The sequence below is a fragment of the Schistocerca piceifrons genome, chromosome 3, assembly GCF_021461385.2.
Source record: "Schistocerca piceifrons isolate TAMUIC-IGC-003096 chromosome 3, iqSchPice1.1, whole genome shotgun sequence".
Classification (NCBI taxonomy): Eukaryota; Metazoa; Arthropoda; class Insecta; order Orthoptera; family Acrididae; genus Schistocerca; species Schistocerca piceifrons.
The window spans coordinates 825,330,416-825,402,504 of NC_060140.1; the positions used below are offsets into that span (position 1 = coordinate 825,330,416).

At 41.7% G+C, this 72,089-nt stretch overlaps 1 protein-coding gene across 5 annotated transcripts; it reads right to left on the reverse strand.

The window, feature by feature from the left end:
* Positions 1-30,095: 30,095 nt before the first annotated feature.
* On the reverse strand, positions 30,096-50,608 carry LOC124788061 (zinc finger protein 346-like). 5 transcript variants are annotated; one of them, XM_047255147.1, is made up of 3 exons: positions 48,690-50,608; positions 48,420-48,585; positions 42,871-44,461 (listed from the first exon to the last, which is right to left on the reverse strand). In XM_047255147.1, the coding sequence occupies exon 1, from the start codon at positions 50,285-50,287 to the stop codon at positions 48,857-48,859; it is 1,431 nt and encodes a 476-aa protein (XP_047111103.1). In that variant the 5' UTR covers positions 50,288-50,608; the 3' UTR covers positions 42,871-44,461; positions 48,420-48,585; positions 48,690-48,856. The 5 variants fall into 5 exon arrangements, with proteins under 5 accessions (XP_047111107.1, XP_047111104.1, XP_047111103.1 ...); XM_047255151.1 differs by lacking the exon at positions 42,871-44,461 and adding an exon at positions 30,096-30,298 and having other exon boundaries at positions 48,420-50,608; XM_047255148.1 differs by lacking the exon at positions 42,871-44,461 and adding an exon at positions 40,264-41,709 and having other exon boundaries at positions 48,420-50,608.
* Positions 50,609-72,089: the final 21,481 nt, after the last annotated feature.

Here is a 72,089-nt window from a genome sequence, read left to right on the forward strand (position 1 = left end):
CATGTGATAATGTTATATGCAAATACACTCCTGGAAATGGAAAAAAGAACACATTGACACCGGTGTGTCAGACCCACCATACTTGCTCCGGACACTGCGAGAGGGCTGCACAAGCAATGATCACACGCACGGCACAGCGGACACACCAGGAACCGCGGTGTTGGCCGTCGAATGGCGCTAGCTGCGCAGCGTTTGTGCACCGCTGCCGTCAGTGTCAGCCAGTTTGCCGTGGCATACGGAGCTCCATCGCAGTCTTTAACACTGGTAGCATGCCGCGACAACGTGGACGTGAACCGTATGTGCAGTTGACGGACTTTGAGCGAGGGCGTATAGTGGGCATGCGGGAGGCCGGGTGGACGTACCGCCGAATTGCTCAACACGTGGGGCGTGAGGTCTCCACAGTACATCAATGTTGTCGCCAGTGGTCGGCGGAAGGTGCACGTGCCCGTCGACCAGGGACCGGACCGCAGCGACGCACGGATGCACGCCAAGACCATAGGATCCTATGCAGTGCCGTAGGGGACCGCACCGCCACTTCTCAGCAAATTAGGGACACTGTTGCTCCTGGGGTATCGGCGAGGACCATTCGCAACCGTCTCCATGAAGCTGGGCTACGGTCCCGCACACCGTTAGGCCGTCTTCCGCTCACGCCCCAACATCGTGCAGCCCGCCTCCAGTGGTGTAGCGACAGGCGTGAATGGAGGGACGAATGGAGACGTGTCGTCTTCAGCGATGAGAGTCGCTTCTGCCTTGGTGCCAATGATGGTCGTATGCGTGTTTGGCGCCGTGCAGGTGAGCGCCACAATCAGGATTGCATACGACCGAGGCACACAGGGCCAACACCCGGCATCATGGTGTGGGAAGCGATCTCCTACACTGGCCGTACACCACTGGTGATCGTCGAGGGGACACTGAATAGTGCACGGTACATCCAAACCGTCATCGAACCCATCGTTTTACCATTCCTAGACCGGCAAGGGAACTTGCTGTTCCAACAGGACAATGCACGTCTGCATGTATCCCGTGCCACCCAACGTGCTCTAGAAGGTGTAAGTCAACTACCCTGGCCAGCAAGATCTCCGGATCTGTCCCCCATTGAGCATGTTTGGGACTGGATGAAGCGTCGTCTCACGCGGTCTGCACGTCCAGCACGAACGCTGGTCCAACTGAGGCGCCAGGTGGAAATGGCATGGCAAGCCGTTCCACAGGACTACATCCAGCATCTCTACGATCGTCTCCATGGGAGAATAGCAGCCTGCATTGCTGCGAAAGGTGGATATACACTGTACTAGTGCCAACATTGTGCATGCTCTGTTGCCTGTGTCTATGTGCCTGTGGTTCTGTCAGTGTGATCATGTGATGTATCTGACCCCAGGAATGTGTCAATAAAGTTTCCCCTTCCTGGGACAATGAATTCACGGTGTTCTTATTTCAATTTCCAGGAGTGTATTTTGTTAATACTGGAAAATGAGATTGAAAAAATGTTAAAGTAAGACATGACTATCAACACGGATTGCTGGCAAATGAGCATTCAAAAGGGTAATGCCTGAGAGCAAAATGTGATAAAAATGATAATGTAAAAATTGAAAGATGTTACAGTCATAAAATCACAAGAAATGTATGTAAAATGTAATGTATGTATAATTTGTGTATAATTTTTGTACAATATTGATGTAAATTTTTGTACAATATTTATGTAAATAACTGTAAGTGCCTTATGCAAATGTACATGTATGAAGTAAGAAATATGCAAACCCAATGTGTCAATATATTTTAAAATGGAAATACTCAGGTTATTGTAACAATGATGAAATGTAAAAATATGATGCAATGTAAAGCTGAATATGTTTTCCAGGACTGCATATGTGAACTAATAACCATAAATGTGCTACAAACATGTGGGAATTCGGTTCAGTTGTAGCCCAAGGAAAACACATTTAATACCGTAAGACTCAAATAAGCAAGCTGGTGCAGGCCATTAGGTTAAAGAGTCAAAGAACTTTTGATGGCAGAGGTACATTGTTTGTACTTGTCGACACCACACAGCCCCCCCCCCCCCCCCCCCAACAGTGTGGAGCACAGTAGGAGCGCAGTGGAAGGAGGACATGTCCAGCGATGAAGGTGGTGATGACGATGGCAGTGATGTGACGGGGATGTCCATCTCCGGATGTTGTTGAGGCAAGGACCACACTGTGAGGTTGATTTGGAATACCTACAGGTGATGTGGGTGGACAAAGCATTGGTCCACGCATGAGGATGAAGCAGCGTGGGGAGGGACTGTGTCCCCCGCGTGATCGGCCAGCAGCATTTGAACTGTAACCCCCCCTTTGGTGGTCACCATAGCTTGACAGAGCGTGTGGTCAACTCCTTGCAGGAGTGGGTGGGAGCCAGCAATCAACTGACAAACCGGGTTCCCAATCAGGTGGGGCAAGTTGTCTTGCAGCAGGATGAAGGTGTGGTTGTCATCAACGAGGATGGTGACATCCTCCACAAATCTGGGTGGGACATCAGCTTGCAGAACCACTAAAGGGCATAGCGAGGAGGAAGTAGAGAGAGAGGGTAAGAACTCGAGGAACAGCACTGGTGACGCAGGTGCATGTTCGGGTGAGGGCTGCAGCAGCAGGAGCTGGGGGTAGGGGGGAGAGGAAGGGGGCTGTGTGGCATCAAGAAGTATGAACAATATATCTCTGCTATTGCAAAATCTTTGACTCTTACCTAATGGCCCACACTATATTGCTTATTCAGTTCACTGTATGACTTGCTGTAATGTGGATGTTTGTATGAAATATATTGAGTCTTAACGGTATTAAATGTGTTTTCCTCAGGCTACAACCAAACCAAATTCCCACAATTATTTCGTGAAGGCTTGAAGTCTGTAATTCCACATGTTTCAATGAAAAAATGTGTGTCGTGCTGGGGAGTAACAAACATTTATATCCTCAGCGGACTCAGAATTCTACCACAGAGACCGTATCGAAACAAATAAATGCACTGGAGACTTACCTTGCATCCATTCAACTGTCTTCAGGGTGCTGATAGCATGAGCCTGGTTCAACCACTGAAACACGTGGATTACGACAGGAACAAATGCCTGGACCATAAATGATGGACCTTCTGGCCACAGCATCAATGGTTCCACTAGACACAAGCCTCAGCACATCACATTCCAGCAATGGGATGAACACTTTTATAGACTTTGGGTAAACTAGAGAAATTGTCGCACACTAATGGGCAGCTCTACTTAACTGCAGCATTAACAAACTCAAATGTTTCGAGAATTTCTGTGTAAATTCTACTTGAACACGATATTTTAGATGCGAGTGTGGGATGACAGAATCCTACCTACTGCACAGCACATGTGTATGTGTGCAGGTTTGAAATTAAGTCACGAGAAGAATGTAGACACGACAGTTAAACAGCAATGACAAGTACTTGTTGGGCGATCCATGGAAGTTTTAGTGAAAGTGTACAGAAGAACCATGGAGCTTCTATGTTATTCTGTTCTAATTGTGTCAGTGACCATTGTTATAATAACAAGAAAAGTTGAGAAGGTACTCTTGAGAAAAACTCTTAATCCAGCCTTGGTAGAGGCAAGACCTATTTTATGATTCATGTGAAATAGAGTCATGGTTATTTCATAAATGTAATTAAATTTATTTCTGACATTGAATGGAGTGAGTGACTTACTGGAAGTCACATATGCATATTGAAAGTGCAAATTATATTCTGCATGAAAGTTAAATACACTGATGATGTTGCCAAAAGAGCAAAGTTTTAGAAGAGAAGGCCTATTAAGAAAGTCGTCACAAAAACGTTAGAATGTGGCAAACAGTGAGAAAGGACTGAAAAAAAAAACAGGAATTCTAAGACAAAAAAATTAGGAAAGAAGATGTTGAATGTTGCCATAGCAACTAAACCAAATACGACAAAGAATTTACTCTGAGACAACGGAATATTCTCAAGTATTTACAGGAGCAAAATTTTGGATTGAGAAATAGAGAAGAAGATTCCAGAGTGTTTCTCTAAGAAGACCAGGTGAGCGTAAAACAGAACTTTATTGTTTTAGTACAAAGTGGTACAAACTGTTCAGTGAACTTTATTAGTGTAGTTACCATACTTAAAGTTAGTTAAACGCTTAAAAGATCAAAAGCTTGCAAGAATATGGATAACATACGACAAGTCGAGGAAACTCAAGAACCAGCTATGGCTATGGAAGTTCATAAGGAAGTGCCTGGCTGGTCTGAGTTGATAAATTTAATTAAAGCTCAGATTCTGCAATCAAATGCTCAGAATCAGACTCTAAGGAAAGAACTAGAATCAGTAAATTCTCAATTAAATGACCAAACAACAAATTTAGGATTGTTAAATTTCAAAGTCGACTCTCACAGCAAAGAATTTAGTAATTTATGCGAAGGCATGGATGCTTTAAGGACTGAATTTGACGCCTTAAATAGTAAAGTAGAAAATTTGAAATTAGATCTAAAGAATTAATTGACCAGTTTCTTGACTATTCATGTAAATCAAATGTGTAGACTTCAGCTGGAAACAGAATGAAAATTTTCAGAATTTGACAGAAAGGTTAGAATTGAATATTGAAGACAAATGTAATAGTGTAGAATCAGAGCTTAATGAAAAGTTAGGAGCCTTTGAAAATGTATGCAATGTTAAATTTAATGCTGTAAAGCAAGGGTTGAGTACTTCAAAAGAGAGCATCGGTAAGCAGGATAATTTAATGTGAATAATTCAATCGCAAATTACAGGTGTTAATACACGAGTAGATAATGAGGAAAGGAACTTCAAAGAGAAATTAGTGAACTCTGATATCATAAATATAAGTAGTTTGGGGAAACAGGTTGAAGAAATTATAGATCGAAAAGTTACTGAGAGAGTAACATATGGAAATATATCTCCTATTCTATCTTCTGAACTTAGTGATACCAGGAAAGGTATAGATGACTTATGGAAAGAATTCAAGCTTATCCAGGATAAAGTAGACAAAAGGGTAACTTCACCTAATGTGATATTAACTAGTGAAGTGATGACTGATCTGCAATGGGGGGCTAATTCAGGGTTATTTAGGAAATTCCCCAAATTTAAGCCCGATGGGGATGTACATCCAACACATTTCTTGAAAAGGTTTACCTAAGCTTTGCCAAAAAATTGAGAAGACTCTAAAAAGATTGAATTTGCTGTGGGTTACCTTCTAGGAGAAACCTCAGAATGGGGAACTGTAAATATGGAGAATTTTTTATCTTGGGAAGACTTACAAAAGAAATTTAAAGAAAATTACTGGTCTGCCAGTGCACAAGAAAAGTTAATATCAGATCCATGGGACCCAGGTGGAGTCATCTATCCCCCAGGGACGTTAACATTCTGAGTTAACAGGCGTAGTGACGACTGTTGGATCCCAGGTTGTTTTCGGTGTTTCTTCCAAAATAGTTTTCTTGCTCTGAATTCCTTTAAAATTTTAAACTATTCTGTCATCTATTCATAACATATGAAACTATCCTGTACTCACAGTACTTAGAAAACTGGATACGACTACAAGATAAAGAAAACTTAGGAGAATCACAGAATAAGAAAGAAACTGTTATCGACATAAAATAAAATGAAGAGAGTATTATATTTATGGATAATATAATTTGAGGTGAATAATTAAACAACTGTGATACCATAGTGTATAAATTTTCTATTTTGTATAGAGTATTTTATACCTTTTATGAGGTGTGATGTAAATGGGAGAGTTTTTATAGGTTTTGAAAGGGGTGGTTTGGTTTACAAGAGCAAATAAATCATGGCTAACACAAAACACACATTACGCCTTTCAGACAACCCTCAGAAACAAGTGTGCCTGATTCTTCACCATTTGCAGTTTCCATGGGATTGCTAAGATTTCCTTCGGGGACCTCAAGGGTGACGGTGTGAATGTCCATTCTGTAGGACACGATTTAACACCACACCTCCTCCAGCATGTGACTCAAGTACCTGAGGAGTAGGGATCCTGGGGAAGGGGGGTGGGAAGGGTTTCCTGTCTTTGGGGCTATCTTCTTTCTCTTCTTAGATCTTAGCAAGCATATCTATTTTTTCCCACTATCTTACTTCTCATTTGAAGACCTATCAATTTTTTCCCTCTATCCACATTCACAAACTTCTATCACTGAAGTACTTCCTTGTTTCCATGGTTTCTAATAACCTACATCTTATCTTTAGATACGAAGGCCGAGGAATCAGCCTACATGAACACACATCCAAATGCACACAAAAATACATTTACACACAAACATTGAAACTACACACACACACACACACACACACACACACGAAGAGGTGTATATAAGGAAAGAATATTGGCAAAGTACTCATACGCAAAGAGGGAGACAAAAGCTTGTAAGTTATGGGATAACTATAAAGCAGCAATGAGCAGGAGATAGACAAGGAAGAGACATGAGCAAAGAAAGAAAGAGAACGTAGGAGTGGCATTAGTCATGCTGATCATGAGGAACTGTCAGTTTAATGAATACTCTGACGAATTGTAGGATAGTGGGACTTGAATCATATATATAGACATAGTATCTACTAAGAGTATAGAAGTTGAGAAATAGAGGAGGACTCTAGGGAGTAAATGAAGCAGTAAAAAGTGAATGCAAAGTGTAAAATAGAATTTTATTTTTACCAGAGAATTCTTAATTATAGTATCCATACGAATGTATGCTAGAGTAATGAACTATGAGGCCTACTCAGAAAGGATAAGGTGGGCGTACCCGGCATTTGCTAAGTATATAGGGCATGGAGACTGTGGCCTAAAAAATAGGAATGTTTTATAAAGGGGTGTACCTACCAGAATGGAAAGAGGAAGTGCTCTCATAAGGTCAACCCACAAGCAAGGTATAGGTACTGATCCTAGGAGAAGGGGACAGTATTGTGACAAAAGTCACAAATTTTATAGGGATTATTTGGAAAGTTTGAATTCTATGCACAGCTAGCATTTTTACGTTTCATATAAGTTTACAAGTGTCAAAAAGAACACTTTCATTTTGTCCAGAGTTCCTCCAAACTACAAAAAATAGTAAAAATAGTATATACTACGGAAACGTGGTAAAATATATATATCATGAACACCTGAAGTTTACAATTGAAAATAAGGAAAGAGTCATTACAGTTCCTAAATACTAGGGAAAGTGACTAGACCATGAATAAATGCTTTTATCAAAGTAAAGTAAGAACAGAATAAAGAAACGCTCAGCTAAAGATTGTTCTAGAAAAAAAAAGATTGTTGTTGAAGTGAAATATGTATAAACATGTATAAGAAAAGTATATTTCTATGATGTGAAATGTTGTGAGTGATATTATTTACACAATTATTGTGTATAAAAAAACCGTGTTTGACCTAAGGGCGGGATATGGAGTGTTTCGAGAATTTCTGCATAAATTCTACAACCACTTGGCCTTCTACCATCTCAAACACGCGATATTTTAGATGTAAGTGTGGGATGACAGACTACTACCTACTGTGCGTCACATGTTTGTGTGTGCAGGTTTGAAATTCAGTCACGAGAAGAATGTAGATGCAGCAGTCGAACGGCAACGACAAGTACTTGTTGGGCGATCCATCGAAGTTTTAGTGAAAGTATACGGAAGAACCATGGAGCTTCCATGTTATTCTGTGGTAATGGTGTCAGTGACCATTATTATAATAATGAGATCAGTTAAGAAGGTTCATTTGGTTCAGATAAAAAGATGGTACATTTCAAATGTGTGGAGATTAAAGACCCCCCCATGCTCAAACCATTCCCATACTGAAATACTTATCTCATTCATTATAAGGCGCTTCGGTCTTCAGTGTTATAACCTGTCAAAAGGTTTGCTTACAGATACCAATGCAGCACAGGCTTGGCAGTGCTTCATTGACTGCACTCTGTGCAAGCTTTTCTTCTGTTTTCCAACCCTTGACAATATATTAATTTGTTCATCTTCACCACTAGAACATGAGGAACACCTCCACCAAAGTTCCAGTACACTGGATCAGTTAGGCATGGTGCTGAACAAAGAAAAATTTCAACTATGGTGGCAAACAGTGATATTTTTTGGTAATTCTGCATCACTGGCAGGGATCAGACAGATGGAAGAGAGAACCAAACCAATAAAATTGACACCTAGGCCTATAACTTATAGAGAATTAAGAAAGTGTTTACATATGATAAACTTCTATTGGCAGTATACTACTCAGGCTGCTAAAATGTAGGTGCCACTAACCAAAGCCCTGACTGTAAAGAATACTAAGGTGAAACAAACTGTACAGTGTTCAATGGAGATGGTACATGCCCTCAGTGTGATTAAATAATCCTTACAGAATGCTGTGATCTTGGCCCATCTTTCACTTACATCACATCTGTCTATTATGGTTGTTGTGAGTGAGACTGTTATTGGCACAGTTTTGCAACATACAGTTGATGGTATCCAACAACCCCTATGTTTCTTTTCCTGTAAACTAAAGAGACCGAACAGCTTGGGTCAGCTTATGACCATGAACTGATAGAATTATATGAGGTAGTGAAATACTTGAGGATATAGAGGGTCAGCCCCACACACTTTCCACAGACCACTGCCCATTGGTCCATGCTATCCGTAATCCAAGTTGTGACACAGGCGCCCCCCCCCCCCCCCCACCCCCCCACACACACACACACATCCTGTTGCTGCTTCAGACTCCACCAACTTCCAGCATGTAAATGGGGGAGAAAATGCGGTAACAGATTTCATGTCATGCATTCATGCTGTTAGCGCACTCATTGATTTTAGTGAGGTGGCTATGGAGCTGATTTTAGCGAGGTGGCTATGGAGCACATTTGGATGCCTGACTCTAGAATGTGCCTCTGGCATGATACACCACAAGGCAAGCCAGGTCCCTTGGTCCCGGCAAAAGTCTGCATTTCCTTCTTTGACAGCTTGCATGATCTGTCACACCCAGCAGTTCATACCACCAAAAGGCTAGTTACAGAGTAATTTGTCTGGCCTGGGTTAAAAATAGATTGCAGAAATCAGACACATGCCTGCCTTCCTTGCCAATGCAACAAAACACCACACCTTCCAATCACAAAACATTTTTTATGTATCTAAAGACTATATTCAACATGTTCATTAACATCTGTTCAGATCATTACCCAAATCCAACTGTTTCAGGTACATTCTGTCGGCCATTGACTGCATGATGTAGTGGGTTGAAGATGCTCCATTAAAGGATATGACAATAGAGTCTATTGCATTGTCTTTCATCAATATGTGGATACTTCATTTTAGGTGCCCATTGTCTATCATCCAAGGCAACACTTCAAATCAGTTTTCTTTGAAGAACTGTGTGGAGTGCAACACTTCCACACAACCACATACCAACCTAGAAGCAACAGGATGGCTGAAACGTAAATTTTAATCCTGAAGGGTATGTTCATGTGTACAGTTTGCAGTGGATCACGGCATTACAAGGCTTCTACTGGATATATGGACAGCTTACAAGGATGACCTGAAATCCTCACTTGTGAAAATTTTGCATGGTGAATATAAGATGCCACCTTCAGACTTCCTCTTGCCTTCTCCACTGGTGGCAACTTCAGAGTTGCTGTTGTTGGTAAACGAACTCAAACATTATGTAGTTCACATCTGTATGCTGACTCATCAAGCTCACATTGTACAGTGAGTTTTTGTGCATTTGGCATTAAGCAACTACAGCCTCTTGACGCTCTGAGGTGACACAATTTGTGTTGCACAGCAACAACTTTATTCCGGCATCCATAAAGTACTCCACTGTGGGGAACAGATGCTTTCTCTCCTACTTAACGGTACCTTCAAACAATGAAAACTCTAGGATGGAATAATTACGATATTATGAAAAGGATAGACTGCTACTTGCCATATAGTGCAGATGCTGAGTCGCAGACAGGCACAACAAAAAAACAGCTAACAAGGAAAGATTTCAGCCAAAATGATTTCTTCTGCATTACACAACAAACACACACACATTCGTGCAAACAACTCACCCTTACACAACAACTGTCACATGTTTCTGTTGTGCCTGTCTGCGACTCAGCATCTCCACCTTCAACAGTCTCCATCTAGTGCCTGAAGCCAGCTTGGATGCTGAGGGACCAGGAGGAAGAGGACAACTGGCCACATCTATCAGTGGGTCTGCATCCACCTCTACCCACATGGACACGCATGTCAATCACCCAGTCTCCACAGCGGAATCTGACATCCAGTCACCTGCTTTAAGTACCACCAATGGTTATTCACCCTGCTTTCACTATGACAGGCCCCTCCACCACCCCGCATTTCTGCAAGACTATGCTCTTGAGTAAGGTCACCCTTCCATCCACTACTCTGTGTCAGCACTGGAGGGGGGCAATCTGGGGCAGCATTTGCCAACCAAATCGATACAAACATACAAAATAGTGTATGTCTTTGTAGAAATAATTCAAAAGCCAAGATCACTTAAATACTGTTTACTGGATAACCAGTTCCAACACACTAAAGGTGCAATCATCGGATCTGAATGTAGATTAACATTTATAAACCATTTGGATATAACGATACATGAGGCAGACCAGCTGATGTAAAATCATTGTCACAAAAAATAAAAAACTGCTCTCATGGTCAGTCTTTTCCATAAGATATGTAAAACCGAAGTCACAAGATAAAACTATTTGATACATGACTGCTGTTCAACTGTTAGCTGAGCAGTTAATCACACTGATGTGATGCCGACCGTTGTTAGTTGAGCAGCGGTCATGTACCAAATAGTTTTATCTTGTGACTTTGGTTTTACATATCTCATATAAAGAATGACCATGAGAACAGTTTTTTATTTTTTGTGACCATGATTTTACATCTGCTGGTCTGTCTCATGTATCAATATATCCAAATGGTTTATAAATGTTAATCTACATTCAGATCCAATGATGGCACCTTTAGTGTGTTGAAACCGGTTATCCAGTAAACAGTATTTAAGTGATCTTTGCTTTTGAATTATTTCTACAACAGAGTGATCGCCCCACTACACACTATGTGTTCACTGCAAAACTGTATGTCTTTGTATTGACTTTGTCTTTGTCTTCCTATTTTGTTATTCATCTACTGTGTACTATTATGACTGCAGCATTTGTGACCTATTGTGCATGGATTTGTGTTATTAAAGTGGTACAATTTATGCCAGCAGTATTTACATGTTATTCTGCATACTCACCGCTATGAAGTTCCCACAAATGCACTGTAAAATGCCCCTTAATCATAGCAGTTAACTGTTAGCAGAATTGTCAAGATAATTTACATATAATTTCAGACAATTCTTCGAAGTGCAAAAAACACTTTTCTAATCGGTTCTTTTTTTAATTTATTCCCAAAGGCTGCCACTTCTGTCTTTCGATCACTTGGATTTTGTTATATAGCATATTATTTTGAGTTTTTGTTTAGATTTTTCTACTGAGATAGTGATGGTTGGACCTGTTTCATATTCATGTAGAGGCCGTTTTGTTGTGTACTGGTCAATGTTTTTCTTTATGTAGCTCATCGTGTGCAAAATGTATTCATATGGAACAGTTAAAATTTAAACTCAGTGCAATGAGTTCTCTTGCTAATTTTTGATATAGCACCTATACCTTTTTTTTTGTGCTCATTTGCTTCCCAGAAGGTTATCTGTAACTAATTATGGAATGGACATATGCAAAGTATGTGGTTCTAACGTATGAGGCACTATACACTGAAGGTATTATTCGAAGTGCATAGCATGCTGATGAACCTATTCACTTTCTGCAGATTCTAATATGCTCGGTTCAGTTTAGCTGTGAGTCAACATGCATCACTAGAAATTTTGTTCTTGATAAACATTCTATGAACTCATCTTTCATGTTTAGAGAGCTACTATTGGGTTCTGCTATGTGTTGAGTGATACTGTTGCTTTTTTTCACGTATGGTTAATTTCTTGCTTTCTGCCAACCTGCTAAGCATTTCTTCAGATTTGTCCCTTAGTACATTTGATGATTCATCACTGATTAGACTGTTGCCATCATCAGCAAACAGTACGCTTCACAGTGTTTGACACTGGGATAAGTATTGATGTATATAAAAAATGGTATCAGGACCAGCACACTTCCCTTAGGGACTCCAGTATTACTGTAATCTGGGATAGAAAAGTGTTTTGTGACATAACTGGACTTTGTTTGTTTATGCCTTGGTTCGTTCCACTTGGCCATGTTATCTGTCACACAGCATGTGAATATAAAATCTCCTGCACCTAAAACAGGATATTTTGTTGCTGCACCACCACCTGGATTCTACAACACATTTCCTGCAGTTTCATCACCTCAACGTGTTCACCACTCGACAGTGCAACACGTGGCTGTAGACTCAGGCTTTGCCTTTCCAGTGAGTGTACATTGACATGGGCATTTGGAAAACGATAATGAGGTGAGCAAAGTTCTTGTATTTCATTATGCTAATGTGGATTCTGCATTTCATGCTCAAACTATGTATCAGACACTGTATGCCTGAGCAACCATCACAATAGTGCCATGTTCAACCTCACCTTTGTTAGGACAGATCGCATGTACCTATCGTGCTCCCGCGATTGCCGAGTGCTTTATCGCTTCATCAGTTTACAAAGTGGACAATGCCCAATGTATATCACAAACATTTCCAGGTACATTTATGGCCCCAGTGACCATTTGGCTATTCAGTGCACTTTATGGGCTTCCACCTGATGTGAACAAAGTGCCGCGTAGTGATACGAACTGTAGTTTCCACACCTCCAAACTTGCTCTGACTTGTTCACATGGCCACTCCTCTACACCCAGCCCCCCCCCCCCTTTTCCCCCGCCACCAGCAGGTAAATTTTCAGGAAGTTTCAGCAGCAGATGTTCACCTGCTCACTTTTCACATGGTGCTGGCCATGCCTTCTACATTGGACTTCCGAGCTGTGGACATTGCATCAGACAGTTCTACAGCATCATTTCCTAGTGCGTCAGTGCCACTCTCACCTGCTCCAACATACTGTTCGCTCGCACCCTATGCAGTGTCATCTGTGTTGACACGTTGGTCCATCTTCCATGTTATACGAGTGACACGAGGAACTCAGATACAGAACAAGCTGCGCCCTCATCACTGCCACCAGACTGCTTACTGACCCTGCCCCCACTGTCTGAGGAAACCCAGCAAAATGGTTTGCACTGGTAAAGAACTTGTTCGAACTGTACAGCATCACCTATGACAATTCAAAATTGCTGTGCCTCATGACTCATCTACACAGGCACACAGACCTGATCTGCAAGCTACTTCTGATGCCGCTGCTAACTCCGAAGTATGATTTCACAAAACAGACTACCATTGAGCACCTCTTTCGTTTCCCACAATGTGAATACTGTACGAGGAACATCTCGCCAAATGCACCCCATCCCAGTTACACCTCCTGGTCAGCGAACAGATGATGCCGGACGAAATGCTGTGGTTGGTGTGGTTATCAAAATTGCCTACAGACCTCCAGGTTCATCTCCGCCCCTACAACCTGGAATCCATCAGTTCACGAGTGCAGATGGCTGACCAGGTCTACTCGTTCACACGCCAGTGCCAGCAGCAGAAGCTCACGCAACAGATTGGCACTCCTGCACCGGTAGTTCACAATGCCACTGGCAGGAGCGGGCCACACTGCTGCACCACCTGGCACCCAGTGTGTGCACTCTCCACCCACCAAGCTGCTGCATTTGCACACATGCCATACGCCCCAGTGTACGAACCCAAACATATTGAGGATGATAGGCCGCCTCCTCTCCCAACATACCCTCACTGTATTTGGTGACGACAATAAAAAGTGCCACTCTCCATGCAAGCATCCAAAAAGCCAATCGTCCAATAAGTGCCAACCCACACGACATTCTGTCCATGCCTCCATCCTGTCAAACACTATTCTTTGAGTTGCAACTTCCTCATGGACACCAGCACTGACATCTCAATCGTACCTAAATCAATGGTCACATGCCCCCTCACATGCACATGCTCTCTCCTGCAAACCGTGAACTGATCTACACTACAGACCTTCGGCTCCATTGAGCTTCAACTCTGCCTCTCTAATGGCCTCTCCCTCCCCTAGATCTTCCACATGGTGGACATCGCAGAACCGATCCTGGGAACTGACTTCTTATCACACCACAACCTGTCTCCAAACATCGTTTGAGGTCCTCTGTTTCCACACCTCTAACTCTCACATTCCATGTGTGAGTGCTCTGCCACCTTCTCCGAGTGTAAACACTGTTAACATCAGTGTGCGGCTCTCACGAGCAGGACTTGTCCAACTGTGGATCACATCCTGGTGGAAAGTGTGAACACATGTGCCCTCCACTGTGACAATGCTGTTTTGGAATATTGCACTGCATGCACCAAGGATGAGCTTTCCGTGATCACCGTCCACATCAATTCACTCCACTTGGCAGTGCCAACACCTGAGCCTTCATCCGCCACACCTGACAGCTTCGCCGACAACAGCACACAGGTTAGCAACACCACACCTATGTCGTGTGACCCTAATCTCAACCACACAGTTGTAACCCCCTCTCCCATCATCAAGTGTGTTCTGCTCAACGTCTCTCTCACCTGTTTTGCAAACTGACACTCACGTGCCTCATGACAGTCCAGCCGGCCAGGCTCTGACCATTCCCCCTGATGCCACATGCACGCACGCATGCCCAGTGTGTTGATAAACATTCCCCCCCACCTAGCACAGCTCATTCGAGAGCTCCACGCATGCCTGCAGCACTGCCACCACCGAGCGAACCTCTCTCGCACATTACAGACAATAGACAGTCTCTACGCATACAGCTTGCACCCACCACATGCACGGCACTCGCAACTGCCATCCGCACTGGTGTAAACGTAACAAACACGTGACTTTTTCACTGCCATTCCCCTCTCAAGCAGACAACTGCACTGCTTCCAAGCCATCCATCTCTAAAAATTCAATGAACACCATGCCTCACCCGCGTGCAGTCATCGAACATTCAGTTTCCACCATCATGAATGGGACTGTTCACCATATCATCATGTCTGAGGGCCCACCTATTTGCCACAAAGCTCGCTGCCTTAACCCACTAAAGTCATGCCTGGCTTGCCAGCAAATACAGGAACTTCTTAAGGTGGGAATTTTACAGTCCTCCAATAGTAACTGGTAGTCAGCTATACACCTCAACCCTAAATAGGAGGGCTCCTTTGATGTGTGTGCCAACTACAGACGCTTGAATGCTAGAACTTTGATAGACAATTATCCTGTACTGAACATTTCTGACTTCACTCACTTCTCGCGGGTGCTACAATTTTCAGCATACTGGATTTCAAATGCAGTTATCACCAAATCCCAGTCATACCTGAGGACTTTCTGAAAAAGGTGATTCCCGCTGGGTTGTACAAGTACCATTTCATGCCATTCAGGTTAAGAAACGCCACCCAGATGAGGCTAAACTTTACTGACTCTCTCTTGCTCCAGTTCGACTTCTGTTTCGTATATCTCAACGATATCCTGATGTTCAGCTAATCTGCACAAGATCACAAATGCCACATCACGACAGTAAAGGAAACTCTCTCATCTAATGGACTTGCGATTAGCACTGACAAACTGCAACTATGCCAACAATCTGTCCAATTCTTGGGGGTATACAGTCTTGGCTGTCGATATACACCCCCCCTGAGTCAAAGGTGCAATCAATCTTATCCATGCCACTCCCTACCAAATACAAAGAGCTCCATCAGTTCCTGTGAATGATAAACTACTACCGTCATCATTTTCCTGCAGCTGTCGACACCCAGGCCGCCCTCACTAACAGCCTCATCGGCAAGCCAACTTCAGGGACGTGTCCCGTTCCGTGGACTGAACCAATGCAAGCATCCTTCCAGGCCCTGAAAGACTCTCTCGCATGAGCCGTCACCCTTGCTCATCCACTCTCAGATGCTGAACTCTTTGTCACTGTGGATGATGGTGACTCAATGGTACGTGTGGTTGTACAACAACAACATGGTCACACCAGTTTAGTTCTTTTTGAAGACGCTTTCATGCACCCAATGAAAATACTCAGCCTTTGACCGCCGAACAGTTAGCAGTTTATGAGGCAGTGAAACACTTCCACCCCAACATCAAGGGTCGACCTTTCCCCTTTCCACATCCTGACTGACCATAAACCAGTAGCACATGCCATATGCAACACCCCCCTCCCCCCCCTCTTGACGCTCCACCCCATCACTTTCGGCATTTTGATTTCACCTCCAAGTTGTCTGCCAACATTCGCCCTATCAAAGGCACTGACATCATTGCAGATTTCCTTTCCCGCATTAGTGCCATCTCAATAGTTGTCGACCTTTCTGACCTTGCGTTCCTACAGAATCAGGATACACATTTGCTCAACAGTACCTCCACTTCGCTGCCTTTCACCAAAGCAGAATTCACCAGCATCTGAGAGGAGGTCTGGTGTGACTCCTCCACTGGCACCCTCTGCCACTTCATCCTCATCCCCCTCCACTGTTCAGTGTTTAACGCACTACATTCTCTAGCACACCCCAGAATTAAGTTGTCAATATGCCTAGTGTCCAAACGATTTGTGTAGTGAGACATGAAGTGCAATTGTCAGACCTAGGTCCGGAACTGCATCACCTGCTAGCGCAACAAAGTCACCAGGCACACTGTTCCACCTTTCTGCAAATTCGACATTCCATCTGACCACTTTCGCCATGTACGCCTGGACCTCATTAGAGCCCCCCCCCCCTCCCCCCACCCACCCATGAGGGCTTCCGTTATGTTCTTTCTTGCATCGATCATTTATCTTGTTGGGTAGAGGCCATACCTCTCACCAATATAACCGCTGAAGCTGCAGCTAAGATTTTTGTTTCTTCCTGTATTTCCTGCTTAGGTTGCCCCACTAGCCTCACTACTGACCAGCGCTGAAAGTTTTAATCAGCACTCTTCGCCAAATTCTGCCAGCTGTCTGGTACAAATGAATGTTGCACGACAGCACACCACCCCCAAGGAAACGGATTGGTAGAATGGTGGCATTGCACTTTCAAGACAGCACTGTGGTGTCACGACAGTCTTCGGACCGAGGCCTTTCCACACTCCCACCCACTACTACATGCCCTCTGATCTCTTTTCATGTTAATACACTCCTGGAAATTGAAATAAGAACACCGTGAATTCATTGTCCCAGGAAGGGGAAACTTTATTGACACATTCCTGGGGTCAGATACATCACATGATCACACTGACAGAACCACAGGCACATAGACACAGGCAACAGAGCATGCACAATGTCGGCACTAGTACAGTGTATATCCACCTTTCGCAGCAATGCAGGCTGCTATTCTCCCATGGAGACGATCGTAGAGATGCTGGATGTAGTCCTGTGGAACGGCTTGCCATGCCATTTCCACCTGGCGCCTCAGTTGGACCAGCGTTCGTGCTGGACGTGCAGACCGCGTGAGACGACGCTTCATCCAGTCCCAAACATGCTCAATGGGGGACAGATCCGGAGATCTTGCTGGCCAGGGTAGTTGACTTACACCTTCTAGAGCACGTTGGGTGGCACGGGATACATGCGGACGTGCATTGTCCTGTTGGAACAGCAAGTTCCCTTGCCGGTCTAGGAATGGTAGAGCGATGGGTTCGATGACGGTTTGGATGTACCGTGCACTATTCAGTGTCCCCTCGACGATCACCAGTGGTGTACGGCCAGTGTAGGAGATCGCTCCCCACACCATGATGCCGGGTGTTGGCCCTGTGTGCCTCGGTCGTATGCAGTCCTGATTGTGGTGCTCACCTGCACGGCGCCAAACACGCATACGACCATCATTGGCACCAAGGCAGAAGCGACTCTCATCGCTGAAGACGACACGTCTCCATTCGTCTCTCCATTCACGCCTGTCGCGACACCACTGGAGGCGGGCTGCACGATGTTGGGGCGTGAGCGGAAGACGGCCTAACGGTGTGCGGGACCGTAGCCCAGCTTCATGGAGACGGTTGCGAATGGTCCTCGCCAATACCCCAGGAGCAACAGTGTCCCTAATTTGCTGGGAAGTGGCGGTGCGGTCCCCTACGGCACTGCGTAGGATCCTACGGTCTTGGCATGCATCCGTGCGTCGCTGCGGTCCGGTCCCAGGTCGACGGGCACGTGCACCTTCCGCCGACCACTGGCGACAACATCGATGTACTGTGGAGACCTCACGCCCCACGTGTTGAGCAATTCGGCGGTACGTCCACCCGGCCTCCCGCATGCCCACTATACGCCCTCGCTCAAAGTCCGTCAACTGCACATAAGGTTCACGTCCACGCTGTCGCGGCATGCTACCAGTGTTAAAGACTGCGATGGAGCTCCGTATGCCACGGCAAACTGGCTGACACTGACGGCGGCGGTGCACAAATGCTGCGCAGCTAGCGCCATTCGACAGCCAACACCGCGGTTCCTGGTGTGTCCGCTGTGCCGTGCGTGTGATCATTGCTTGTACAGCCCTCTCACAGTGTCCGGAGCAAGTATGGTGGGTCTGACACACCGGTGTCAATGTGTTCTTTTTTCCATTTCCAGGAGTGTATTAATTTTTTGTAGATGGGACAGTTATAAATGCTAGAATTAGTCTGTAGTTGTCCCAGATCAAGTCACTCCCAGTTTCCCAGGCTCAGCACAAAGACTGGGTACGAGGCTGGTCCGGTGAACACCAGTGGCCAGCCTGATACCCTCACAGTAGATAGCGTGAATGATTTTCAGGTAAGAATATCTCGTTGATGTGTACACTGCACCCATAGTCGAGTCAATCAGATTTGAGTCAAAACTGAGGGGTAGAAACTTGGTACATAAAAAAGCAGTTTGACAATGGGGACCAAATTAATAGATGTAGATGGCCATGAAAACCACATTGGTGGAGCTGTCCTAGAATATAGTACCTACAAGTAGTGTTTTATGCCTTAATGACCTCAAAAAATATCTTTGTGCAATATTGTCTACATAGGAAAATATGATGGACAGCCGCCTCTAGCTGGATCAGGTTGTCCACCTCCTGAAACCATGATGAGAGCAGCTAAGCAGCTTCTAATATCCAGACAAAATGACAGTTGATCATTCGTACTAAGATCTTTCCTACACATCTTCTTAAGGTGACACTCCTGTAATACTAGACACTTTCAGTCCTTTCATGGTTTGAGAAGAGGGATAAAAGTCGCCTCTCTGCACAAGTCGGGAAATTGTCCTGCCTACCATATCAAATAATGACTTCCTTTGACACTCTTTGGAAATTTTGTAGCATGCTGTATTGGAGCCTCAGACAGTGCCAAATCCATTCCTGTGTGGAAGAAGGGGAGTTGTATGACTCAGAATTGATCCCGCATCCAACTCACACCTCTCTTTGGTCACACAGTAGTGGCAGAATATCAGATCCTGTTTGGCAGTGGCAGTACACACTGCAAAATGCTCTGCCATTATCTGGAAGCGTGGCTCCAAAGTTGTCTGGAGACACCACTGCTACTACAGGAAAGTGATTGCATTTATCAGAAATCCTCGTGATGACTTCCCATATTTCTGTAAAACAAATGAAGTGGCTAATAAGAGTCCAGAATGGTAGCTATGATCTTTTCTTGTTCTCCTCGATTGTGTGCCATGCTCTGGCTCTCACTGCCTGAAAGGCTGTGAGGTTTTGTGCTGTTGAGTGGCACATAAACTGCTGTAGAGCCACATGCATGCGCCAGACTGCTGAGTGGTACCCATCGGTCCACCACTAAGAAGCGACTTTGGGATGGATAGGTCAGCAGCATGATGAATCATCTGTGCGATGTGATCAACCCATTCCTGAATGCTGGCTTGGTGTTAAAACAGGGGCCAGTTTGCTCTGCTGATCACCCATCTTGATAGCATCCTGTCTAGGATTGCTCCAACTGATATGTGGATCCAGGGGTGGAAGTGGTTACTGGAATGAAGGTCATCAGTAACTTCACTGAGCAGAATCTGCAAGGGCTAGAGAGCAGAGGTCTATGGCTGAGGATGACCCTGTAGTAGTGATGAAATGAAGAGAGTTGCCCATTTTGAGGATGCACAGCTCATGAGACATCTTAAGGCTCTCTAAAACTCAACTCCTGGGGCAACTGCAGTTTGAGCACCATATGGGCACTGAAGTCTCCCAGGAGGAGGAATGTTTGAAGGATTTGTTCTATAAGATCTGCGAGAGCCTAAGAAATTATAACCTCTTTTGGTGGCAAAAAAAGAGAGCATATAGTGATTCTTTGATCCACATAAATTTCAACTGCAACTGCTTACAGACCTGTAACCAAGGATAGACCAGAGGAGTGGTGTGTATTGTTGAAAAAACTCAGCTCCCCTGCTCATGGCCCTTTCCCCAGTCAATTCATCCTAGCAATGGAGGCTATAGCCTTGTTACACAGGGAAATCAGTAAGTATAAAATATGGGGGACATTACTGTGCTATGAGTTTCAGTTCCTCCTCATGCCTCCTTAACCCATTGGTATTCCACTGTAGTATGGGAGTCATTTTTCTTTCATCCTGTCCCTCCACCAGAGCAGGAATCCAATGACAGTTGTAGACTTAGGCCCACTGTCTCTGAAGCAGAATCATTAGAATTGTCAGACAGAACGAGATTTACAGTGTCCAACACTGGCCTGTTTACTAGAGTCTGCTTGCTGAGGTTTGGAAGCTCTACAATGTTAATAACCATGGCCTCTTCTGATGTTCTGGAGGGGTGGGGTGGGGTGGGGGTGCTATAGGCTTCATAGTAATACCACCACTGCAACTACAGTTACAAACACAAGTATCAGTGCTAGCACTACTAACCTCCCATCTGTAGAGCGGCAATGGCTTTTTGAGATTGAAGCAAAAGAAGAAGTGAAAGTGAGAGGTTGCATTGCTTTATAGATCATCTTTCCTCACCAATTTAAATATGCTTTGCTCTTTTCACCTCCTGGTTGTTTTCACCTTCTGTGACAATCTCTATGCCAAACAGAGTGGTCCCAGAGCGGTTAACACATTTCCAAGGAGACAAACAAATGACTCTTATTGTGGAAAAGCCAAACAAAACTTGCCACAAGTGGCTTCTTCATTACACTCTATGCTTCGATTTAAATTACTTTGTGATTAACGCACTGCAGTGGTGAGGTGCAGTGTTACCAGCATGCAGCCAGCCATGCTTCACAAGGTCCTGCATATACATACAAAACAGGCAACACAGGAGCATATAACATTGGAGAAAGTATTGCAATTGGCTGGTGGTTGGTTCCTATCATCTGACTCACTGAAGTATCAATCACAAAGTAGTTTTTCCAGGGCTCTCGGATGTCCAGCCAGATGCTATTGTTGAAGTCCCACGATATTTTGGCAATAACCTTTCCCCCGTCATCAGGTGGTTCTGATGGAATGGTCTGTCTTCTCATTGTCGGTGTTATTTATGTCCATCAATCGGGCTTCAATTCCCTGCACCGATGGTCTGATTGCGGCTGCTGACATTCCAATTGCGAGTGCTGACACTTCGATTGAGGCCGTCAACAATCTGTTTGCGGGCGCCGTCCCCGGCATCGCACCAGGTGGTGGAAGATGCAGAATCCCATGGAGTGCCCCAAGCAGCCATTGTGGAAGGATCTTGTGTCCACTTGAGGAGTGAATCCTTGATGAAGCTAAATAATGGTTTTCATGCTTGCTGAGTTGAAAACCTGTGTCTTGTTTATGAGATTGTCCGTTACACAAATTTCAATGGCCTCCTTGAAGATGCTATCTCAGTAGGAGCTGGTAGGAGTAAGAATCTTGGTCTCTTCATATTTCGTGTTGTGTCCAGTTTCCAAGCAGTGTTCTGCCAGTGCCGACTTGTTGGGCGCGTATGGTGTTGGTGTTCTTTGCAGCGGTCTTTGACTATTCGGATTGTTTGACCAATGTAGGATTTGCCGCAACCACATGGAATATTATATATGCCCGCTTTCTAGAGGCCAAATCCATCTTTCACTGTCCCCAGTAAGGTGCGTATCTCGGACAGTGGCCAGAAGACCGTGGCAATTTTGTGTTGTTTTAGCAGTCACCCAATTTTTGATGTCATGTTGCCTGCATACAATAGAAAGGCAAGGCCTAGTTCCTCATCTCTAGACTGTTCTGCATCTGGGTTTCTGCTGTGTTTCTGTCGACTGAGGGCTGTCTGTATCCGTCAATTGCTGTGCCCGTTCTTGCGGTACACATTTTAGGTGTTTGAGTTCTTTGTGCAATTTTGTTTGTCGGATACCGAGTATACCCTGTGAACCAGTGTGTTGAGCCTCCCATTGAGTTGTGCAGGATTGTGGCAACTCGAGGCATGTAAATATAAGTCTATATGTGTAGGCTTGCAGTACACGCTATGAACCAGTGTGCCATTTGATCTCCACTCTACAAGTACATCAAGAAAGGATAATTTACCTTCCTTCTCAATTTCCACGGTGAACCGTATGTTGTCGTGGACGGAATTTAGATGTTCTAAAAACGTCTGCAGATGATCAGGTCCATGGGGCCAGATGGCAAACGTGCCATCCATGTATCAGAAAAAACACACTGGTTTCCATTCAGTCGCTTGTAGTGCCTCCTCTTCAAAACTCTCCATAAATAAGTTGGCTACTACTGGTGAGAGAGGGCTCCCCATAGCCACATCATCAGTGTGCTTGTAGTATTGGCCATTGAAGATGGAGTAGGTGGATGTAAGTACGTGGCTGAAAAGTTGTGTCATCTCAGGACCAAATTTCTCGCTTATAAGGTGGATCAAATCTTCTAGCAGGACCCGTGTGAAAAGTGACACGACATCAAAGTTCACCATGATGTCTGTTTCTCGTAGGGTCAGCTTAAGATGACGACTGAAGTCTGTTGAGTTCCGAATATAGTGTTCGCACTTTCCCACATATGGTCTGAGCAGGCTTGCCAGGCCTGAAGTGCCACTCTTTTTTCCAGTGAGACGTTGCTGGTAGTCGATTTTGCCTTGGAGAGAAGCCGACATAGTTTCTCTCCTAACTTCTTTAGCCTTGTCCTCAGTTAATACCTGGACCGCCTGTTCCACTGCAGAAATTATCTCAGTGGAGGGGAGGTGAGCTGGTGTCAGTGCAAAATTCGGGCCCTCAGAGAAGACAAAGAGACCGTCGTCCTGTCCGCCGTCAAAGGAAATACCACAGTCGTTTTTAACAGACAGGACTATGAACAGAAGATGCTCAAATTACTTAACAACCCGGTATACTGACAAAGGAAACACCACAGTCGTTCTGAACAGACAGAACTATGAACAGAAGATGCTTCAATTGCCTAAAAAACCGGCATACTGAAAGATCTAGACAGACCCGACCAACAGGATACAACTAAGCACTGCCACCCTAATGAAAAATGGCGCAATTAGGGAGAAGGATATCAAGAGACTTCAACAGTGCACCACAGTAGCTCTGAGAATATATGGCCTCCCTAACACACATAAGGACGGGATGCATCCCACTGTCAGCAACTTAGGGGTGCCCACGAACCCTCTTGCACAACACCTGGCAGGCCTGCTCGGACCATATGTGGCAAAGTGCGAAGACCATATTTGGAACTCAACGGACATCATTCATTGTCTTAAGGAGCTGTCCCTAGGAGAAACAGACATCATGGTCAGCTTTGATGTCATGTCACTTTTCACACAGGTCCCAACAGAAGATTTGATCAGTGAGAAATTTGGTCCCAAGTTGACACAACTTTCCAGGCACGTACTTACATCCACCTACTTCGTCTTCAACGACCAATACTATGAGCACACTGATGGTGTGACTATGGGGAGCCCTCTCTCACCAGTGGTAGTCAACTTATTTATGAAGAGTTTCGAAGAGGAGGCACTACAAGCAGCCAAACGGAAACCAGCGTTTTTTTTTTTCCAATAAGTGGATGACACGTTTGTCATCTGGCCCCATGGACCTGATCATCTACAGACTTTTTTAGAACATCTAAATTTTGTCCACAACAACATACCGTTCACCATGGAAATCGAGAAGGAAGGGAAATAACACTTTCTTGATGTAATTGTAGAGCGGAGATCAAATGGCACACTGAGTAATAGCATGACCCGCAAGCCTACACATACGGACTTATATTTACGTGCTTCGAGTTGCCACCATCCTGCACACCTCAACAAGATGCTCAACACACTGGTTCACAGGGTATACTCGATATCTGAAAAAAACAACCTCAGACACCTGTAAAATGTGTTCTACAGGAACGGGTACAGCGAGCAACAGATACGGACAGTCCTCAGACGACAGAAACACAGCAGCAAGCCAGATGCAGAACAGTCTAAAGATGAGGAACCAGGCCTTGCCTTTCTATTGTATGCAGGCAACATGAAATCAAAAATTGGGAGACTGCTAAGACAACACAAAAATGACATGGTCTTCTGGCCACCATCCAAGATATGCACCTTACTGGGGACAGTGAAAGACGGATTTAGCCCACGGGCGTATATAATATTTCATGTGGTTGCGGCAAATCCTACACCAGTCAAACAATACGATAAGTTGAAGACTGCTGCAAAGAACACCAATGCCACACATGCCTAGCGCAGCCCAATAAACCGGCATTGCCAGAACACTGCTTGTAAACTGTACACAACACAAAATATGAAGAGACCAAGATTCTGGCCCCTACCAGCTTCTACTGAGACAGCATCTTTAAGGAGACCATTGAATTTCACACAACGGACAATCTCATAAGCCGAGACACAGGTTTTCAACTCAGCAAGGCATGGAAACCATTACTTAGCTCCATCAAGGAGTCACCCCTCATGGTAATGTACATGTGCGTCAGTGAAAAGGACCAATAAAAAGGTGTTAGCATGTGGACGTAATGTGCTGTTCCAGTCTCTTCTGTACCTAAGGTCCATCACCGTTCCCTTTGGATCCCTACGTAATTCAGTGCTCTCTGATACACACAATCGAACAGCGGAGAGTGGTACTCAAGCGTCAACTTTAGGTTACAATATCTCCGGATGTAATTAACATTTTACAATGCAACAAACGGCACTGATTACGTATTTGTTTATATGTTCAGATGTGCTAACAAAACTAACAGGGTTCCATTTAAAAAAAACGTAGGTTTGTGTTAAAAAACATACTTCCGTGCATTTTTTTATGGTTTGTATTAACCAATTACACTAGCCCCTCTCCTCACATTCGGTCTGTGGAATCGATTCATCAGTATTTGATGTGGTTTACGAAATATATCCAGCGGTAACGTTAGGTGACTCACCCTGTGTAAAGTCTTCTGGGTTGTTAGGCAACATTGTATTTCTTCAGTCAACATTTCAACCCCTCTGCTGGGATTTTCTTCAGGGTACTGTGCTGTCCACTGTAGACTGGACACCACAATATTCTGTAGATCCCAGCAGAAGGGTAAAAAAATTGATTGTTTGAGGAAATATGATGTGGCCTAAGAACCCAGAAGATTTTAACTTCAGTGAGAACAGCCACAAGAGCCTGCAACTTACATAAATTATAATGGCAACTTCATTGCAAACCTAGCAGAACTCTCTCACCCACTGAACCAGCTGGGATGCCAAGTCAAACATTTCAAATGGCCACCTCACTGTCAACACATTCTGCTGGCTTTCAAAAATTGTTTTAAATGGGCACTGTGATTGACAAAATACTTTCCTGGTCTCTCGCTGGTAGCAGCAACTGATGCCTCCCCACACATTATAGACACAGTCCTATCCCAATAGCAGAGAGCATATTATTGCATATGCTTCTAAGACCTTAACCGCCATCCAGCAACACTACTCAGAAACTGAAAGGGAGTCCCTAGCTATCATATAAGTAGTTCATAAATTTAAATTATTTCTTTATAGATGCAAATTTCATCTTTTCATGGACCATTGCTCACTATCTCTGTCAATAAATATTGCTTACCAGACCGAACTGCCCATCACCTCTTGTGCTAGGTGCTGTATTTGTCTAGTTTTCATTATTCTATAAACTACCAGGCAGCGACATTACACACTAATGTGGGTGTGGTGTCCTGATTTCCGATGGGATCAGACCCAGTTCTGACAAGCACAAATTGGTGCGTTTCCAGGTTGATTCCACTATTTCAGCTTTCCCCCTAACATTACGCGACACAGAGGATGCCACCTGCAAGGACTTGACATTTCACCACCTCTCACTTTGTGCAACACGAGTGCCCTGACACATCTGATTTTCATTCGTACTGGCCAAAGTAATATGATCTGCATCTAAATCAAAGGGTTCTATTCTGGGCCTTGGATGATGGCCACTGCCACGTCACAATTCTGCCCTCTCTATGGCTGGCGACATTCCATTTGTCGGGCCCATCAAGCTGTGCGTTCCCAATGTCTCTCTCCCTGGCTAATTTTTGGCCTCCATGTGGTTAGTTATGACTGATTCCTTTTCTCACTTCCCTTTTGTATTCTGCATGTCCCTCATCACTTTTGCTGCTATTGCTGCCTAGGAAAAAAACTTTGCTCTTGTGGCACCCTGCATACTTTGGTTTCACACATTGGGCGACATCCACCTCTCATGACTTTTGAATGTTTTTATGCCTATAATGGGACTTAACACCTTTGTACTGTGCCTGTTCATCCACTATCCAATACTTGTACAGAAAGCTTTATCTGCACCTTCAAAACCCAGATTCACAAGGAAGTGATGTCCAACACTGCACCCAATTCTCTTTGTAGTTTTATGGCAACCCGACTGAAGCCACAGGCTGGTGGTGAGGTTCAGAGCACTCACTGCACACTCTTGGAAATACTGGCCTCCTGCCAGGGCACATTGTCACCACAGTCTTCCCCTTTTGGGTAGGTGCACTGGTGTGGGAGAGCAAATTCAGACATCACCCAAGGTGGATCCACAGGATGATCTTCAACCACCATACATCCATGATGTATACCATGGCCTCTGCCACCCTCTTCCACAGCCCACCCATTTGTTTTTCCACTGCCAGCAGATCGTCTAACTTCCACTGAGCCTTGTCCTTCTGCAATGACACTGATCTGCTGCCCTTCCCAGTTGTGGCTTTGCCAGACTACCAGCTTCTTCTCCCCCAGCAGTTGCTGCTGGGAAGAGGGAATACAAGACAGCCCAGGGCCTGAGGCTGTTGTAATTCGATCACTGGTGTGGGCTGATCAGTCTATCAGTTAAATTTACAGAGCTTACTTCTGGACTTTGTATAGTGCATGAACTGCACTCTGACTAGAATACTTACTCAAAATATCTTGCACTGCTCTGACACGTGTACTGTAGTATCCGTTAGTTTTGAGTGTAGCTCGCTTTTACAAAAAATTTTATCTCTAATCATTGCGCTTCCTATAATAGATGTTTATTATTCTGTGTGTAGCATCCCCATTACCCTCTTTCAATTTCATCATCCCTATACATCTTCTACATCCATCCTACGGCTTTTATAAATTTCTGGTGACTTATTTGGTTGCTGTTCACATTCAACATTTTGGATATTTCTTTATTAACTCTAGTATCTCAGCTATTATCCATTGTCAGCTCTTTTCTACCTTTTTCAATTCTAGTACCTTTTCTGCTATATTTAGTACACTTCTTTTTAATGCCATTCTGTCAGTTTCCCACACTAATAGCCACCTTGAAGAGTCTTATTTCTGTTCTCACATACTCTTCCAAGGCAATCTTTGTTTTTAATTTTTGCCAACTTGTCAAGCTCCTTCTCATCCAACTGCATTAAACTTCTTGAATGTCAACTGGAACTTCATTAATATTCAGTTATGTTCATTATCAAAATAAACATCTGGATAACTTTGGATGCCTTTAATTTTCTAGTCTATCTGATATCTTTGTTAATCTCAAAACCTCTTCCACATATATTCCCTTCTCAACAGTTCCACATTAGGTATTAGTTAATTTTCTGCTTAAGAGTCCTAACTGGAACAGTTTTATATAAGATGGCAATATGCAGGCCAGATTTTATTAAGGACATGACAGCAACTTCTTCGTCGACCTAGGGGGAGAACGGTTTGAGGCTGAAAAAATAGCAAATCTACATATACAGCATTTGCACGTTTACAGAACTCTTTTGACAATGTTGATTGGACTACACATGATAAAATATTGAAGGTAGTAGGGATAAAATACAGCGGGTAAAAGGTTATTTACGATACGTACAGAAACCAGACTGCAGTTCTAACAGTTGAAGGACATGTAAGGAAAGCAGTGGCTGAGAAGGGAGGAATAGAGAATTTCAGCCTATCCCTGTTATTCAATCTGTACGTTGAGCAAGCAGTAACAGAAACCAAGGAGAAATCTAGAAAGGCAATTAAAGTTCAAGCAGTCTGAATAAAAACTTTGAGATTTGGCAATGGCATTGTAATTCTGTCAGACAGCAAAGGACTTGGAGGAGTAGTTGAATCGAATGGACAGTCTTCAAAGCAGGGAATTAGATGAGCATTAATAAAAACAAAATAAGGGCAATGGAATATAGTTGAATTAAATCAGGTGATGCTGAGGAATGAAATTATGAGATGAGACACTAAATGAAGTAGATGAATTTTGAAATCTGGGCAGTAAAATAACTAATGGTAGCTGAAGTAGAGGGGATATAAAATGAAGACTGGCAATGGTGAGAAAAGTATTTCTGAAGAAGAGAAATTTGTTAACATAGGATAAAGATCTAAGTGTTAGAAAGTCTTTTATGGAGGTATTTATCTGAAGTGTAGACTTGTACAGAATGGATGATAAGCATTGAAGATGGGAACAGAAGCTTTTGAAATATGGTGCTATAGAAGCAAGGTGAAGATTAGATGAGTGACTCAAGTAACTAATGAGCAGGCACTGAAACGGATCATGGACAAAAGATATTTGTGGCATAACGTGACAAAAGGAGGGATCTGTTGACTAGGACACATCCTGAGACCTGAAGGAATCATCAATTTGTTAATGGAGTTAAGTTTTAGGGGTAAAATTTGTAGGAGATAAAGACTTGAATGCAGTATGAAGATTCAAATGGATGTAGGTTCCAGTAGTTATTTGGAGATGAAGAGGCTTGCACAGCATAGCATTGCCTGGAGAGCTGCTTCAAACCAGTCTTAACAACTGTAGTTCTCATACAGATAAGGGGTTTAAAACACTTCCAAAGCACTTTTAAACTTCCCCTCTCAGTGTATACTCTTGTTGTTGGTGGCATCTGTACTGATGGGAATGAAAAGTGTTACACCATGGAGCACCAGTTCAATAGTTAATAAGCTTTGCGAAGATGTTCACCATACAAAAGCTATCAAGTGACTGAACTTTCATTCTGTTCAGAATTTATATCCCAATGGGCACGAGTATACTCTTGTATTAATTATGCATGGAAGTAAACAGTCTCTAAATGTCATCTAGAAGAATTTCTTGGCATGCCTGAAAAACATGGTGTCAGTTCATGAAGACTGCAGGCCAGAAGGTGGTATATGTCTTCTCATCACTTCCCAGACATGCTCTATGGGGGACAAACCAGGGGACCAGACTTGCATTCAAGGATATCTACATTTGTCAACACATTTGTGGCGTGAACTGCAGTGTGTGGTCTTGCACTATTCTGCTGGAATGTACCATTTGGTACCCTAGTCATGAAGCGTATGACAAGAGTGTTTACTACTCTGGTCACATACTGTCACGCATTTGGTCTCCTTTCAACAATTACTGAATCAACATTGCTGTCATATCCAATAACTCCCCACACCATGATTCTCCAGAGGTTGGAGGCATGTGGAACCTTTCACCAGCTCATTTACAGACACATTTGCACCGCTCTTACTGATACATGCTGAAGTGAGACTCATCACTGAACATCAAAGAATGTCATTAAATGTCACAAGTGACTGACTCTATACCATGCACGTCTTTTGTTGTTTGCAAAATGGTTCCAGTGGTGAATGACGCACTCGAGATCTTAATCCAGATTCCAGTAATGTGTTCCTGAAGGTTTGAGTTATGAGCTTCCTGTGACCTCTACCTGGGCTTCCACTATTGTCATGTCTATTTGTAGGAGCTAGTTTATAAGTCCTACAATCTGCTAGTGGTGTAGTCTTTCTGGAAGGACCAATGCCTATCTACTCTTCTTGGCAAACACTTGGCCTGGGACCATCTCGTCATCATTCATTTTACAGTCATTGCACAACAACCTGTGTGATTTATCAGTATGATGCTGCCATGTCTCTCAGGCCAATGATTTGAACTTTCTCAATGCCAAAAAGATGGCAATATGTTGCACATGCCCATCCTCTGGGGTAGTTGTGTTGCGATCTCCACCTGAAAAATCCCAGTAATATTAGACATACACTCAACAGCCACCATGTACTAACACTATTCTTCATCAGCGGAAAATGTGTGTTTGAGTGCTGAAAATGCGCTCGCATAAGGATGTTACTTTAATTCTTTAATTGACATATCCCACAGGCATGGAAATATTAGAGTATAAGTTTGTAAGTAGTTGTCAAGGTGTTCATGGAGTCATCGTATATTGTGAGAGGAGATTGAAGTAAAATCTCTTCACCACTAATAAAACATTCTCGGATTTCAAGCAGCGTGAAGTGGTTTACTGCCCACGAGCTTTCGGCAGAGATCTCCTCTGCCACTGTCAAGTGGATGACTGTTGTGTGGTTGTCATTGCCACGCTTATATAGCCGCCGTCACTCGTGATGTCACTGGTGCTCGGTCCCGCACCATATATGGTAATGTTTTGGCCATGTGACTGCCGGGCCAGCTTCAACTCCCTCAACACCGGATTCCATGCTGTACTCGTGTGCAATCCAACGTCTCCATGGAAGGTTGTGTCAGAAATTATAATAACAACACAACAATACAATACAGTTTATCACACTATCCCAGAAGCGATTAGTCCGTTTAATAATACATGTCACATCGAATGCAAGTCGGTGTCCGTTTTCCAGAGGATGTTCTGCTACAGCTGACTTTTCAGGATAGCGCAGACGGTAACACCTTTCTTGTCCTATGTGGCGCTGTTCAATAGTGTGAACAGTCTGGCCAACATAGAGCTGCCCACATCCACATGGTATCTTGTAAACTCCTGGTGTTCTGAGGCCTACATCATCTTTCACAGATTTCATTAGTTGCCAGAGGCCTGAAGATTGTGTTTATTTTATGCCTCTTCAGGAGTCGACTAATCTTCCCTGTTGTCGAACTACAAAATAGTAAGAATGCAAACTGCTTGGTGTCTTCTTCCTTTGAGGCTTGGATGACACTGTTTGTGAGATCTGTTTGTTGTTGCGCTTTCCTTAAAAACTTTGCATAAGTGGCTCAATTCTCTTAGTAAGTTATCAGCGTCTGAGACAGTTTCAGCTCGATGTACTATGGTCCTCAGAACTGACTGTTTCTGTTCTGTGCTGGGTGATGGAAGCTGGTGGCGTGCAGATACTGATGCGTGTGGGTGGGTTTGCGGTAAACGCTACAACCTAGAGACCCATTGGGTTTACGACGGACAAGCACGTCCAAGAACGGCAGGGAACCCTCCTTCTCTACTTCCACTGTGAAGTTGATGTGGTTGTGGATGCTGTTGAGCTGCTCCAGGAACTCTTCTAACTTTCCTTGACCATGTGGCCAAATGACGAAGGTATCGTCGACATAGCGATAAAATCGCTGGAAGAGACTACTATTAAGAACCTCTTTCCACAGGCACCAAGACTGCCCACGTTCTATGGTCTGCCGAAGGTGCATAAGGACACACCGTTGAGGCCGATAGCGAATACCATCGGATCGCTGACCTATAAACCTGCCAAACATCTGGCCAGCCTCCTCTCTACGCAAGGTGGACACCATATAAAGAATATGGCAGACATCATCAATCGGATTACAGGTTTGCGACTTGCTGAAGGGGATATTATGGATAGCTTTGATTTGGTTTCTTTATTCACGTGTTTCCCTATCACAGACTCTATTGACTTCTTGTCCCAGCTCTTTGACGACACCATCGTGGAATTATTTAAACACACTCTGACATTATCATATTTCTTACATGATGGAATATATTTTAACCAAACTGACGGCGTGGCGGTGGGAGGTCCATTAGCTCCAGTAGTAGCCAACCTCTTTATGGAGCATTTCGAAGGCATCGCCTTGGACATGGCTCCTGCAAAGCCAAGCTGTTTTTATCGCTACATCAATGATACCTTCTTCATTTGGCCACATGAACAAGGAAAGTTAGAAGAGTTACTGGAGCACCTCAACAGCATCCACGACCACATCAACTTCACAATGGAAGTAGAGAAGGAGGGTTCCCTGCCGTTCTTGGACGTGCTTGTCCGTTGTAAACCCAATGGATCTCTAGGTCACAGCATTTACCGCAAACCCACCCACACGGATCAGTATTTGCACGCCACCAGCTTCCATCACCTAGCACAGAACAGAAACAGTCAGTTTTGAGGACCTCAGTACATCGAGCTGAAACTGTCTCAGACGCTGAAAACTTGCCAAGACAATTGAGCCACTTATGTAAAGTTTTTAAGGAAAACGGTTACAATAACAAACAGATCTCACAAGCAGTGTCATCCAAGCCTCAAAGAAATAAGACCTCTGAAGAAGACACCAAGCAGTTTACATTCTTACCGTTTTGTGGTTCAACAACAGGGAAGATTAGTCGGCTCCTGAAGAGACATAAAATAGACACAATCTTCAGGCCTCAGGCAAAGATCCACCAACTAATGACATCTGTGAAAGACGATGTAGGCCTCAGAACACCAGGAATTTACAAGATACCGTGTGGGTGTGGGCAGTTCTATGTCGGCCACACTGTTCGCACTATTGAACAGCGCCACATAGAACATGAAAGGTGTTACCATCTCTGCTAACCTGAAAAGTCAGCTGCAGCAGAATATGCTCTGGAAAACAGACACAGAATTGCATTCGATGAGATGTCTATTATTAAACGGACTAATGGCTTCTGGGGTAGCGTGATGAGGCCATAGCATTAGAATTTCTGACACCACCTTCAATAGTGACGATGGATTGCACCTCAGTACAGCGTAGGATCCGGTGTTGAGGGAGTTGAAGGGGGCGCGGCGGTTGCGCGGCCAAAACATTACCATATATGGCATGGGACCGAGCACCAGTGACAGCGCAGCTACATTAGCACGGCAACAACAACCACACAACAAGTAATCCACTTGACAATGACAGAGGAGATTTCTGCCAAAAGCTCGTGGGCAGTAAACCACTTGACGTGGCTTGAATCCCGAGAATGTTTTAATTAACAGATATTGCTGCGAAAGCATGCATTCGTACTTTCCACCACTGTTTGTGCTGTATCCCTCAATGGTGTTTGTAGAACACCATTGACCAGTATGGCAGATGACAGGTATGAGCTTTTATTCCCAGACATCCTCCTAGTTGACTCCCACACTTTTGCTTGTGGTGGTGAAAATTCAATTCCCTTTACTCTCCAATGTGTATGACTATGACCCCACCTTCCAAAAAGTTTTGTAGTTCTGTTCACTTAGTCTATTCTTAAACCTATGTGGTGCCACTTGACTGTCCCTAATTATGGGCCAATTTGCCTTATTCCACCAAGACAGATTTTTCTTTAGGTACACCAGAAAATATTTGTACTGAGTCATCAGTGGCATGTAACCCCTTCTATACAATTTTACAGGATATAAAAGCTTATGAAATTAGCTTTTGGTTTCTACAAGTTATAATTTCAATACCTCTAAAAGAGGGAACACATTGGCTTTGCTTACCTGGGTTGGTGGAAGTCATTGCAAGCTCGACACGACAACCTGCTGAACTCACCTGCCTACCGTTAACTACACAAATTCATCCCACACCGAGTTCCTACTGGCGACAAAATGTTTGCTGTAAGATAAACGAAACAGGCCAGGGAAAAGGTAGGTTAGCCTGTAAATAAGTACGCAACTAGTGTGATAAAAACAAGTATACTGTTGAAGCCTTATGGTCTCCAATGAAGTCGGCATAAACAAGTTTCACACATTGCTCAAAGTAATCCAAGGAACCTTTATGGAAGCCACCAATTCAGAGTAATTGTCTTCCCACCATATTTTCTGAGAACTCACAAAACCCATGAAAAATTAATCACACAAGCAAAAGTTAAGTACTTGCTTCAACAGATGCCTGTTAAAATATTCCTACCATGTGAGACTTTACTCATAAAATGCCAGGTACTGAAACACTGCTTTTGCTTCATATTAATATAGAATTCTCCACTTTTTACAGATGGATTCGCAACTAGATAGCCATCAGTGAATGTCTATAGAGCACAGAAAAATTTGCACAACAAGCTAGCGAATGTCATCGTAAAAGACGAAGAGATGTTCACAATACCAAAAGTCACTTCCTATGCAATTTGACATATTTCGCTTGTTAAAGACAACTAAAGTTCTGTCATACTTTTCTACACCTCTCAGAACGAAGCACCAAAAGCAACATGGTCTGCTCTCACTTGACCCTCAAGACTATCTATTCTGAACAAGCGGCTAGCTCTGCAAGTAAACTTTCTACCATACATCAGTTTCTATCTATTCTGAACAAGCGGCTAGCTCTGCAAGTAAACTTTCTACCATACATCAGTTTTCCTATGTAACACAATATAATCCATTTTACAATTACAAAATGTGACAAACGCTTATTCTCAATCAAATCAATCATTATGAAGATTGTATTATGTCTGCTTGTCTTTCAAATATTACAATTCTTGCGGAATTATTCTTTAAGCTCCCCACTTCACTTCATGGAAATGGACGTGTTCACTCCTCCCAACCCAGGGGTTTTCCTTTACTTAACACTTTCGCTGCGGCTGACGCTTATAAGCGTCACAAGAAGCCACGAGCCAGTGCGGCTGATGCTTATAAGCGTCCGCGCTCACTGGCGGATTACTCAGTCTAGTTGCAGCGTCTAAGCTAGCATCAAAGCATACTGTTCGTAATGGCGGCTAATGAACCGACACCTGGTCCTTCCAATGTGAAAAGGAGCAGCAAAAGTGTTAAAATTGACAGAGGAACAGTTACTTAGTGTACTAAACGACAGTGATTTTCTGTGTAGTGAGGACGAGGCATACCACGGATATTGTCATTTAGAGGCTGCAGAAGAATTGCAGAGTGACGATAGCGTGGAAGCACAACTTTCGAATCTGTTTCGTGACAGCTCGGCTAGTAAATTGACGACCTCTATCAGAGCCAATCTTAAAAATGCACATTTGAAGTAAATATAATTTCAAATGAATCCAGTTTCCTTTCCCTTTTTTTTTCCTTCATAAGAATTTGTGTTTTGGAACCAAAATTTTTCCTGAATGCGGTGGATTTGTTGCTTGTTTGAATTGTATTTTTTGTTACATTATCAACAAATCACGAACATTTGAATGATGCCTGTGACCCCTATAGATGTCAGACAGCAATCAGACTTTAAAACATGACCACAATACAGTCGAAGCTTATTTGAAGTAATGCATCTAAGGCGTCATCATTAAGTCAGTATAGAACATATCCTACAAATCTTACTAGGTCCTGACGTCAGCCTGTAGCTCAGGTGTGCTTAGGAGAATCGGCTCCGAGCAGTACCTGCCGTTTCAGTGTGTTGCCGGCCCGCACTCGTACGTTGCCGTGCCGCACTGGAGAGTTGCGCGCCAGCACCGATGCCGCAGCGAAAGTGTTAAACTGCATCTTACTTCTCTCTAAACTGGAAGTGTGTGTGTACACACACACACACACACACACACACACACACACACACACACACACAGGTGTGTTCAAGGTTCAAGGATCCACAGTGGCACCTCCATGTGGAACCTCTTCCTGCTCTCTCAGCAACTTATGGCACCTTGTCCACAACAGCCTCTGTCCACTGGACTATTCTGCCTCATAACCCTTCAGACCAATGGGAAACATGGCTCCTGTGGTCGTCTATGAATTTTGCCACTTCACTATTTTTAAAATTAAATAGCATCCAAACCATTGGTCTGAATATGATGTTGATAGCAACAACAAACACACAATTATCAGCTGCATATTATCAAACACAAGAGACAATTATTTCCTTAACTAATCCCAAATTATTGACGCCTGGGAAGTGAAACATCACTGCCACACCTCAGGCACGACAGATCACATTTCCCACTGGTTGTTTTCTCTTGTACACATGTATTATGTTCCCCAATTGTTGATGGTGAAAACACTGCATAATATGGTCTGTATATGTGTGGATGGATATGTGTGCATCTGCGAGTGTATACCCGTCCTTTTTTCCCCCTAAGGTAAGTCTTTCCGCTCCTGGGATTGGAATGACTCCTTACCCTCTCCCTTAAAACCCACATCCTTTCGTCTTTCCCTCTCCTTCCCTCTTTCCTGATGAGACAACAGTTTGTTGCGAAAGCTTGAATTTTGTGTGTATGTTTGTGCGTCTTTCGACCTGCCAGCGCTTTCGTTTGGTAAGTCACATCATCTTTGTTTTTAGATATATTTTTCCCACGTGGAATGTTTCCCTCTATTATATTGACACTTAAGTTCCACATAAATAAAAAGATGATGGCACAACTCTACTTGAAAGGATCTTGCAGGAATATCAGTCCAAGTATAAACAGGAAAAGTGACATTTGGTGCCTAGACATACTATTAGCAAGATACAGTGACTTGTATCAAATGTTAACACACACACACACACACACACACACACACACACACACACGCACACACACACACACACACACACACACACACAAACGAAAGCGTTGGTATGTTGATAAGAGACAATAAAAAATACACAAACACAAATTTCAAGCTTTTGCAACCCACGGTTGCTTCAACAAGAAAGAGGGAAGGAGAGGGAAAGATGAAAGGATGTGGGTTTTAAGGGAGAGGGTAAGGAGTCATTCCAATCCCGGGAGCAAAAAGACTTACCTTAGGGGGAAAAAGGGACAGGTATACATTCGCCCCCGCGCGCGCGCGCGCGTGCACACACACACACACACACACACACACACACACACACACACACACACACACACACACATATATATATCCATCTGCACATATACAGACACAAGCAGACATTGTAAAGGCAAAGAGTTTGGGCAGAGATGTCAGTCGAGGCGGAAGTGCAGAGGCAAAGATGTTGTTGAGTGACAAGTGATGTACGAGGGGTGGCAACCTGAAATTACCGGAGGTTGAGGCCAGGTGGGTAAAGGGAAGATAGGATATATTGAAGGGCAAGTTCCCATCCCCGGAGTTCTGATAGGTTGGTGTTAGTGGGAAGTATCCGATAACCCGGACGGTGTAACACTGTGCCAAGATGTGCTGGCCATGCACCAAGGCATGTTTAGCCACAGGGTGATCCTCATTACCAACAAACACTGTCTGCCTGTGTCCGTTCATGTGAATGAACAGTTTGTTGCTGGTCATTCCCACATAGAACGCTTCACAGTGTAGGCATGTCAGTTGGTAAATCACGTGGGTGCTTTCACATGTGGCTCTGCCTTTGATCGTGTACAACTTTCGGGTTACAGGACTGGAGTAGGTGGTGGTGGGAGGGTGCATGGGACAGGTCTTACACCGCGAGCGGTTACAAGTGTAGGAGCCAGGGGGGTAGGGAAGGTGGTTTGGGAATTTCATAGGGATGAACCAAGAGGTTATGAAGGTTAGGTGGACGACGTCCACGGCCTCGCTGCGATGGAGCACTTCCTTTCATGCCAATCACCTGCTACCCTACCTAAAACCTCTTTCCTCATTACCTTAGCCAGCTTCATCCTAACCCACAACTTCTTCACTTTTGAAAGCCAGACATACCAACAATTGAAGGGAACAGCCATGGGTACCAGGATGGCCCCCACGTACACCAACCAATTTATGGGTCACTTAGAGGAAGCCTTCTTGGTTACCCAAGCCTGCCAACCCAAAGTTTGGTACAGATTTATTGATGACATCTTTATCATCTGGACTCAAAGTGAAGAAAAATTCCAGAATTTCCTCTCCAACCTCATATCCTTTGGTTCCATCAGATTCACCTCGTCCTACTCCAAATCCCATGCCACTTTCCCTGACGTTGACCCCCATCTGTCCAATGGCCAGCTTCACACATCTGTCCACACCAAACCCACCAACAAGCAACAGTACCTCCATTTTGACAGCTGCCACCCATTCCATATCAAACGGTCGCTTCCCTGCAGCTTAGGTCTTCGTGGCAAACGAATGTGCTCCAGTCCTGAATCCCTGAACCATTACACCAATAACCTGAAAACAGCCTTTCACATCCCGCAACTACCCTCCTGACCTGGTACAGAAGCAAATAGCTAGAGCCACTTCCTCATCCCCTCAAACCCAGAACCTCCCAAAGAAGAACCCCAAAAGTGCCCCACTTGTGACAGGATACTTTCCAGGACTGGATCAGACTTTGAATGTGACTCTCCAACAGGGATACGACTTCCTTAAATCCTACCCTGAAATGAGATCCATCCTTCATGAAATCCTCCCCACTCCACCAAGGGTGTCTTTCCGCTGTCCACCTAACCTTCGTAACCTCTTGGTTCATCCCTATGAAATCCCCAACTACCTTCCCCTACCCTCTGGCTCCTACCCTTGTAACCGCCCCCGGTGTAAGACCTGTCCCATGCACCCTCCCACCACCACCTACTCCAGTCCTGTAACCCGGAAGTCGTACACGATCAAAGGCAGAGCCACGTGTGGAAGCACCCACGTGATTTACCAACTGACATGCCTACACTGTAAGCGTTCTATGTGGAAATGACCAGCAACAAACTGTCCATTCGCATGAACGGACACAGGCAGACAGTGTTTGTTGGTAATGAGGATCACCCTGTGGCTAAACATGCCTTGGTGCACGGCCAGCACATCTTGGCACAGTGTTACATCATCTGGGTTATCTGGATACTTCCCACTGACACCAACCTATCAGAACTCCGGAGATGGGAACTTGCCCATCAATATATCCTCTCTTCCCTGGCCTCAACCTCCGCTAATTTCAAGTTGCCGCCCCTCGTACATCACTTGTCACTCAACATCATCTTAGCCTCTGTACTTCCGCTTCGACCGACATCTCTGCCCCAACTCTTTGCCTTTACAATGTCTGCTTGTGTCTGTATATGTGCGGATGGCTCTGTGTGTGTGTGTGTGTGTGTGTGTGTGTGTGTGTGTGTGTGTGTGTGTGTGTGTGTGTGTGTGTGCACGCGCGCGCGCGCGCCCGAGTGTATACCTGTCCCTTTTTCCCCCTAAGGTAAGTCTTTCCGCTCCCGGGATTGGAATGACGCCTTACCCTCTCCCTTAAAACCCACATCCTTTCGTCTTTCCCTCTCCTTCCCTCTTTCTTGATGAAGCAACCGTGGGTTACGAAAGCTTGAAATTTGTGTGTGTTTTATTTTATTGTCTCCTATCAACATACCAACGCTTTCGTTTGGTAAGTTACAGCATCTTTATTTTTATATATTTTTCCCACGTGGAATGTTTCCCTCTATTATATATAAAGATGATGTGACTTACCAAACGAAAGCGCTGGCATGTTGATAGACACACAAACATACACATATTTTTCCCGCATGGAATGTTTCCCGCTGGTTCTGTTGTTTCCTACTTATCCTCAACTGATTATTTCAAAATGCATGTGTGTGTTCTGTGACATGTATATTCGCCTGTTGAGTACCATGAAAAACGTAATACAGACTGTATTTTCAGCTGCAAACTACATTCGTTCTTTTTACAAATTTCAGTGGTAGTACTTTGTTCTGACAATCATACCCTTAATTTCAGTATATATTTTAGGGAATCTTCCCAAGTTTATGAGCGTCATGTGCAATGTATTTCCATAGCGCATTTTAAAAACAAAAGCTGATTTGGAAAAATGTTTCATCTTAATCACAGTCAAGTTACTTATATAACTGGTGTGACATTACCACCTGTTTCCACTTTTTAATCAGTTCGTTCCAAGAAATGGCTTCAAAATTTATGATCAAGGTCGAAACATAGCTCTTATGAAATCTACTACCATGGCGTAATAGTGTGTTCTACGAATATTATAATGTTCCACTTTGTTTCCTCTTTCAATAGCAATGTACACTGCCCATGTCTGTCGTAAATTTACACTATTAAGGAGTTTATAAGTGAGAATAACCTTGACAAAACCAAAGTTTGAAATTTAAAGTTCCAAGTAGGTTCAGAGCACTGATAAATTTTATTCCAGGGCTTTCTCTTGTTACAACAGAAAATCACTTTCTTGTGTATTAATTACTTCAATTCTTCAGGCGATTTGAAATATTACCAATCATGATGCTGAAGAAGAAGCTAAGATAATCAATTTTAATTTGTAGCAAAGTGATAGAACAGTGACAAGTGGGAAAAAATCCTTTTATTAATAATTTTGGGAAAAATAGGAGCAATGGTCTAAGGAGGTGTGATATTCACAATCAGGGTTTCGTTTGGAAAAAAAGTAAAATAAATAAAACAAGACAAAGGTTAGATCATAAAAGTCACTCATCATATCGTATACATTTTGGACTGAAAATATATAATTGCAGCAGTGGTTTTGCTGCTATAATTGATATCTTTTTAATGACTCTGAGGAAGTTATTGCCACGAGGCATAGCTCCTGTAATGAAGTTAAGGGAAATATTTATTGTTTGTTTTTTTATTTTCTGTTCTACTGTTCAGTTAACAGCACCTGTAGCAGTGGAATATTTTTTTAAATATTTTTTTTATAATGCAGTCAGTTGCTAAATCAACGGCCACAGCTATGTTTTAAATGGATAACTATATATTCCAGAATATTTTTATTTTTTGTCTCTTATTGGGATGGTTTACCAGAGACAAAAACTATGCGAATTAATTATCAATGAACTTTAGCGCTCAGGATCTGAGGTCAACTACCTTTAAATAAATTGTAGCCTATGTTAAAATTGGCATTTTGTCCATAGTGGTGTCATTGAAATCAAATCCTTTCTTCCACTGCAACAGAGATTGCAGAAAGAATGCAGCGAAACAGCTACCTGCTATACATCACATACACTTTAAATAAAGGAAAACAAAAAATTTAAACTGGGTTAACTCTGTCAGTTATACAACTCTCAACTTCTGCCAGTTATAAGTACATATTTCACTGTTCTGGTGTCGGAAGACACAGAAGTTCAATGTGCGTCAGAGGGGATGGACTTTGATTCCCACTAGGTGTTCTCTGTGCCCTGATGAGTGCCTGTGCTACAAGCCTTGCCATGCGACTGCTCCACTCCCTGTACCTTGTGAAGCCCGCGGCCAGTCGTGTTTCCTGCACTCATGTATTTAGGTGGCCGTGCGGCACGACCTCAGCAGTCTAGTACTCGCCGTAGTTCACATGTGCATCTCAGCCATACTGCGTTCCAGTTCTCTGTGTTGAGATACATACTGTTGTTGGAGTATTCCTGTGTTGTTGTTGTTGTCTCGCCATGTTTATCACCTCAGTTCTTGATTGCTTGCCTCGTGTTGTGTCCTGGTCAGTCGTAAAGTCTGTCACCCCCTACTTGTTTGTATTTTCATCGTTAGCAATCAGGCTCCCCCACCTGGCAGCTTTGCATCTCCATTCCCTTCCATGCGTTGCTCGCCAGTCGCTCGTGGCTATAACAACTGTTCCTTTTCTCTGCCCAATGGTTTGTTAGCTCAATACTTTCCTTCATTTTTCTGCTCTGTGTTGCTTCTACCTTCCTGATAAACTTCATTGTTGCACTGAAAACAAGACAGTGAACTAGAGCACACTTTCAGCTTATACGATAATTACAAGGGGGAGGGGGGACACTATTCTGTTTACCTCTTTCACTACCATAGGATACATATGTTGGGACTAGTGTAGCAGGGGATACAACCCGTCGGCTTTGGACAATGACGTCATAAGTCGCCAATCGAGAAGCGATTCTTCTTAGTGTTGTAGCTCCCTTCAGTGGCTGATAAGTGTTTTTTGGCTTTTTAAAAAAAAAAAAAATCTCACGAGATAGAATAAACAGATCCACTTTATTAAGCAATCAGTAAAAAAACGAAACTGAAACATAACAGCAAAAGCGAAAATGGTAAACTGCTCTCTGGCGACTTGTGACGTCATTGTCCAAAGCCGACGGGTTGTATCCCCTGCTACACTAGACCCCATATGTTCCATGATTCGTTGTGAGAGAACATTTAAGAATTTGCTACATGTTATTGTTCTGTATCAATTTCCCACAATAAACGCGATCCTGCTAATTGTTTGAACAATTTGTATAGTTACAGCTTCCGCTTGTAGGTTATGCTGCTTTCAAGTTTCATTGTTAACCATTTGCTCTCCTCTGCTCGTGTTGTCAGATCGTATTAGTTCGCACTTGCACATACGCAACCCTATGAACAGATTTGCGAAGTGGGCTGCTGTCATGCCTTCCCAGACACACACTGTAATGAGAGTTCGAAACTTGGAGAGATTTTCTGTCCACTGGTTGTGTGTGTGTGTGTGTGTGTGTGTGTGTGTGTGTGTGTGTGTGTGTGTGTGTGTGTGTGAGAGAGAGAGAGAGAGAGAGAGAGGGGGGGGGGGGGGGGAGAGAGAGAGAGAGAGAGAGAGAGAGAGAGAGAGAGAGTCGCAGCCATCTTCTGAAACCCCAGATATACTTAGGAAAAAACCCTGTATGCCCCGTCCTTTCCCGTATTGGAAAAAGAAACAGTGGAAAATGCTTCTTTCATACAGTTACTTCCAACTGTGCCATTAATTAAAATGGCCATATATTAATGTATTTCACTAAGAAAAAAAGAAGGACCTGATAGTGAAAGGGTTGAAGTCACATCTGGAGTAATTGTCAGGAAGAAAGGAAAAATATATTGAGGGGGAGAGAAGGTGGATTCAGTCCATGGTTTTCGTAATTTGGAGTTCAGTGTTTTATTGCTGCAGTACTACTTAACTACATTCACCAAGTTGACACAATAATATGGAAACAATATGACAGGAATAATATGAACAGCCGAATGAAAGACGAGACAAAAAATATGTAGCAATACAGGAGAAACACACAATGTAGTTAACTTCAGAAAAAAATATTGCATACATGTTATTACAGAATGATTTTTAGCACTGTGAATCTCATGTGTTACAGCTTACTTAATGTGTATTTCATTGTTGTTGAATGAGCAATCAAGACTTTATTTAATGGGTTTTTGCATTCTTGAAATAAACAATCTGACTGGCAACTACCAAGCAGACTAGCAGTCAAGAGGTACGGCTTTTCTTCACAACACGTGTGGGGATTTGAAATTTTGGACTTCTTTCCAGATGACAGTACAATTTTCATCATATGACAAAGCTTCTCATTAAATTACACATTTTGCAGTGACAACAGAGGGTCACATAAGCAAACAGTAACAGTTTATGGAATGCCTACTGGATCCAGAGAAAAACAATACAAATAAATGCACGCAATATTTGAATCTAACAAGTACTACAATGTACATCTTTCTGCGTTAGTATAGTCACTGAATATAACTGAAGAGGAAAAAAACAATAATACTGAACCATATTACACCATTCGTTTTGAAAATTCAGGTTCTTAAAAAAAAATCAACTTCAAAACTTGTGCAAAACACTACTTCCTAGGTATATTTTAAGCCCAATGACAATTTCATTGTTACTCTAACATTCACCACATGGAAAACAGTTGCTTACACATAGATCGCTTATGCTATTAAGTTATAACAGTGCACATGAAGTCATTTAGTGATAACCTCCAGAAGGAAGAGACAATCTTTATATTTGTAACTGCAAAAAGAAGGCCTCTAAACCTCAGCACGATGTCAGATTTCTTGTAAAATATGCTGGGATTCACATGTAGAGATATCAAGACCATATGCAGCCTAAATCGGTACTATTTTAATACCAGTAAAATAGCTTCAGTATTCAACTAAGTTTTAATACCATGTCACTTCAGTTGCCTAAAGGGAAAGTGATAATTACCAGTGTAAAACATAGCTCTGTTCACATATATACTAAGTATAGTTTAATCAAAAGTAGTTCTACAAAAAAAAAAAAAAAAAACTGGCAATTGATGTAGACTTCTTAGGCTTTTAACTTAGTGAAATCTAAAATACTCTTTTGTCATCTCATAAACTGCAGGTTTTCCTGAACCACAGAGACAGAAAGCCAACAAACTGCAGAAGTCTATTTGCTGACAATAGTCACAGTATAATCTATCTGAAAGCCACAGTTTAGTCAATCAGTTTAGTCAATCTACCAAAGTTTTGATTTCCAAAGACACTGTTTAGCTGACACTGCAGGCAGTCACATGTATAAACCTTTGAACTAAACACACACTGTGGAGGTTGATTACTTGAATCACAGTGCATTTCAGTTTATTGCACTCAGAATCATTTGAGGACTATTTGATCTCTATTTAATGAAACCAGCTTGTGCTTGTTTGACAGGTCTGAAATTGTGTTCTCCACTTTTTGTCAATACTGGTGTCTGTGATACCTGGAAAGAGAGATTTCAAATCTTTGCAAAGTACAACATCACCCATCAAAATGTTGTTCTAGCATTTATACGCTCTTCAAAATGTCTCATGCAGTGTTTGAGTAGTTACAGGTGTCATCCCAGTTACTGCACGTATAGTGTAGCATTTCACATGTACAGGAAATCAACATGAGATACACACTTTTCAGTTTTCAGTATCAACTATAAAGCTGAAATTTGAGTACAATCTGTAACAAAAACCTGAAGAAGAGAGCTGTGTGGCACTACACAAACTTATCTTGACCAACAATTCATAATACTACTATTGTTAGTCCATTAATTTGCAAATTTCAAATTAATTAAGTTGTAACAATTATGCAAAACAACATAGGGAAGTGACCTACTTAATTACATCAGTTTCTTCTTCATTTAACTGCAATGAAGAGTTTCTGAGTACATACAGGTACTTACAGCCAATTCTTGGAAAAACACAGTACTATCAGATTTTAATTCAGTAACATAATACTGTGCTACTGACACTACAGGATGGATTTTTTCCTTAAATTCCACTTTGTAGAATTTGATCTTGTAAAAAGAGATTAATATTTTTCTTTTGTACAGATTTGTGGTGTTTCAGACATTTCCATTCATTCATAACTTATTGTGGACACTGACTCTTATCTGATGTTCTACAACTAGCTTTTTGCATTGAAAATTTTCTGTGCTCACTTGTAATAACAGTGTTGATGGTTTGTCTATTTGTTTGGGTTAATAGTTTACTGAACACCTACATATGCCAGATCTCAAACAAAGCAACAGCTGAGTAAGCGAGACTGAACTGCAACATTCATTCACTGACGCATCATGTTCCGTAAACTCCCTCATGAATGAGAATGTTCATAAATGAGAAACAATTCGAGTTGCACTACTTCTGTGAAATACGGTAACAAAAATTGCCACTAGTGTGAATCTACTCATGCTGTGAATTACTTCCAAAGTTTTTAATTGGTAGTGAATGCAGACATAACGTGTATAGCACTCTGTCTTCAGGCCACGAGTGGCCTACCAGGACCATCCAACCAGCGTGTCATCCTCAGTGGAGGATGCAGATAGGAGGGGCGTGGGATCAGCACACTGCTCTCCCGGTCGTAAGATGGTATTCTTGACCGAAGCCGCAACTATCCGGTCGAGTAGCTCCTCAATTGGCATCACAAGGCTGAGTGCATCCCGAAAAATGGCAACAGCGCATGGCGGCCTGGATGGTCACCCACCCAAGTGCCGACCAAGCCCGACAGCGCTTAACTTCGGTGATCGCGCGGGAACCGGTGGATCCACTGCAGCAAGGCTGTTGCCCCATAATGTATATAGACAGACGACAATTTTTGGAAAGGGGTAACTTATTATTTCAGTCACAGTTGTAATTTACTATAGGTAATTGTTGGTTTGGTTGTTATCAGCTATCATTAGAGATTTCAGCTTTAGTTTCAGCATAACATGTCAACTTAGTTGCCAGTTATTGCTGCCTGAATATTAGAATACTATATTGTAATTCTGAGGTAATCATAAACAACAATGAAGTTTATGTGCTGCACTGGAACGAGTCTGAAAGAGATTTGAAAATGGCTAGAAATACACTAATCGCCTATTATAAATCATAAATGTGACAGGCAACTTTAATTTTTTAAAATTACGTTATATATCAGAGTTTTGTGTATATTAGAACAAAAACAGCTACTTTTTTAAAAAAGTTGTGACTATTGCTCTGCCACACTCAGTTTCTATGTTTCAGATCCCTAGAAAGTAACAGGAAATCTATCCAATAATATTTTTGCTTCTGGTATTGTGGTTGAGGATTTAAATGTTCATCACAAATTCATTCTTATAATTTATCATAAATAAAATTAAGGAAATAAATATATTAGCACTTAAGTTTACAAAATATTCTTACTGCACACTGTTGTAAAATGGTATTTTACTATCAATATGTTGACAGTAAATGCACTGACAGCCTGCTTGAATCAGCATATGTGCATCCAGAAGGTATAGATTACTCCCAATCAAAGAAAAACAAATCAACTAGATGGGAACTTATAAGTAAGACTCCAATAATTTCTACTAACTTTCTTGACCATTTTCAACGAAACTGACTGATGAAATGTTTTAGGGTCTCCAACCACATTGATGATCCTGTTTTACACACAATGTAACTGCCAACTGCTTCATAAGTATTAATAAAAAAAATACAATTTATATTATAGTGTTTGATGACTGCATAGTGTGGTTCCGTTTGAACATTTAGCTGTCACAATATGTTTGTCACATAATGTGTTATTCGAACTAACCATACCGATATGAAAAATATGTTGATGTCAAAAGTTGCTCTGCAGCATCATTATTCGTGATGTTCATTCATTCTGTTAAAAAAGCTTCAGGGCACTAACTATCGCAAGCTTATTTTAAGTAGTAAGTGTACAATCAAAGCACAAATGGTTAGCAATTATAGAAGTTCTCTCTCTCTTAACATGGTACATGAAACTACATGTACTGTTTATTGTCTGAACCCAGAAGCGCCATGCTGTCACTGGTTAGATGCCAGGGATAATTCCGTTTTTGTGTCCAGTTCTCTGACAAAATTCTTGACAAATAGAATGGGCCCACAGGAAAGAGTGACGAACCAGAAAATCAAGTACCATTTATGCTTCACTTCAAAAACAAGAGGATCAAAAGATAATGAGAACCACTGTATCTGCAACATGAGATTATACAGCTGAAACTGAAGTCATTGCTTTAATAATCCAACCATTGATGAATCAGTTACATATTTGCACATTCATATTCCATTTAGTATCCCTTAATCTGGCAGCTTACAAATGCAAAACTGCAATGAATTTAGTTTAGTGACACCGTTAACCTGAGGCATCACCGTATACAAATCTCTGTCTACAACAATCTACATGTATCACATTTTCCAATACCTAAGCAGCACAGTTTCAATTTTCTATTCCACTGAGAAATTAATGGTTCACTGACAAACCTTTTTGAGCAATAATAAACCTTTACTTCTGTAGACTTACAACATAATTAAAAAAAAAAAAAAAAAAAAAAAAGAAAAGAAAAAAAAAAACACTGTTCGAAATACTTTTACAACTCGTCTTATAATCAAATATCTTTAAATTACTGGTAGTACAACATTCTTAAAAAAGAATTCAGAATATTCCATCAATGAAAAGTAACAAAACATTGGTTCTTACATCCTGAAGGCCAAACAGAAATGGAAGTTAGAATCAATCACTTGACAGAGAGAAATAATAGCATGTCATTAACATCCCTTAGTAATTTCTTTCTTGAAGGTTCTACGATGGGACAACGATGAATAGGCTATTAACCTTCACTAAAAGGCTTTTTCCTCTTCTTCAAAAAATTTATCTGTTCATACATAATAAATGTTATGTAATCCAAACCTTAGAACATGTAACCTGAAACTCATTTGGTACTTACAGTCAATTAAATGAAAATGTCTGAAGCTTAATGCCAGAATGTATGTGGAAAAGGTTCTACCAAAATTGCCTGAAATCTGCATTTATAGGAAATTTTAAGACATCTGTAGGAAAAGCAAACAGATTGCATCCAACAGAAATTAACAAATCATATATGCAAGGTAATATTTAATTAATAAATTTATTTCGCACTGTGTGTACAAGAAACAAAACCATAAAAAGAACTGACTAGACTCAACAACTGGTTTATCCTGCAACTAAAGGGAATGAGATGTGGATAAAAGATCTGTTGTTGCAATCCACGTCGGATAAAGAAACATGATCATCTAATTAATTCATGTCACAGAACAGGATAAACATTAACTCAGCACATATTTTTTTCAGTTGTACATAATTAATAAATAATATGTCCAGAGATAGTGTACTGCTGTTTTTATGAAACTTTGTTCGCAATGCCCTCTTCACATAAAATTGATACTTACATCACGGGTCAGTCTCTGCAGCATCTTGGGCAAATTCAACTAATCCAACTTCACGACTGAGCTGCCTTGTCACAATATCGTTTCCTTCAAGTTTCTGACGCAGTCTGCGCACTTCAAGGTAAAGCTCAGCATTTTCATGTATCAAGAAACTGTTACGTTTCATAACCTGTAATAAATATAAAATGAGTACTACTATATACAGAAATGTTTTCCACTCCTGTTTCAACTGGATGCAAGTGATATAACACACTGTAGTAATAATCCTGTTACCTTATGTTTTTCTTACTATCTTGTTTGGAAGAAAAACCTGTTAATCTCATTTTGTTTTGTACCTTGTCAAAAACTCAGACTTTTAAAGGTGCAAAATCTGACCCTACTTCTGAATAACAGGTGGAGATAAACAAAAAATAACATGTATAACCATATGTAACACTAAATTAGGCAACAACATTGCCAGCTTTCAAAGGGCTGCCAACAGGCTTTTTCGCTGTTGCTGTTTTAACCTTGTGTTTCTTACTTTCACAATGCTGAATGAACTGTGCTTCAGAGTTTAATGTTAAATTACATGGCTGGCAATAATAATAACCAGATGGTGTTCTATAAATAGAATAGTCTTTTCCCACAGAACTCTGTGTGCCATCTTCATTCTGTATCACACTTGCAAGAATTGAATCTGACTGAGTAGCCTGTGGAGTTGTACTTGTCACAGTTGATCTCTGTTTATTTGCAGTTTCTGCTTTTCTGTGTTTTGCACCCCGTAAGTGCATATCCAACTGGTCTTGTGAAGTGGCGGCCACTTTACAAAGTTCACAGAAAAACTTCTTGGTTTTCTGAATTGGTGAATCTGGTTCAGGTGCTTTAAGCACTAGTGGATCTGCATTTGACCATGGCTGAAACTGTGTACCAATCCCAAATCTTCCCGTCTGATCAGTAGTAGGAACTGCACACTGTTCTACCTTTGCTTTCGCTGCAGCATGGCCTGCAAGTGCTCTTCGATGATTGCGTCCCATGTAATGCTGCTCCGCATGTGCAGTTGACGTAAGGGCAACATTACATACTTCACAGAAGGAAACATCTGGAACGCTTTTCTTTGGCGGGCCATCTTTAAACTGTTTTGGCAATGGCTCTCCAGTCTCCTTTGACCAGTTCAATAAGAAACTATGAACTTTCTTTTCATGCTGCCTCCCTGAGTAATGCATCTTTGCTTGTACAGTTGAATTTACAGAAACTGAACACAGTTCACAGGTGAGAGGACCAAATTTCTGGGTTAATTCTTTGGGTAATCCAGAAGAGTTATCCGACTCTTTTTCAGACGGCCTTTTTCTGTGTGTTTTATTAGGCATGTTGACGTCCTCTGAAGTACAGGACTTCTCTTCCATGTCATCTCGTACAACAGGCTCAGTGGACCCTGTCTCTTCTTTCACAGTGGGTGTTTTTAATTGAGAAGGCTCTTCTTCCGCAGCCGGTATGGTGGCAGATGTAGAGTTATCATTGACTTCCAGATTTCTTCGTTGCAATGAAGTGCTCTGTGACACTGCCCTGTACTGTGCAGCTGGCGATGCATGTTGTCGATGTGCGTGGTTACGAAATTTGGGGGGAGGAGGTGGAAGTAAAAATGGTAAATGCGGCGGGCGCTGGAAGGGGCGCTGATCTGGCGGCTTTAAAAAGCGGTTCTGTACAGGCCGAACAACTGGGCTGCTTCCTGCGGATTCATACCTTTTTGGTGACTGCGAGAGAGGAGGTGGAGGTGGTGGCATGAAAGAAGGCCGAGGAAGAGGGGGTGGCGGCGGCGGTGGAGGTAAGCACAATGGTTCCATTTTCGCAGCACTTGACCGGAACGCCTGCATTTCGTATTCTTCGCTGTTCATTTATGTTTGTAAGTTTTCTTCAAAACTTCTATGATTATCATTTTTCTTGTGCACTCGAAGTTCGAGTTTCACATTTTGTCCTCCCTAAGCAACGTATAAACAAATTCCGCTGCGTATATGGTTTCCCGCCGATCCCGTCTTAAACTTAACTAGTCAAACGAAACAAACTATGATCGGCAGCAATTCGGCACAACACAGAAAATTCAATTTCAAACAATTATCTCACATATACACTCTAAACAAGGACCTAAGACAACACTACGCCATTTAGCTACTAAATAGTTCACTATGCATTCCGCCATGTTGCACATTTCTGCTGCTACTCTCTTCTTACATGAAACCAAATTTAAACCACAATCTTTGGTTTACAAACAATAAACACGACGAGCAACTACAACGAGAACCACACAACTGGCGTTTCACTAAAATCGACCGATTGAAGTAAGAGATGAACGTAAACATTAGACTAGGCCAAAGGTCAATTTATGTTACACAATTTTTATTTGGTATCCATATTCATTGGCTATCCCACTCATTACCATATTAGCACCTTTCAGCTTAACTAGCCGTCGGGCTACGTTCCAAACCAATTTATCACCACAACCAAATAGACCAATTTCAACCGAACGTGAGTTATATCGTACTTCCTGGCAACTCAAATACGAATCGAGACCAAGTTTATTATGATAGTTACGAGCGGGAAAGGTAGCGGGTCAAGTATAACAATGCTCATGCTGAACGCACAAACAGTTTTTCAGTACCAGTGAGATGACTGACAAAAACAATAATTTGTTATCATGAGTCTGCAATCATAATACCCATAATATTGACAGCCTTGCAATAGTGTTATTGACTGCACTCCCATCTAAAACTTGCAGAATAACTGAGATTATTGCAAGTGAAATAACATTAATGCACATCAGTGTCACAAAAATGCTCGAATTCTACAATGAGTTTACCTTGACTTACACAATTACACACATTTCTAATTTACAACAAAGAATTCGACAGGTAGATAATTACACGGATTGCGGTTTAACAGTCATTTCCGATACATTTCCTCGCGTGGTGTCCATAATTATATGTCACGCCTTCTCTCCATGAATATTGTCCTAGTAAAAACCTTTGTGGTTGACTGGCTCGGGGTCAGCTGAAGAAGGGGATAAAACCCATCAGCTTTGATGAATGGCGTCATAGTTCACTCAAACACATTAATTTCTTTATTTTCGAGCCACAGATAATAAACCGGTTATCTCCTGTGGCGAGGCGTCATTATTGTAAACTAATATAAATGAATGTGTTTTTGAAAGACAGGGCTAGACAATGCGTACGGACTTTGGTGCCTGTATTAATTTAATCATTTGTTTGTTCCGATTCATTTGGTACTTATTTACACTATTTAGTAAGTTTGAGATATTTGGGAAGATTTTTTTCATTCTGGACAATATTTGCTTTTGTACGGGATACAAATTTAACGTATGTCGACTTTTCCGCTTTCGCTAGCACTAGTATCCTACTCTGCAGCTGACCTATGTAGATCAACTGAAGTAAATATATATAGATTTTACAGGTGTAGCTTTCTTTGTCTCCCTATTACAAGTATCCTATTCTTCAGTTGATACTAGTACTAGCGAAGGCGGAAACACCGACATTCATAAAATTTGCATCCCATACTTCAGTTGACCTATATTGGTGCTAGCGAAGACGAAAAAATCGGCTTACATAATATTGGCATCCTGTACCTCAGATGAACCACGCAAAGGCAAAAAAAAGACACACATAAAATTTGTATCCCATACTTTGGTTGACCTGTAGTATCGGCTGAAAATTATCATAGCAGCACTAGCGTCGGCGAAGAAACCTACAACAGTAACATCTGTATCCCGTACTGTAGTTCTCCTACATAGGTCAAATGAAAAACAGGATACTACCTTCGTAGTTCAACTGTGTTACAGGATGCCAATGTCACGTATGCCGCTTTTTTTGGCTTTGCTAGTACTAGTATCCTATTCTTCAGTTGACCTATAGAAGTCAACGGAAGTATGGGATACAAATTTTTCCTTTGTCGGTCTTTTCGCCTTCGATAGTACTAGCATCGACTGAAAAATATCGTAGTAAGACTAGTGCTAGAGAAGGTGAAGAAAAGCGACAGCTGCAAAATTTGTATTCGTACTGCAGTTGACGAACCCTCCTTCAAGTCTTCCATACTCACAGGAATAGATAAATGAAGTCAACTGAAGAATAGTATACTAGGACTCAAAGAAAGGTCAACTGAAGAATAGGATACTAGGACTCAAAGAAGCGATATACTTAACATTATGTTCGAAATATGAATGTCCTGCATTTCTTTGTTTCTCAACATTCGTCTTTCTGTTAAAGCTGTGCAACACATCATCTGCGGTAACTTCTGACGTCATTGGTCAAATCGGACGGGTTGCATCCCCTTCTTCAGTAATCCCCTGGGCCATATTTAACTATGTGGGGACGACAGATTGCGAAGGTGTGAAACAAACATTATGAATGCACAGTCTCAGACAAAGTAACCTATCTGACGTCCACCTGAGGTGGGTTAACACAGACAGTCTTTGCTCCCACCACCCTGACTCCGACTACTGAATTTTAAATATATGCTTTATCTTGTGCATTGTTATTAACAATAAAGTGTCTTTTGTCAACCTTAATTTTGGTTTCGCGGTTCACTCCTAACTGTCCTACAGCAATAAGTATGTAGTGATTCCAGAGTACAGTAAATTTTATTAGTTTTTCGCCTACAAAGTGAATATTATTTATTGACATCATGATCCATTATATTATTTGCAATACTGCATGTGTGTGTATATGTGGAGTGTTGTGTAATAACTGTGTTGTACGATGAAGAGAGAAGGGAGAGGGTGAAACCCGATCCCAGCATGTAGCCTACGATTAATGTCCACATCTGATAGAAGGATGATTATCAACAGTATCATGAGCCCTCACTTCATGCGACACTGCAGAAAGGTTTGGTATTTAAACCAGACATTGGCCCAGAGTGATCAGTAACTTTACATCACCATCTCTCCTCCCCTTACCGACCAAATACTGACAGTGAGAATCTTTTTTCCCGCTAGGATTGGAACTGGATTACTCCCAGGTCGAGTACCACCGCACAAGCATGCGTTAGCGACCTTGGCCGTGGGAGCGAGTTTACAAAGTGCATACAGCAATGTCACTCTACATCCAACAATGCGACATCCACAAAGACAACAGAATGATTATCTACATCTACGTGATTACCCCGCTAGTCACAATAAAGTGCCTGGAAGAGGTTCAATGTCTCTCTATCTTTCCACTCCCGAACGGCGCGGGAGAAAAAATTTTTTTTATGTGAGCCCTGATTTCTCTTATTTTGTCGTGATGATCATTTCTCCCTATGTAGGTGGGTGCCAATAGAATGTTTTCGCAATCGGAGGAGAAGACTGGTGATTGAAATTTCATGAGAAGATCCCGTAGCAACGAAAAACACCTTTGTTTTAATGATTGCCACTCTAATTGACGTATCATGTCTGTGACGCTACCTCCCCTATTTCGCGATAATACAAAACGAGCCGCCCTTCTTTGAAGATTTTCGGTGTCATCAATCAATCCCACCTGATGCGGATCCCACACCGCACAGCAATACTCAAGAATAGGGTGGACAAGTCTCTTTTGTAGATCTGTTCCACCTTCTAAATGTTCTGCCAATGAATCACAGTCTTTGGTTTGCTCTACCCATAACATCATCTATGTGATCGTTCCAATTTAGGTTATTTGTAATTGTAATCCCTAAGTATTTAGTTGAATTTACAGCCTTCAGGCTTGTGTGACTTATCGTGTAATCGAAATTTAGGTGATGTCTTTTAGTATTCATGTGAATAACTTCACACTTTTCTTTATTCAGGGTCACTTGCCACTTTTCGCACCATACAGATATCTTATCTAAATCATTTTGCAGTCCATTTTGATCATCTGATGACTTTACAAGACGGTACATGACAGCATCATCTGCAAACAATCTAAGATGGCTACTGACATTGTCTCCTCTGTTGTTAATATAGATCAGGAACAAGAGAGGGCCTATAGCACTACGTTGGGGAATATCGGATATTACTTCCGTTTTAACCGATGAATTTCAGTTTACTACTACGAGCTGTGAACTTACTAACAGGGAATCACGAATCCAGCCGCACAACTGAGGCGATATTCCACAGGCATGCACTTTGATTAGAAGACGCTTGTGAAGAATGATGTCGTAAGCCACCAGAAAATCTAAAAAAAATTGAATCAATTTGACATCCCCTGTCGATAGTACTCATTACTTCATGAGTATAAAGAGCTACTTGTGTTTCGAAGAACTATATTTTCTGAATCCATGCTATGTCTCAATAAATCTTTTCCTTCAAGGTGCTTCATAATGATCGAATATGGTATATGTTCCAAAACCCTACGGCAAATCGACGTTTGTGATATGGGCCTGTAATTCGGTGGATTACTCCTACTTCCCTTTTTAGGTATTGGTGTGACTTGAGCATTTATCAGTCCTTGGGTCTTTCTGTGAGCGAGCAGTTGTTTATAACTGCTAAAAATGGAGCTATTTTATCAGCATACTCTGAAAGAAACCTGACTGGTATACAATCTGGACCAGAGGCCTTCCCTTTATTAAGTGATTTAGCTACTTTGCTACGCTGAGGATATCTGCTTCTATGTGTCTCATCTTGGCAGTTGTTCTTGATTGGAATTGAGGAATATTTACTTCATCTTCTTTGGTGAAGAAGTTTCGGAAAACTGTGTTTAAAATTCAGGGACTAGTAAAACCAAATGCAAGATTAAACCAAGTTTCTGACAGTGTTGAAGAAGAATGCAAGAATCTATCATCAAACGACTATGCAGTAATTATAGGAGGTGCTAATGATGTGTATCACAATGAAACAGTTGCAGCAACAAAAGCACTGAAAGAGTCACTGCGTAAGCTAACACATACCAATGTAATAGTGGCTAAAATACCTCACCATTATGATCTAATAGAACAATCATGTGTGAACAACAAAATTAAAAAAGCAAATAACCTCTATGATTCAGTATGTAAACTTTTCAAAAATGTAACAGTGATTGACATGAATGATATTTCAGACTGTTGCCACACCACAATTGTGCCCCTTAGCAAACCTTGTCACTGTAACAGAGCTTGTCATACAAGCCATGGTCAGCATCTAAATGGCTTAGGAAAGTCACTTCTAAGCAAAAAATACTTGGGATTGTAAGAGAAAAATCAAGCCCTGCTAATAAAACAATTTATAGACTTCAGTTCATAGATATGGTACAGGGAAACTCCCAGTAGTGACCAAATCGGACACAAGTTGGATTTGATCACAACAGTTTGCAAGGGACAGTAAAGATAATGTAACAGAAAAAGCAACAAGTACTCCTCCCAGTAACAAAAACGATTTACTGTTATTTCTAGTTAATGTACAATCCCTAAGACATAAGGTTAATGAGTTACAGTACTTGGCAGACAAAATTAACTGTAGCATATGGTGTATTAATGAGCATTGGTTGCATGACTCAGAAATAGATTTGTGTGTACCCTATGGCTACATATTAGCCACAAAATATTGTAGAACAAATATTGCACATGGTGGAGTTGCAATCTACATCAAAGAAAACTTAAATCTGCAGCATTCAGTGATAGATCTCCACAAACATTGTACTGAAGGTGTATTTGAAGTAGCAGCCATAGTACTGCATACCCAAAAAATTATCATTGCTTCTGTGTACCATATACCAGCCTCTGATGAAGAAGTTCTTATAGGTAAACTAAATTCACTAATGAAATTACTCACTAATCACAAAAATCACAAAGTTTTTATTGTAGGTGACTTCAATATACTGGGTGATCAAAATGTCAGTATAAATTTGAAAACGGAATAAATCGCGGAATAATGTAGATAGAGAGGCACAAATTGACACACATGCTTGGAATGACATGGGGTTTTATTAGAACCAAAAAAAAAATACAAAAGTTCAAAAAATGCCCGACAGATGGCGCTTTATCTGATCAGAATAGCAATAATTAGCATAACAAAGTAAGACAAAGCAAAGATGATGTTCCTTACAGGAAATGCTCAATACGTCCACCATCATTCCTCAACAATAACTGTAGTTGAGGAATAATGTTGTGAACAGTACTGTAAAGCATGTCCGGAGTTAGGGTGAGGTATTGACGTTGGATGTTATCTTTCAGCATCCCTAGAGATGTCGATCGATCACCATACACTTGCGACTTCAGGTAACCCCAAAACCAATAATCGCACGGACTGAGGTCTGGGGACCTGGGAGGCCAAGCATGACGAAAGTGGCTGCTGAGCACACGATCATCACCAAATGATGTGCGCAAGAGATCTTTCACACGTCTAGCAATATGAGATGGAGCGCCATCCTGCATAAACATCGTACGTTCCAGCAGGTGTTTATCAGCCAGGCTGGGTATGATGCGATTCTGTAACATATCGGCGTACCTCTCACCCATCACGGTAGCAGTTTTGCTGTCCAGCGCCATGTGTCGGACATTTTGCTAACTTTTTTTTGTTCTAATAAAACCCCATATCATTCCAAGCATGTGTGTCAATTTTTACCTCTCTATCTACATTATTACGTGGTTTATTAAGTTTTCAAATTTATACTGACTTTTTGATCATCCGGTAGATATAAGGGAAAGTAGAAAAAATGTAAATGACATGGTTAACAGCCTAAAGGCACTAAACTGCTACTGTATAAATGAAAAACCTACTAGACTAGATGCATGCCTTGACAATGTAATTAGTAATATAAATCAGGATCAACTAAAGCATGATGTGATTAAGTCAGAGTTATCTTATCATGACGGGATATGGGTCAGAATAGGCAGTTCTGAAACATGAACTGAAGGTGGTAGATTGGCCAAATACACTACACAATATAAAAATTCTTGATGAATGTTTCTCTATGTTTTTATATATCATTAAAAATGCAGTAGATAGTCACTCTCCACTTATCACAAAAAGATTCACCCCTAACAACAGAAAAAATCTCAGCACTCTAACAAGCGGTACACTCCAGAGCTCAAGCAAATGAAGACACTGCTACTTATACTAAAAAATAATAGTGATAAAAATGAGGAAGCCAGGAAACACTATGTGACCCTTAAGAAGCTGTACAAATATGAAATAAAATCAGCTAAATGTAAAGTAAATGATGAATATATTGCAGGCTCAAAAAATGCCTATGAAGCAGCTTGGAATATAATATAAAGTGAAATCAATACGAGCAAACAGGAAGGCATAGTGCCTATAGATTGCAACATCCTTAACGAATATTTTATAAATTGTGCCAGCTCTCATTCTTTTTCTTCTTCTTCTTCTTCTCCTTCTTTTGGTAAAAATTATTCTGATAATATTTCAGCTGATGTAACCCTTCTTAAACAACAAGCACCAGCAACCAAGAAATTCTCTTGGTCAAAAATCACCTCCAGCCACATTATCAAATCTATAAAGAAACTTAAAAACTCAAAAACAGAGGACTATTACGGGCTTAGTAATAGTATTGTTAAACACCTAGCCACTGCAGTCTAAATGCCACTAACATATCTGACAAATCGCGTACTTGAATAAGGAATATTCCCTGAATGTCTGAAAATGACAGTTACACTCCCAATCTATAAGAAAAGTGACAGGAAATGCCAAACAATTATAGACCTACATCAATAGTTCCCATTATATCAAAAGTAATAGAAAACTGCATACATATCCAAATTTACAATTATTTTGAAAGTAATAAATTATTGAGTAAGAACCAATTTGGCTTTCGATTTGAACTATCAACAACCAAAGCAGTTGAATGCCTCCTTAGTAATATATATGAAGGACATGAAAACAAGAAACTCACTTGTGCTACGCTGTTAGATTTAACATAAGCCTTCGACTCAGTCACACATGAAATAATGATGAAAACTAGAACATTATGGTATTATAGATAAGCCATTACAATTTTTTCAATCATACTTAAGCAATAGGGTACAATTAGTAAAAACAAACTATCAAAAGTCAACACCCATGAAAGTAAAGAGAGGAATTCCACAAGGCTCAGTGCTTGGCCCTTTCCTGTTCATTGTTTACATCAATGACTTCTCAAATTATATGCCATGCAACAATGTACTGTATGCTGATGATATGACACTAATAACCGATGGAGAAAATGTACAAGATGTCAAAGAATACAACAAAGTAGTATCAGAAATGAGCAGTGACTGGTGCAGAGCCAACCTTTTATCAATAAACAAATTGAAACCTGAAGAAATTACTTCACCCTGAAACCAATTGAACAGAATACAAAAAATGTCAAGTTACTAGGTTTACATATAGATAAAAAACTTACATGGGACTGACCCACAAATTATGTATGTGGCAAACTTGCTCGAACTCTCTTTCTATTACACAAGCTGAGACACGTTATCAGTAAAAATCTGCTAATCTCCACATACTTTGTTTTTTTCCATTCACAACTGCAATATGGGGTACTTCTTTGGGGTAACTCAGTGGGTTCAAGTACCATCTTCAAGTGGCAGAAGAAAGCAGTCAAGTGCATATTAGGACTAGCACCAAGACAAAGTTGCAAAAATCATTTTAAAGAACTAAAGATAATGACACTACCTAGTGTATACATTTATAATTGTTTAATATATGCTAAAGTGAACATAAATAACTTTAATTTAAGATCTGAAATGCATGTTCATAATACTGGAAATAATAGTAACATAGACCTACCATACACAAGGCTGACATTAACACAAAAGAGCCATAAACACCTTAGCTTGAAATTTTATAACAAACTCCCAAAGGCTGTGAGCGAACTACCGATGAATAACTTTAAGCAAACAATAGAAGTATGGCTCAGATGTACGCCATATTACTCACTTGATGAGTTTCTAAACAGTGACACAAAAGAGATATGCTACATGAAACAAAAAACTTTCATATGAATTATATCTATATGTTTGTGACAGTAATGTACCAACAAAGACTTTTACATGGATACGTAAGATGTACCATAAATATATCTTGATACTATTGTATATTTAACTGTTACAATTTATTATTATTATTATTACTATTGTGAATGAATAATTGTTGTATTATCAATATGACATTAGCATGTGTATCTGCTTGCCCTGCACAGGCACAATGATGTACAATAATAATTATTCTAATTTTAAAAAAATGTATTGAACACACTAATGATGCCAGTTGTATGCAAAACATACTGAAAGCCAAATAAAGATTCTATTCTATTCTGTTCTATTCTACTCTGCTTTAGTGGCACTGTCATCAGTGACTTCACCTTTGTTATCGTGAAGTGAAGGTATTGATTGTGTCTTGCCACTGGAGTGCTTTACATATGACCAGAATCTCTTTGGGTTTTCTCCCAAATTCCAAGACAGAGTTTCAGTGTGGAAATTATTAAAAGCATCTCGCTTTGATGCACGCAATATATTTCGAACTTCTGCAAAGCTTGACCAATCTTGGGGATTTTGCGTTCTTTTCAATCTGGCATGCTTTTTTTGTTGCTTGTGCAGCAACGATCTGGCCCGTTTTGTGTACCATGGAAGATCAGTACCATCACTTATTATGTATATGGTATATATATCTCATTTCCATCGATACTATCTCTTTGAAATCATTCCAAATCTTTTCTACACTTTTGTAATCAGATCGGAAGGAGTTGAGTCTGTCTCTTGAAAATGCGTTAAGAGCATTTTTATTAGCTTTTTTTAAATAGATGTGCTTTGCGTTTCTTTTTGATAGTTGTGGTTGTTACGGTATTCAGCCTAGCACCAACTGCCTTGTCGTCGCTAATTCCTGTATTCGTCATGATACTCCATATTTGTCCAGGATTAATCGTTGCTAAGAAGTCAAGTATGCTTCCACAACCATTTACGCTTCAGCTGGGCCCACGACCTAATTGTTCAAAATAATTTTTTGACAAAGCATTCAGTACAATTTCGGATGACGTTTATGCCTGCCACCAGCTTTAAACGTTTAATTTTTCTAGCATATCTAGGGAACTTTGAAATCGCCACCGACTATAATTGTATGAGTGGGGTACCTATTTGAAATAAGACTCAAGTTTTCTTTGAACTGTTCAGTAACTATATCTTCTGGGTCGGGGGGGGGGGGGGGGGGTTGGTAAAACGATCCAATTAATAGTTTAGTCCGATTGTCAAGTATAACCTTCACCCATACTATTTCGTAGGAACTATCTAATTCAATTTCACTAAAAGGTAAACTACTTCTGACAGCAACAAATACTCAACCTCCAACTGTATTTAATCTATCCTTTCTGAACACTGTTTGGTCGTTTGAAAAAATTTCGACTGAACTTGTTTCTGGCTTTAGCCAGCTTTCTGTACCTATAATTATTTGAGCTTCAGTGCTTTCTATTAGGGCTTAGAGCTCTGGTTCTTTCCCAAAACATTTCCGAGTGTTGACTGAAAAGTAATGCTTCCACCTTCGTAACTCTTCAACAGTTGGCAGCATTGGTACGCGGCAGGTACTGGCTTGTCCTGTAGCCTCTTCTGTATAGCTCCAGTTGGCGGGAAGCCTTAACATCGAACGGTTGTGTTGTTACAGTGTAAAGTATGGAACTCTGTGCAGACAGTCGGTCAAAGCGATTTAAGCAACGTGCAGTCATTGAATTCTTGACAGCAGAATGTGTCACCCCAAAGGAGATTCATCAGAGAATGACAGCAGTTTATGGTGATTGTGTTGATGTGAGTACTGTGCGTCGTTGGGAGAGTAAGTTTAAAGATGCTGAAGTGGGAACATCTGACTTGTGCGACAGACAAAGAGTTGGACTTTCTGTGAAAGCGATCACCGAGTTTCACAAGCAAAATTTTGACAGATTGACTCAGAACGATCGTCGTATCACTCAGAGAGAAATTACAAGCACAATTGGCATTTCACAAGAATGTGTGGGTCACATTATTGCTTTGCTTGGCTATAGGAAGATCTGTGCACAATGGGTACCCCGGATGCTGACTCCTGAAATGAAAGCACACAGACTTGAAATTGGCCAGTAACTCCTCTCGTATTACGAGGATGAAAGTGACGCCTTTCTCCATCCAATTGTGACAGGAGACGAAACGTGGGTACACCATTACGACCCAGAGACGAAACGCCAGTCTATGGAATATCGACACAAAGACTTGCCCCAGAAAAAGAAATTCAAGACGCAGCCCTCAGCTGGAAAAATCATGGCCACAGTGTTCTGGGACGCAGATGGTTATCCATACTGATTTCCTCGATCTTGGAACAACAATAAATTCAGAGCATTACTTCACATCGCTGAGAACTCTGAAACGACAGCTAACAAGGGTCCGGAAGGAAAAGGAAAATGTTTTCCTGCAGCATGACAATGCCAGATCACACAATTCACATGCCATCACAGCAGAACTTCAGAGACTGAATCTCACCACCTTACGGCATCCTCCACACAGTCCAGATCTAACACTGTCTGACTTCCATCTGTTCCCGGTAATGAAAGACAATATGTGGGGACCTCATTATGCTTCTGATGAAGGTGTTGAGAGAACTGTGAGAGTGTGGTTGCACAAACAGAGTGTCGACTTCTTCCGTGACAGCTTCAGAAAACTTTTTCATCGTTGGCAGAAAGGTATCCAATTGGCTGGTGATTATGTGGAAAAGTGAATATTGATAATTAAAGATCACATTCTAAGGATTATTTCTGCATTTGATTTATTAAAATATTCCCAACCAAACCCAATTAACGAAGGTGGAGGCGTTACTTTTCATTCAACCCTCTTACAACTACCAATCGTTTTGCACAACTACGCTACTGTGTTTTACCTGCCCCCTTTTAGACAGTCACCCTTTCTGTGGTTTCCTGAGACCCTCTAACCTAAAAGACCGCGCAGTCCCTTCCACACAGCCCCCACTACCCGTGTAGCTGCTTCCTGTGTCTAATGAACTTGTGACCTATTAAGAGGAACCTGGAAAACCACCACTTGATGGCGCAAGTCGAGGAATCTGCAGCCTACACGGTCACAGAACCGCCTGAGCCTCTGATTCAGACCCTCCACTCAGCTCTGCATCAAAGGACGACAGTCTGTTCTGTCGACGATGCTGCAGATGGTGAGCTTTTCCTTAATCTCGCAAGCAAGACTGGCAGTCTTTATCATTTCCTCTAGCTGCCCAAAACCAGAGAAAATATCCTCCAATCCAAAGCGACATACGTCATTGGTACCAACATGGGCCACCACCTGCTGTTGGCTGCTGCCTGTACTCTTCATGACTCCCCCCAGTATACACACGAAATGCACACTGGATTCCTTCTCCCAACTACCAGCAAACCCACACTCTGTGAATGCCCAGACCTTGCGAGCCAAGAAGCTTCCTCTGGAACAGTGTGGACGACATCTGTGAGCAACAGTAGACACTAGCATTATGTCAGACGTTGTCCTGTGGTCCATTTGGATATTACGGTTACCTCCATCACCAAAGCTGATGCTAATTTTGAGGGAACAGGGGCTGACTGATATTAAGCTAAATTTTAATTTATGCAGACCAACAGAGATGACAAGAAGCAATTGCAAGACACAGAAATGCCTTGGATTTCAAACCAGCTGCAATGCCGTCGCAGCCACAATTGGACAATGATATTTGACACTGAGCTGGCACAAGTGCTGCTGACATCAACTGACTGCATGACGTGAACCCACAGATGCGCATGAGCCTCCATCCCACTGTAAACAACAATGTAGCAGCAGATGTGTGCGCATGGCGTCATCTTTGCTTGTTTCACACATGCTTTGGCAGCAGAATGCACAATTGTTCAACTCTTGGCAAGTTCTCAATCTGTGATGGCAGTCCACAATAGGCGCACTGGTCTGCCCAACAGAATCAAGATGCTTACACAACAAGAAGAAATGCTAAACCAACAGAGTACCACCATCGATAGCTAGATCTTCGCACACACACAACTGAGAGCAGCTAATAACACACCAGTGTGACAGTTCAGAACTGTCAGATTAATTGTAGATATTGGACTTGGCGGCTAAAAGTAGCATATGTGTGTGGAAAGTAGCATATGTATGTGGACTCATCTTAGGTGTGAATTTTATTCACCATTTTCACCTTGGCTGGACCTATTGACCAAAACAACTAGGCAGACTGCTTCAAGTGAAACTGCACACAAGCATGCCATTTTATGGGAGAACTTGACACACTGCATCTACAAACTTCTCCTTCCACAGACAAACTGAACCGTGTACTGTCAGACATGAGCATAAGATATAAAGCAGTCAAGCATGAAAGAAATGAACTACTGGAGGGCAATGTAACACTCAAAACTTCAGCACAAACAGTGGAAGAAGAATTACACATCTCGCTTAATTGCATTGCAAACAGTAACAGGACCACACACTTCAGCAACATCGTACATCACTGCAGTCATTGCAACAGCTGCAAGCCAGCACACTGTGCTGATAGCAACTGCCATGATCCTCAAAGAACGTTCAGGTCAATCAGTGCAATATTCAAAGTGTCATACTGCCCCCATTGTGTAATACTCATATCAAACAATCACTTTATGACTGACAACAGCCACGATCCTCAAAGAACATTCAAGTCAGTTAGTGCAGTATTCGAAGTGTGCTACTGCCCTGATCATGTGACATATCAAAAAGTCACTATGTGGACAGGGTCGACAGCGAGCACTCAAACACAGTAGTGTGCATCATATATACATTACACATTTACTGCCAGTCCATTTTAAAGTGCAGTACCTAGGGCCAGATAGACTGTGTGTGGGTAAAACTGTGACACATGAGCTACTACATGTGGAATTAGTGCGGCCATTTGACAGTTTGTGGGCCTCAGCCATACTATTGGCACTAAAAAAGGATGCTTCATACAGACTTTGTGGGGACTACTGGGTACTGAAAGCATGGCCAATGCCTGACATATATCCAGTCCCAAATATCCAAGAATTTTCCCACGCATTGGCAGGTAAGACCATTTTCAATGAAATAGACTGGAAGAAAGCATGCGAGATCTGTCCAAAAAATTCCAGAACTCTGTCCACAAAGTTTTTCTACGCTTACCTTTTATTTATTGTGCATGGTCTCCTTCGAAATACTCTCCTCCACAATTGATACGCCGCTCCCAATGCAGTTTGCACTTCTGGAAGCAGTCTTGGTACGCCTCTTGCTGAATCGACTGACGCGCCGTCAGTGAATTTTCTTTTATCTCGTCTACGTTGCAAATCTTCGTCCTTTCAAGGGGGTTTTCAACTTTGGAAATAAAGAAAAGTCGGCAGGAGCTAGGCTTATAGAATACGGAGGATGAGGCAGCACAATGATTTCGTTTTCTGTGCAACAGTCATGCACCAACAGCGATGTATGTGCGGATGCGCTATCGTGATGCAGGAGCCATGAATTGTCTCGCTACATTTCAGGCTGTTTCCTTCTCATATTTTGTCAGAGGCGTCGCAACATGTCCTGATAGTACAATTGATTAACACTTTGTCCCTATGACATGAATTCATCTGACGTGATGAGCTTTTTTTGCTCTTGGAGAAGCTTTCCCGACCCACTGCGAAGAATGAACCGGGGTATCAACATCAAACCGTAGACCATATCTCATCACTGGTTACGATCCTCTTAAGGAACATCTCGTTCTCATTTGTGTGATCCAGAAGTTCTTCACAGATTGTCGGGCGAAGGCCTTTCTGGACTTCACTCATGAGCCAGGGGACGAACTTGGCAGCAGTACGATGCATTCCAAGGTGCTGTGTCAGGATTTCATGAAACGATCCAACTGAAATGTTACATTCTTCTGCAATCTCTCAGACGGTCAGTTTCGATTGGCATGCATAATTTCATTGACGTTCCTGACATGAGCGTCGTCGGTATATGTCGAAGGGCGTCCTGAACGAGGATCATCTTTAACTTCTGTCCGACCATTTTTAAACTATGTGAACCACTTGTAACAATGAGTACGGGTAAGCACTCATTACCGTAGGCTTCCTGCATTATTTGTGTGTCTCTGTAAAGGTTTTATTGAGTTTCAAGCAAAATTTAATGCAGACGCATTGCTCCTCTAACTCTGCTGTCTCGAAATCGCAAACTGTGCGATACAATTTTCTACTCAATGCAGCACTGAACAATAAGTAACAGATATATAAAAATGAAACTTCAAGCGCTTCCATATAAACACAGGAACGTTCAGGGATTCCAATCGCATTTCGCTCCAACACGTCATTGGCGCGAAATTACGAATGTTCCGGAATTTTTTGAACAGACCTGGTATTTGCAAATCCCTATGGCGAACAAAGATGTGGCAAACACAGCTGCAAGTTCCTCGTCTGTAGTCCATGAGTTATTGTGTATGCCTTACAGGTTAAAAAATGCAGCACAAACTTGGCAGCACCTCATTGATACATTATTGCTCCTATTTCAATTTTGCTTTTCTTACCTAGATCACATCCTAGTTTTCTCGGCTTTCCTGAATAAACACAAGGAACGCCTCCACATAGTTTTTAATGTGCTAGAACAGTACATTCTAATAATAAATGAAGACAATTGCCAGATCTGACGATCAGAAGTCGTTTTCCGAGGCCATCTAGTAAATCAGACAGTTGTTCGCCCGATGCAGGAACGTATGGAACTTTTGCAAGCACTGCCTAAACTTTCTAATTACCAGAAACTGAGGAGATTTCCAGGTGCAGTGAACTTCTACAGGCGTGATTTACCTCAGGTAACAGCACAACTAGTACCCCTCACTGATGCCAGAAAAAAAAGAAAGAAAACAGGGGAAACAACCGCCAAAGTGGACCCAAGCATAGCAATGCACATTTGAAGACATCAAGCTATGCTAACAGTAGGCAGTCTCATTAGCACACTCTGTACCTGACACTCATCTTTCTGTCACAGCTCATGCGAATGATGCAGCCATCAGCGCAGTGCTACAGGAATTTGTATATGGCAAGCAAAAACCACTACGTTTTCCTTCGCAGAAGCTCATGCTCTCGGAACGAAAATGGCCAGCGTTCAATCATGAGTTGTCGATACTAAATGAAGCAGCACTCCACATTAAGGTTTAAGTGGAAGACAGATAGCTTACTATCTTCACAGATCACCGCCTGCTCGCGGAAGCGGTAAGAATCACCAAGGCAATGTCGACATCTTGTGTGCATCAGTTAATTCACAACATATCAGGGGAGCTGAAAGGGTAGTGGCCAACTGTCTGCCCCAAGTCAGTGCATTGTTTGCATGCATAGATCACGAGGAGCTTGCAGCGGCACAGAGACCCTCAAATTCATGAATTTTTGCATAAGGTGAACACCAGCCTCAAGTTAATACGTCGTTCACTCTCCAGCTCGGAGACGCAGATTTAGTGTGACATTTTGCACGGCAGGGTCTGCAAATTGGTTTCTCCGACTATACAGAGACATGCTTTTGCTGGCACAGATTGTCTGATTTGGGGGTATGACCTTCAAAACGAATTTGGTAGCACACCTTTTCATGTGGCTGGTGGTAAAGAAAAAGAACAGCTAACAGTGGACACAAGTATGTGCAGCATGACAGCAGAGCAAAACAGTACGTCGCGCCATTCCAGCCCTAGGCCAATTCGACATCCCTAGAGTCAGACTACATGTTCATTTAGACTTGGTCAGGCCCCTTCCAGCCCCTTCCACTACAGTCTTTCGGTGACTGGTCATGTGACACCTCGGCGGTGGCAGTACCATTGGCAGGCAGTATCACTAGATCAACAACTAAAGCGTTTGTGCAATTGTGGGTTTCTAGGCCTACCGCCCCCAAAGCAAAAGGCTGGTGTAGCAATGTCATGACACTTCTAAGCCAGTTTTAATGTAGTATGGGATACAGTGGCGCAACGCACTTCCTTAGGTGATGTTGGGTGTATACACTTCTTTCAAAGAGGACTTGCAGGCATCACTAGTGGAAGTCATGTATGGTGAACTTTTACATCTCATGGCACAATTTGTTGAACCTGTTGAACCATCAAATACGTCACAGTTACTCGAACTAGTAAGCAGAGAACGGAAACACACTGCACAGATCCGCACACCACTGCCACAACCACACAACATACCGCAAGTTCTAATGTATAAGACCGTCGCACGCTGTGACTAAGTGATGTTACGATATGACACCATATGACTGGCACTGCAGCCCACATATTTCTGGCTACGTAAAGTTCTCCAAAGGCGGGACAACATACTTATCATTTTACTCCATGACAAGCCTACAGTGGTCTCCATTTGTAGTTCTGAAACCAGCTTAGGCTCTCATCGATGATCCACTTACACACACACATAAACGAGACACTGCAGTGAACAAGCCTGAGGAGCCTCAATCTCACATCCATGCATCTGGGCGACAAACAGCAGCGGCTCTGTTTCAGCTGTCCCTGCAGTATATGGTGGCAAAAGCAGGGTTACATTCTGGACTGAGTGATATGGATGGTGGGGGGATGGGCTCCGTAGGGTCTTGCAGACTACAAAGCTGTCAAAAAAGCATTACAAATGTACAACCTCTGTCAAAGTAACCTCTCTGATGTCCACCTGCCAGCAGTCTGACTCTGACTGTTGAATTGTAAATATGTGCTTTTAGCTTGTGCAGTGTTATTAGCACAAAGTGTCTTTCGTCAGCCATCATTTTGGGTTTGCATATTTTTGTTAACTTCCCTACAGCGGTAACTACAAATACAGAGTAGTGCAAATAAAAGGGCTCCAGGTAACAGAGTTCAAAGGTATAAAGAAACACAGCAGAGGAAAGGAACTACAGTGATAACCTGACTGTAGCAGATGTCGAAAATGACCACAACTCATCTCATGACACTTTTGGGTCTGGTCAGCAAGTTGTTGAAAGCATAAAGATGGACTGCTAGAATTGCTGCAATCTCATTTGAAATGTTCTGCTGCAGTTTTTGAGGTTGTTGCAATACACCTAATACACCTTAGCCTTGAGGGCTCCCCACACGAAGTAATTGCACACTGACACATCAGGTGACCTGGGTGGCCAGCTATGGCCATGACCACACTGACTTCTACTAATAGGTTTGTCAGGTGTGACGATTGTGTAAATGTGCTACAAGGTTTATCTGTACTGTAGTCACTGTATCATATTGTATGCACCATATCTTTTTGTACGTCTCTGCTGTAGCTACGTAAGTTAGAGTACATAATTAACTTTAATACTTAAATATTAATCAAACGAGGCAGATAATCAGTGTTACTATCATTACAGCCAATTTATGTTTATATTGTCATATGTAGGCTAAATATTTCAAGATATTAGGTTAATTGGACTTTTCGTGTACATAATGTAATCAAATATGACAAAGCAAGAGTCAATTAAATCAATCAATGAATAATAGAATAGTTGCAGGGAGAGACCACTTTCTTCACTGTATCGCTGACCTGACGCTAATGATACAAAATCAAACCAAACACTGCCAGTTTGCAAGAGAGGAAAGGAAGGCGAATGAATGAATTTCCACTTAGTGCTACTTACTGGCAGCAGTGCATAAATGCCAGCTAGTTGGCAAGTGTGAACAACGACTAGCACAATGTACGGTCAACTGTCATGGCACTCACAAAAATTAAAACCAGTTTAACTTGTTGATGCCGTATCACAACATTTTCAACAGTGTAAATCAAAGGAAGAAGGAATGAGAAGGAGTTAGGATATCACGCAAAAAATGTTTCAGAGATTAACAAATCATATTCTTCAATATATAACCATTGCCACCATCTGCATTCTTAAAATATATTAAAATAATTTGTAAATCTGTCAGAGTGTGCATAAACTTTGTGACCAATGGCTGTCTCATACTAGGTTTTGACAATTCCTTTTCATGACAGGAATGCAATGCAGTTTTGCAGAAGGCAGTTTATACCAAAGATTTTTGTGAACTTCCAATACTGTATGACCACATTTTCTGAAAAACTATCAATGTTTTCAAAATACTGTGACTCGAAGAACATAATTTTAAATTTATCACTCAGAATTTCGACTGTAATATTCACTGTTGATACATACCTGTTAAAACAGTGTTACAACGGTACACGCTGAATTTCATGAAAAGGTTGTCAGCCAAACTCATATTACAAAGATTTTTAAACCATTTTTTTACAATTTAATGATAGTACTACAATAAGTAAATGTAAAGTAATGGACAAGGGCTTTAGAAAGAAGATGTAACACAGAAGTAATTTTTGTTATTCTACATTTCAAACAAACATGAAAAACCAAGCTGTGTTATTTTATATATACCGACAAAATGCAGGGATGGGTTCCTGACTGGAAATGGAAAAAAAAGTCTGTAAATGCACTGTTGCCATGGTAGATGGCGCTAATGAATGACAGTTGCTCTGACCATGTGCCATATGTGCCTTGTACGTTGCAGGCTGTGTCATTGACAAAGTGTACTGGAAGCAGTTGAATGGTCTGGTATCCATGTCAGGAACAAGCTGAGATGGTATTTGTGTACAGCCAACCAATGGAAAAGGTCGAGAGGGCCCACGGCTATACCAAAACAATTGCCCTCACAGACTCCAACCACATAATACCTCATGTCAAGGCCTTTTTGGGCGCTTGTGTGACCATGAGTCCTTTCAGACAGACAAATGCATAGGGTTCTACAGGATACTAAGATGAACTCTAGTACAAGCTCCAAATCTGGTGTACACACAATCTGCCACCTCTCTGCACGTTCATGTGTCTCAAAGACTGTATGATCACACAAATGTCCAAAAAGGGCTTGAAGTGTTGTGTGATGTGGTTGGTGTCTGTGAGGGCACATGTTTTGGTATAGCCTCTCGACTGTTTCCGTTTGCTTGGCCATACACAGTCACTATCTCCACTTGATCCTGACATGAATATTGGACCATTCTACTGCTTACAGTACACCGTGTCAATCACACAGCCTATAACACACAAGGAACAGACGACACATGGTCAGAATAACTGTTATTCGTTAGCACCATCTACCATGGTAATGATCCATATCCAGACACAAGTCCAATGACTTTTTTCCTCCATTTCCAGTTAGGAATCCATCCCTGCAGTTTGTCGGTTTTACTAATGTTCGCCCTGCATATATCAGTGTAACTGTCAAAGGAGATTATGTTAGATATAGGAATTATTATACAAAAGGTACCTTCCACCTATAAGAGCACACAGTTTCAGTAATATTCAAAAAACTGCCAACAAACACATAGAAGCTAATAAATGATATTGGGAAACGCTCTTGAAATGACAATCACATTATCTCTCGACAAAAATTTAATAATATTTTATTAAATCAGTTGAATACAGCAGTGCTGTAACCAAATCTAATTCTAGTAGCTTGTAATTACTACCATAAAACTATTATAGTTCATCAACTAATATGAACATGTTTATTTGCTCTGAGGTTTCATCTAGTTTCATCATAAATGTAGACAACAAGTCTATATCATCTTGCAGCTTACTTAAGAAAGTAACTATTTATTGTTTACCTGATAATACATTGTGAAAACTACATAGATTTCCAAGGGAATCACTGACAACCAGTGATATTTTTATTTTTAAAATCTTTAAATAATAAATAGGGCACAATATGATTTTAAGAAAATTTTATAACTGTTTATTCCACACAAGCTGCAATTTGACATATCCAGATGTTCGAAGACAAGGGCTTTGCTTACACCAACTACTGTGATCTAAACATGGCTTCTGATTCTGTAGGACATGTAACACTACTAAACAAACTGAGTTTTTGTGGTGTTAGAGTCAACAGCTAAAATTTTAAATTCACAGCTAGAGATTTCCTTTGAAGTAAGGTAAGTTGTAGTGCATAACAAATCAATGCAGGTGTTCCTCAGGGATCTGTGTTTGGACATTTTTTGTTTTGGATAACGATTAATGACTTGCCTTCGTTTAGAAGATCCAATGCAGTATTACATACAGATAACACAACATTCCTTCACTGTATTAATGATATCAAGAGTCTGAAAAACTGTACTGATGATAATTGGTCCAGTTATCTTATTGGTTTATAGAAAATAAAGTTTTGCTTAGTGAAAATAAAACATATCATATAGTTTTAGCTTAAAATCCAAACTTTCCTCTGATGATCGTACTTCCATCAAGCTCTTTGGTGTTTATTTAGATGATTGGTTCTCGTGGGGATAAAATTTAAAATCTATTAGTAGTAAGGGTGTCTAGAGCATTTTATTTGTTAAGTACTCTGATGAACTGTATAGCTGTAGTTCATGTAAGGACATCTTATTTTACCTTTTGCTAAGCTTTTTGTCTAATAATATTACAATGTAAGGCAAATATAGTTATGTTCATCCCAGCTTGTGTTTACAGAAGAAGGCATTAGTATAATTACTGGATCTCTGTGTAAAGCACATCTCAAACCACTATTCTCTAACCAAAAATCGTGATTGTAATAAACTTTTTATTATGGTTTCATACTTTCAGCAACTCATGGGCTATTACAATGACTTGCATTTACTCTGTTTCATTTCTCTCTCTTCAGTATTCTTTTATTTTCTGAATCGCTCTTGCTCAGTCTTCTTCCTATAATATCTACAGATACATCTCTTTCCCACAGCTTTCTTGTTGGATGCAGTCACCAGTACTCCTACATTTGCTCTCAACATTTTGTTGTTTCCTATACCTTATTTACTGATCCTATACTTCCGTGGATCCTAATGTGCTTCT

Bases quoted from the DNA above. Each gene is read 5' to 3' on its own strand.
- LOC124788061 (XM_047255151.1), bottom strand. From the start codon at position 50,287: ATGAACAGCGAAGAATACGAAATGCAGGCGTTCCGGTCAAGTGCTGCG.